Genomic DNA, 72,089 nt, shown 5'->3' with positions numbered 1-72,089 from the left:
TTTGTGCTTCTTGAGATAGTACACCAACTCTAATACTTTTTAAAATGTTGGAGTATGTGAGGTCTGCAGACTGACGCATGTTTTCAGTTAATTCTCTGTATTGGAAATGTTACCAAAGGTTGACATTTCCCATGCTGCCAAGAGTTTTACGGCACAGTTTGTGCCCTAAGGTTTTAAAAATAGGTTCACCTTTCACTGGGGTTAATTGAAGAAGATCTCCAAAAACAATAATGTGTTTTCCTCCAAAGAGCTCTTCGTAGTCTGTTTTGAGGACCTCTTGTAATCTGAAGTGAATCAATTTTAACATTAGGTTGAAGACCATGCTCAGCTCATCTATTAGCAGCATTTTCATTTGTTTTAAAACTCTATGTAGTTCTATTGCAGCTTCTGTAGAAGGTTTGTAATGGTCTAATTTGTTTTGGTGTTCTACTGGAAGGAGTAGTGATCGGTGTGAAGTAACACCACATATGCTGTAGGCAGCTAAACCTGTGGGGCAGTTACAACAGCTGACAGTTTGTTGTTTGTACATTGTTGGATGAACTTGCTGATGATTTTGATTAAGAATGTTTTGCCTGAACCAGCTTGACCACTCACGTATAGTAGTATAGGTTTGTAGTCATCGCAGGTACAGTTTTTACTTTCATGTTGCATACCATGTCCAATTTGTTTTGTTACTTCTTGGAAAATGCTACGCTGCTCATTGTTTAGTTGTGATTTCAGTATAGCAAAGTCTTCTGTAGATTGCTCATACTGACACATGGTGTTTTCTACTTCTGTTATGGATAATTCTGCCTCATTTGCTATTAGTGGCTGTCCAAGTGGTTCTTGGCTTCCTGTTTCAGAAGGTTGACTACTGTCAGGAGTGTCCACATCTAGTTGGGCCTGGAGTTCTTCTTCATGTTGCTATTCATTTTGCACCATTGTTTGGTACTGTGTAATGTTTACTTCTGTTATAGTGCTTTCATTTGCTTTGAAAGCGTCTTCATAGGAGTTATAGGTATCTAGTAACTCTTCTTCTTTTCTCCATGGTTTAAAAAGTTGTAGCAGGGACATGTAATACAGTTCTTTATGTTGAGGAGTTTTTAATGACAATTTGATATGATTAATTAAGCTGCGTTTGGTAAGTTTCACTAAGCTGCCTTCATAATTTGCCACTCTGTATCTACCTTTCTTTTCATCTGGTGTAATATTATTTGTGTATGTGAAGTTTTGGGCTATGTGGTATAGACACATGGTTTCCAAAGTGGTACTCCTGTTTGGGTAGCATGTGTCCAGTAAATTGTTTTTCAAAATGTGTTGGCTCTTGGGATCATTTTTGGCTATTGTTTCTATGTCCTCATGTGATTTGAGAACTCTTTTTCTAGATTTAGCAGGACCAAGACTTAGCCATACTGTATTTTCAGATTTTCCATTCAAGGCAGTACCAGTTAAACGATTTGCAGCTTCATAGGCGCCACATTCTCTATGAGAGAGCATTCTTATGCCTAAACTGTACAATTTATGTGATAGTGTTTTGTCTGATGCTAGGTCATCCCAGAGGTCCTGAAGCTCTGTGTTCTCTGCTTTGGTTAAGTAGGCTGTGACATATTGTGCAACTGCAGTGTAATTGTTTGCAATGTACTGCACATCTATGTTTGCAATCGATAGGAGGGCAATGATTACATTGTAATCATTGATGTATTTTGATTCTTCTGTTCTTTTTATGTAATATGTGTTCTTATGTGATTTACCTTTCACACTATGTCTAACTGAAGACATGAAGTTGTTTACTTGACCTGTTGTTGAAACTGGTCTAGGGAAACCAAAGCGTCATTTGGTGTAGTATTTCCCCTTGTTTTTATATTTGCGACGACAATATTTCCCACATTTGTGTCTTTGAAATTGTAAAATTTGTGCATGAAGGTCACCATGTGTTGTTTGTGAAGGGATTTCACAAGTGACCTATTTTTGGATGAACTGCAAAACAGTGGCATCACTGTCCTGACCCAATTTAGGAGCATCTTTAATCCACAAAAGCATGTGGATGTGTGGTGCTCCTCTGGCTTGGTATCCTTTTCTCCAAAAGAAGTGTTGCACTTCTCCGAGCGGAGCAACAGTTTTATTACAAATGAAGTCTAGCATAGCAATGAAGCGATGATGGAAATATCTTGATACATTTACAGGATCTAGAGAGCAAAGTTCTCCAGGTGTTAGTATATCTATGTTTGTTTTGTTTTTGTTTGTTATACGTAGGAAATCATGTATATCTTCCCATGCATATTCTGCACAACTTAATGTCACAAACCAAGTGGGAGGGCCAAGGTTTCTTATCATACAGCGTATATCTCTGTCACGTCTGAACCAGTATTCTTTTGTACAACGCATGTTTGCTAAAAGATTCGTAATGCTTGACTGTAAAATCTCATCTTTTTCTTTTCTTTTCTTTTCTTAGTAATTCCGTAGCTGATATATTTTGAAAATGGGTACCTGATTTCAATGTGTGTGCAACTCCGTAGCATAGAGTTGCTAGTTCACTTTCAAAGAGAAGGTGGAATATGTATTCCACATTTTGTCTAAATCTGGGGTCTTCAGAATACATTTGTAAAGAACGGTATTCTGATGCTGTTATTTGTGTGGGTCTTTCATCATATCTTCCTCCTTTCCCAGTAGGAAAGAGTAGAGGAAAGGCACGTGCTTCTATACTTTTTTCACATATGCTGATTGGAGATCCTTTGGCTTTGTTTTTGTTTGTTATACATAGGAAATCGTGTATATCTTCCCATGCATATTCTGCACAACTTAATGTCACAAACCAAGTGGGAGGGCCAAGGTTTCTTATCATACAGCGTACATCTCTGTCACATCTGAACCGGTATTATTTTGTACCATGCATGTTTGCTAAAAGATTTGTAATGCTTGAATGTAAAATCTCATCTTTTTCTTTCACTTTTTGTAGTAATTCCGTAGCTGATATATTTTGAAAATGGGTACCTGATTTCAATGTGTGTGCAACTCCGTAGCATAGAGTTGCTAGTTCACTTTCAAAGAGAAGGTGGAATATGTATTCCACGTTTTGTCTGAATCTGGGGTCTTCAGAATACATTCGTAAAGAACGGTATTCTGATGCTGTTATTAGTGTGGGTCTATCATCATACCTTCCTCCTTTCCCAGTAGGAAAGAGTAGAGGAAAGGCACGTGCTTCTATACTTTTTTCACATATGCTGATTGGAGATCCTTTGGCTTGTCGCATTTGGTACGTTTCCAGTGCATCATCTATGTTGTCCTTAGAGTGTAATGGATGAATTGTGTATTGGTCTAAAATATTGGATTCTGTAGCAGGATCTAGAAGTTCAAATTGACCAGTTTCTGATGACGCTTGAATTAATACAGTGTTTTCCCTCAGGTTTTCTTCAATATTCATTTCTCTGTAGTATTCATTTTTGTCTTTTAGATATTGCAGGACTTGTCTAACTTTATGTACGTCCATGGGCTGTTGCCAAATTTTTTTGTCTTTTGTAGGGATGCCATTTACAAAGAAAATTAAAGATTGGTCTATTGGACGTTGCACTCCCAAAGTGTGTACATTTTCTTTGAGATCTAATAGCAAATAAACTACTTTCCCACAAACGCCTTTCACTAATTCATAGGGAGGTAGTTTTGCTGTTTTTGGTTGAAGGCGTATTATTGCTTGAAATGGGTCCACTGTTTGAATTATGATGCTCTCATATAAGTTGAGTTATTGCAGGGGTTTTGGTAATGGGAATAATTCCAAGTTATTTGTGATAGCATGTGAAGGTTTTGTCAAATTTTGCAGTGCAGTAACTGCAAACTATTAAGGGGTCAGTAATCTTGTATTTGTTTTCTGCTATAAGATAAAGAGCTAATTGGAACCATTTTGAATCTTTATTGTTTTCTATTTTGTACGTTATTTCTACAGTTTTTGTGCTATTTTTATAAAAAGTCCTGCAGCAACACACACACATGGTTTGGTACTTCAGCAGGTGTACTTTTAAACTTTAATATTTCATTTTTGTATGTGTGTAAAAGAAGGCTGCCATTTGTACAGTTGTTGCTAGTCTGTTATAAACCTATTGCATTTTGTAAGTGGCTTTCAGTTCCAAAATATTTTCTCTGGATATGCTCTATTTCTTCGAGTAGTTGTTTGGCTGTACCACGTAGAAGATTGTTATTTAAATTGGCTAGTGCTAAAGCAGGACTTTTGGCATAGTACAGTTTATGGACCAGATTTCTTATAGTTGAATAATGTGTTGATATCATTTTGATATGGTGGAAGGTGCTTTTGCAACTAGGTCCAGAAAGGCAGGCTAATGAATGTCCTTGTAGTCCTGTGTATTTGCGCACTGGACAGGAGTCCATATGTTGTAGTAGTTTCATTTTGTATTTGTCTTTGCCTTTCACATACTGATTGAGGAACTGGGGTAATGATTTGAAAGATTTTTTGGCTATGTTACACATTGATGTGCACAGTCATTTGTAGACTTGTCGTATTGGTTCAGCGTAATGGAGAGTTGATACTGAGTTTTCTGGGGATATTTTTGTGAGCAGCGTTTCTTGTTCCATAATGGTATTATTAAGCTTTTCATACCATCTCCCACTGCTATGTATGGCAATTGGGTTTATTTGCTTTTATTTGTATGCTTCTTCATTGAAATATGGTTCTGTGCTCGTGGTGTGACTCAATTCACCTCTACAGACGTTTGTGAAGTTATCTTTATTGATATTCCATTTATTGACAAGTCTTTTTTGTTGTTTAGTACTTAGTTTTCTTAGTGTTTTCTTCTGTTTAAAACAAAAATTAATAATTTCCTTTTGAGAAGGATTGCACTGTCTATGAGAGCTTCTAGGATTAATTTTCTACGGTAGGTTTTAAGGGTTGTGCATGAATTCTCTTCTGTTTTTCTGAGGTTCTGAAGGACCCTGTGGCAGAACATTTTTTGCAATGCTTACTTGCTGCTACATCAAGATTTATAGGTGCAGTGTTAGCACTAGTGGTAGCTGCAGTGCTGTTAATCACTTTCTGTTTCGTTTTACATTTTGAAAGAGGAGGCAAAGTTTCTGTACTGGAAGCTTGTTTTGTGTCGCTTAATGACTGTATTAGCTGTTTTGTTTGAACTTTTTGTAAAAATTCTGCTAGAGGTGGATGCTTACTTTGGAGAGTTTAAGTTTGATTTTGTTTACTTTTGCGTTGCTTTCTACGGAGTTGCTTTTTGGTAGGCATTCTTTGGGGTCTGTTGGAGAAAAAAGAAAGTGTGGGTTGGGATCTTGCGCAGTGAATGTGTGCTTTGTGCATGAGTGTCTGAGTATGATGGTAAGGATGTATGTAGAGGTGTGTGATTGTGCAATGGGCTGCTACATCAGGTTGGGAAGGCTATTCTTGTATTTGTGTGTTACTATACTGGTGTTCAGATAACAATACAAAGTATGGAGCTGGTGAGGGGAAGCACTAATACTGAATCTAATTTTGCAGGGTTAGTACAATTGTTTGTTCTAGAATACTAGAATTCTACACTGTTTGAGTAACAGAACACTATGGCAGTATTGCACTTACTTTTTTGATGGAAAGAGTAGGTTTCTTAAGAGTTCTCCTTTGTACTTCAGACACTGCTGAGTGGTCTTCACTGCAATTGTGAAAGAAAGAAGTTAGTAAATATGTGTGTTAATAACACTGTTGTTAATGTAGACATGGATTTCTTTGTTTTTGCAGTAGTCGTGCTTTCTGATAACTGTGCATAGCATGTACATGCACTTTCCTTTGTCTATGTGCATTCTGTATATTTCATTAGAATCTGTTAGTTGAATGTGTTTTCGAAATGAGTGCAATAGTAAGCGCACAGAGCACAGGTGGTGTTATTGGATGTTAGGAGATAGAAGAAATAATCTTATGCTTTGTTTGCTATTTTTACAGGGTAAATGGCAGGAACTATATGGAAAAGTATGCAATGTATGCATTTGTAAAGGTGTGGAAATAAAGCAGAAGGATTTGATGGGGTCAGCAGCTTATTACTCAGTAGGTCATTACCAAAGTATTGGATGATTCTGTGGTGCTTGAAGATGGGAGAGTCTGAAATAAAGGGTTGCAAGAAAGGATCTGGTGTTTGTGTTGCAGACTGAAGGGAAGGTGGAAGATGTTGTATGTGTTGCTTTACAACAATGCACATAGTTATAGAGGATGTGATAGACATGAATGCACCTGTGCTTAGTTGAATGGTGTTGTAAATTCTAGAACTGAATGGGCAACTAGCTGCAATAAGAGAGCTGTCTAGATTGGAAGAACAGTTGTAGAGGCAGTGGTGTTGTTTCAGCTGGGAACCTTTCCAATGATATTGGCTATCTGTGTGCATAAATAAAGATGCATGCACTCATCCTGGCTGTGTGTAATTTCATAACACAATAGAAAGCCCTTTTCCATACTTACACTGTTATTTCTTCCGTCTTTTTACATGAAATGACACTTTGTTAGATAGCTGTGTGTGTTGTGTTTGATTAGTATTATAATCATTTGTAAAGGAAGTTGAAATGATAGAATGTATGTTAAATATGCAGAATTTATAGAAAGGAAATTGAATGTACATCTTATGCACTATAATGCATGAAATGCTATTACGGTTGAAATGTGGATAAATTGTTGGCAGTGGTTACACAAATGATCATAGCAGATGGGAGAAATAACAGTAAGCTTGTTTTACAGGTTATACAGGGTAAGTGTCAGTTATATGCATTCATACATGCCAACCCTCCCGATTAAAATTACTGTAGGCCCAATGCATTTCTATGGGGAAATGTAGGTCTCCCGATTTCCCTGTGGAAATCTCCCTGCCAGGTGGCTCTAAATGTTGGCATTTATGTGCATTTATACAAGAAATGTACATGTACTGTGCGGAAAATATTCATGCCTGTAGTTTGTGTTCATGCATGTGGATGTGCATGAATCTGCAAGTAGACATGTTGGAGAGTTTACTAGTAGTTGCTGTAGGTGCTTTACAGTAACAGCCCAATTGTACTCAGAGTGATCAACAGTACATCTGAAGTGCTGAATTGTGATGATGGAGTTAGATGTAGAGTTCTTGAATGTGATTGGTGGATGGTTGTATGACTGCTTAATAGTAGCCAATGCAGGAATGGTGCAGAAAGTGGAGTGGAAAGGGTAGAAGGGCTGTCCCAATGTGACACGCTGTGTGGACACCGCGGCTGTTTGCGGACAGGACGTGCCACATACAGGGTTTCTCAACATATCTGGCATGGACATAGGGCTGTAGGGATCAGCCAATCAGGTGCTGAGGTTCTTCTTTGTATTGAGAGAGGATGTGTGTAGTGAAGATGGCAGAGGTGGAGAAAGTCAGGGTGTTGGTACTTGGAGCTATGTCTGTGAATGGTTTGGAGCAGTATGCTAAATGTAGGAATGTGGCTAACAATTTTGATGTAAAAGGAGTGGAGGTGGTGTGGAGCACTGTGCCTGGTTTCAATTTGCAGGCAATGCTAGACGTTTGTGAATATTTGGCTAGTGTTAACAGTCCACATGTGGTTTTATGCACTGTGGTGCTTTCCATTTGGGCTATGTCAGTGCCCCTACTTTGTTAAAAGATCTAGAAAACTTGGTTCAGTCAGTAATAAAACTAATTCCAAATGCCAAGGTAATTTTTTCTGGTTTGGTACCTAGGGCAATATGGGACAATATTTCTGTTTTTTGTCCTCAGCAAAATATTGCTAGGTGTTTAATCAACCAAGGCATGTTTGCTTTTATGCTTAGAGCTGGCATGTTCTTGTGCAACAATGACAACATTGACTCTGGTAATGTTGATTACTTTAAAGAAGATGGCATGTCTTTATCTTTTATGGGAAATGCCATGCTGTATTGCAACATAAGGGTTGCTTTGGAGAAGCTAATGTGAAGATTTTTGGAGGAAAATAGGGAGAAAAAAAACAAAAATACAAAATAAAAGGTGTTTCTGAAGCATCTGCAAAAAAAACAAAAAAAGGCTCTTTTTAGAGCCAATCCTCAAAGGGGTAATGGGGCATACTATGTAAATTTTAATTCCCCACACTCAGATTTTACAATTTGTCCGCGGACACTGCAGTTGTCCGCAAACAGCGCTTATTACATACAGGATTTTTTAGGTTACAAGGCATGCAAATGAGACTTACATGGCAAGGGATTGGTCAATAGGGTTTACTGGGTGTGATGTGTGAGCAGAGACTTTCAGCCTGATTCATGGAATTATTTGCGTGAAAAACGCAGATTTGCGCGCCTTTCCTCCCAAAAATCCCAGTTTGAAGTATAGGGATTTTCGGGCAGAAAGGCGCGCAAATCTGCATTTTTCACGCAAATAATTCCATGAATCAGGCTGTTTGTCAGAAAGTCTTTTTCCTAAGAGGAGAGCAGATAGCTATGGCTGTGTGTTTCAGAAAGAGGATTGTCTGGATTTTGGGAGATTCGTGGATAAATTGGTTGGAGGTGCATGCAGATCGCTGTGGAGTGGCTGTACATCTTGGAATCCCTCATGTGAAAGGGCACTGGAATGGAGTGCGTGGAATGAAGTGGCTGGATTTGGTACCTCTTTGTGCTACTTTGGTGACACAGTGTCATCCAGATATTATTATTATTCATTGTGGAGGGAACAGTTTAGGACATGTGTCTGGAATCTCTTTGCAATATGCAATGAAAGAAGGACTTGGGAAAGTCATGGACATGTATCCAAACTCCAGAGTAATGTTTTCCCGTATTGCGCAGCGACAAATGTGGCTGCGCTCTTCTTCGTTTGGTCCACAAATGGAGAAAGCAAGGCGCAATGTCAACAAGGCTGTCTGTGTCTTTTTGAGAGATGTTGGTATGTCCTCTTTTCACAATGAAAACATTATGTTTCGTAGTATACACATTGTTCGCAGAGCTGGAGTACATCTTACTTGATGACAATTAGATTTTTCTGCAAAATATACAAAATGCATTGCAACCTTTTTTGGAATTACAGCAATCCAGTTTGCCGTAGGTGTTGACCATTTGAAGTTTTCAAAAACAAAAAACATCATAAAAAGGCTCTTTTCTGAGTCACCACTTCCTCTCGGAGAAGAGTGCAATGGTTTTGATAGGGCAGCACCCTAAAAGTTTTAAAAGTCCACTGACTGTCTGCATACATCTAAAAATGCACAGGACCCAGCAGCATTTCATTGACACTTCTATTTTTGAACTGTGAAAGGCAGCTCTGAAAAGAGCCTTTTTTTTGTTGGTTTTTTGTTGGTTTATTTTTTTGTTTTTTTAAACACGACACTGCCTACCAACAATAGCCTGTCTATTAAAACACATCAGCACCTATCAACAATGGTCCGTCTCTTCCAAACACAGAAGCACCTACCAACATTAGCCCATCTCTTAAAAACACATGAGCAGCTACTAACAATAGACCATGACTGATACAAACCCTAATCCACCATACCAAATATGTTCTGCCTGTTTGGTTCAAGTACAGTTTTAATTTGTATTGGAAACATTATTTTACCATAGAGAATTTGTCATCTTCATTATCACATGTGAGCGATTTACTATGACAGTGCTGTTATTTTCTGTATGGCGGTAATTTCACCTGTTAAGGGCCTCATCATGAGTTGGGCGGTAGCTCTTAAATGCAGCGGTAATGCTATTACCACTGCATTTAAGGGATCACCCAAACATGAGTATGGCGTGTTTACCCCCAACTCTGAGCTCGGGGCAAACACGCCGGAAAAATGCTGGTTTTTGGTGCAATACCGCTGGTAGTAATTGCGCCGAATGGGGAATTATGTTTACTGCTCAACTCGTGATCCGGTGCTAATACCGCCGGACGGGTGGCCGGTAACGCAAATACAGTTAGGCAGTATCCCAGTTGGGATACCGCCCAACTCGTGATGAGGCCCAAATTGGATGCAGAATTGCCCTGGTGCTGTTCCCGTTGCCTTGTGAATCTGTAATGTGGAGGCAATCCCTCCATACTGTATGGTGGTAATGGTAATGGTAAATCAGTCCGTCAAATTTATGTGCAGTTTTAGCACCGTACTTGGAATGAGGCCAAAAGTGCATAGGTAGCATTGCATTTGCTGGCTCTGTTTTATGCCTCACCTGCCCTGGACAAGTTCGGAAATGCAGTAGTGGGGAAAGGACTCCTGTTAAAGGGTTTCTTGAAATGTTGTTTTCTGTGGCACTGCTGTGAGGGTCATCTCCAGCCCCCTTCTCTTCCTCCCTTTGAGGCCCTTTTGCTCCTGCTGGGATCGGGAGCAGAGTGTTTATTCATAGGTTACTGCCGAGATGTAGTATATTTATAGGATGGGTTTTGAAAATGTGAGGTGATTATGGATGTGTTTGTCAAATAGCTGCTACGCAATATTGATTTCTATAGTCCATTTGATCATGCCTGTGCGTTTTTCTATTAATAAATACAAGTCGCAAAACAAATCCAGAAGCAGCCCAAGGTACACAAATCAGAGCGATCCTGATAGGATGAGTGTCAAATTCACAGGGCTGTCCAGGAGCAAGCAGCCCAGAACAGCGGAATAGGTTAACAAGCATTGGCAATGCCAACTGTTTGGGGTTTTTCGTAGTCATGGGAAAGGTCCTTGCCAGGCAATTCCATAGTGGTATTAACTGGCTATTGATGGTAGCAGGTGCACAATGGTGCTATTATCTGGGCATCTAATAGCAGTGCCTGGCAAAGGCCTAATACACTGCCAAAACTGTTGGCTTTGCCAATGCTTTTCTTTTTAACAGGACTTCAGTGAAGGACATTCATAGTGCTTATAAATCAAGTGGCTGAAGGAAGACCTGGTTAAGACCTTTTTATTACACCAGTAGCGCGTTAAAAGCTCCAATTAAGTCATTAAATCTCAGAAGTCATCTTTGAAGAAACACTGGCAGGCTCTTTGAGTGCAAAGTTTGATGGTAAAACATGTTTACAGCGAGCTCAAAGACTTCCTATAAGTAGGTGTTTTAGGTGGGCAGAGGCAGGAATTGGGTGGAAATAGCCATAGGGATTAGCATGGCCACAGGTAGTCAATAGGTGATAAAATAAAATATAACATCTAGGAGGAAGCCATCACACATTTGGACAAATATCTCAATAAATGTCAGTATTGCCATCGAGAGACACCGATTTTGCACCAAAAAGCCTTTGCCCTGTGAATCGATTCAACAGCAACAGCATTTTGCGGTCCTCGGCATGATTGCAACAAACTGCACATGAGAGCCTGCCAGGATGTGGTAGTTAGGGACCAATTAATGGTCTACACAACCATAAAAAATGTCAGTGATGAGCTTTGGCTCTCTGTCAACCCCACATTATATAAAGCCATTGTAATAGCTAAGGGCATGGAAAATCGATGGCTTGGGCACCGCCATCACTAAAGAAAAGAGTGGCCAGCAGAATAGTCCTGTGTTTGCAATTGACTCACATAACCACAACGAGCCGGACCTGCACATAGCATTAAGAAAGACATCACCTCAGCAATTCTCATACCTCCTCATACAGGAAATGCTCAACCTGGGCGTGGAGGTCTTCAACATGTGGCTGGATGACGGCTTCTCTCAGGTCCGACAGGACGGTCCAGAAGAAGACACATGTCTACCCTGTCGTTATTTCAATTAACCTTTTCTGATTAGAGGATTTCTATTATCACTGACTCTAGGTCATTGTATTCTGTGATACCTGTGATGAATCGTATGGAGTCCTCATGAAAACCATACCTAAAGTCTTCTCCTCAGATGGCCAAGGAAAGGCAGACGCTACCTGATCCTGACCCTGGGTGTGGTGTTAGCCGGGAGGATCACCTGGGAGGAGCAAGGCCCCAGGGAAACCGGAGGACTTCATGGGATGACACGCGGTACTTGTCTACCTCAAGAAGGGAATATAATCAGGGCCGGATTGGCCCCTCTGCCTTTCGGCCCGTGGCTGGGCCGAAATTGTCCCTGAGGAGTGGGGGCCGGTTTCTGGCCATGCCTGGGCCGGTTTGGAAGGGAAAGAAATTTGAAGAAAAAAAAAATGCAACTTTTTTTTTTTCAAAAACCCTTTCTTCCTTCTTAGGTTGATAAATGAGTACCAACACAGGTTGGGTGATATTGTATGCATATTTGTTCTATAACAAAAAGAGCTTAAGCGTAAGTGCTATAACATTAACATTTTATCATTTGGCCTTGGACGTCTGCTTGGATTCACAGTAATTTAGTATACTTCGGGACAATGCTATTTGATGCCACTTCCTGTTTTGTCAAGGGGTGAAAGGTCGTGTTTCATCGCTTCCCGGGATGTCACTTTGGGGTGGGGTCAAATGACATCACTTCTGGTGGTGTCATCAGAGGACAAGGGTCATGAGGCGAGGGTGGGCCACTTTTCTGAGTCGAGGGGTGGGCCACTTTTTTTGGGTGACCGGGCCGATTTCTTGTCCCAGTCCTACCCTGAATATAATTAATGCCAGTACATGTAATGGCATGTTGTCAAACAGAAAGGGTACTCCCTAAAGCAAATTGTAACAATGTGAGTGAAGACAATTATAACCAGTCATGTATTAAGTGTGATAAAAGTTTTTACAAAAATTATAACATTCCCAAAAATAGGAAATCATATGTGTCTCATGAAAAGCATGCAGCGAGGTCTTTTAAAACTACCAATATGAAACTGGAAAAACTTAGTTCCTCTGTGAAACCAAATATTTATTTTTATCCTTGTGATAATCCTTTAAGGAATATGCTTTTGGTGGGGAAATTATTATTGACAAGACTGATTTTTATGTTTGGGACTTCAAGTCCCAGAATTCCCAGAGTACTGGGATGAAGAAGGGGGTGCAGAGGCACAGGATTGCATAGTGCAGCCTATTGAGGTTAATGACCCACACCTTAGGAAGGCTGAGAAGCATAGAAGGCCCTCTCAGGTGCAGGCCATTAGACTAAGGTGGAAGAACGCGAGGCAGCCGAAGCAGAAGCAGCAGCAGCAGCAGCAGGGGAGCAGTAGTAGTGGCAGTGTTTGGGGAAGAATTGGAGTTTCCATGAAGCAGCAGAGAAATAAATCGTGGAAGAGACAGGATGCTGGGTCCATAGTGGCGAGATAAACGAATGCCAGTCCTGAGAAGGTCATGTGGACTCGTGATTTCAGCTGCCGAGGTTGCGCAGCGGAAAGTGCACATTTTTGTGATTTTCCCCAGTGTGAAGCGTTCAGCGGTGGCAGACGAGCACCGGATCGCTGGGGAGGTTTCAACTGCAGAGGTCATGCAGTGGGAAGCGCCCCTTTCTGTAACTTTGCCAATTTGAATCAGTCAGAGGTGGCAGGCGATCACTGGATCTCTGGGGGTGCCGCGAGGGCTCTGAAAGCAGCCAGTGCGGGACGGGGGAAGCTGTGCAGGAAAAGAGGCCGGTCCGCTTAGTAGAGCTGAAGCAGACAAGCTGGAAACAGCGAGGCAAACGGCTGCGCATGTCAAACCTTGTGAGTTCACTATGCTATTGTGACCCAGGAGCGCTCAGTGACTGCACGTTGCTTGAATCCAGTTTTCCTTTTGAATACCGAACTGATATAAAACAAGTTGATGATTATGACACATGCCAAGCTGATAGAAACCAAAGTAATTGGCATAAAGAGACTGCCAAGATTCCACCTGAAGGAGGTAACTGTAGCATAGTGGGGTACCCTAAAAGCCAACCACATAAAGGGGCACTATCTCCAGATGGGAACTTGAACCATCATTGCCAAAGCCAAAAGGAGTTCACATGCAGGTAATTGAAAAACAATCATGGATGCCGTAGCCAAAAGGAAGTAACTGAGCCTAACAGTATGTGGGAACAATATTGCCCAGGTGTAGAGAATGTTTCAAACCCACATTGCCAAAGCCAAAGAAGTGTGAAGAAGAGAAAGAGTTATTATCAGCATTTGGTTAATAATAGAAGGATGGAACAAGATTGGGCTGAATGTATGAAGGAGGAAGGAAGGAAGCATAGCCTGTCTTGCATGTAGCAAACACTCAGGTGTAATAAATAGCACCATTGTGATTCTTGTTCTCCTTGAAGACATTCTCAAATGAAATTGTGTAAAGCAGAAGAAATTGTTAAAATCTTTGAAGTTGACCCTTATCACAGAAGTACCTAGAACTGGTAGTTTGGCCTGGCAGGGGAGTAAACCAGGTCATAGAATCTTGTACTAATTGCTACTGTTTGAGCTATCCAACACAGAGCTGCAGTTGTTTATCTTGGCTGGCAGGAGAGTATACAAGACCAAGAGCATTTGTAACCATTGGTTCTGTTCTGGCCGAATACTCCGGAGCAGAGTGTTGTAGAAGTGGTAAACCCGGCATGAGAGTAAACCAGGTGGACAACCATACAGTAATGTGGTGGGGGTAAAGTTTATGAGGAAGTGGTGCCAAAATATCCTTACAAAGACATTTGTTTTGAAGCTAATGAAGTTTTGAAGTTTTGAAATATTCCTAATTAATGTCTGTTTTAATGAAGTAGTCCTGAAGCTACAATGGTGCCAAAATATCCTGACAGAGACATTTGTCTTGAAGTTAATGAAGTTCTGAACTATTCATTGTTAATGACAAGACGCTGTCTCACAACTTTGACTACAAGTGGAAAGAGGAAAGCTTTGTGAAACAATTGTGAACCATCATTGGAAACCAAGCTGGAACTTTGTGTTGTCTTATTGGATTAGAATCGAACTGAATTGGAACTTTTTGTTATGACACAGGATTTCCTTATCCAGTTTGAACATTTAAAGAAAGACCCGCTTCAACCTGAGCACGGGGCGTTCGCCCAGATTATCAGAAAAAGCAACTAGTGTGGGCATCTGGTCATTGCATCTAATGCCATTCCATCGAAATTGTTCCATCTAAAAAATGTCCATTGAATGTTTCTTTTTGAGGGTAAAGGGTTAATTTTTGTTTAGGTGCATTATAAAGGGTAAAAAACGTGGGTTGGGGGAGGGGGAACCCCACCACAAAAAAATGAAAAAAAAATGCATTTGATGCAAATGTTTTAGATGGAAAAAATGTGATGCAAATGCATGTCGATGCAAGGCATTTGATGCAAAGAACATAAACCCCTATTGTGGTGTGACTTATACTGTTATATTTGTTGTTGTTAAACTGCCATATATTTCCTTATTGATTTATTGTGTATATAAGTGTGAGGGACAGAAAGCCTTTTTGTTACAGTGTTTCCCTTTAGTTAATTTTAGGCTGGGAAATCCTCTTCAGAGTGGGGATAGTAAGGTGTTCATCCAACCTTTGGATTTAATAAAAACTGCATCTTTTGAAAAACCATCACAAAGTTGTCTGCCTCACATTTCTGACCCCTCACATGCCCCTCCACCTCTTAGCTGACACATTAGAAGAAGAGTTCGTACCAGTGACCATCCCGCCCACAGCCTACCTAGAGCACCCCATACAAATTCTAGGCAGCCTTTAGGCCCCCATGCAGTACACGCAATAGACTATCCCGGGAATTGTCTTTGTTGGCACTAAAGGACCTCCTGTGGCCAGCTGGAAGTATCATGCAGAACTCCGACACACGCTTTGACCCGGAGCATCCCAACAGTATTTATAGTCCGGGACTCTAAAAACAGCATACTAAGGGCCCGATTCTGATCCAGGCACACTGAGCATTCTAAACAGCATACTTTACTGCGCCTTTTCCTGACTCCCAGACACCACGCCTATTTTGAAGTGGGCCTGGGCGTCAGCGCAGTGCACGAGAGTGCACTGTCTGCAATCTGCCTGTATTCTGTGATAACAGGCGGATTGCAGTCTCGATAGCATGTGTGTTAAATTGCATAGTAAGCGCAATTTAACGAAAGTGCTGCCGAGAACATGATAAAACACAAATGAAGGGATTTAAAAATTGCAGGGTGTTTATTCATTAATGTATTCCTAGAAAAGCGTTCTGGTTCACATAAAACCTTAAGCATATTATACAAATAGTGCATACAACACACTTAAACAATAACAGCTTCAGTGATGTGTTCGTGGAATGCATTGAAGCGATTCATTGGATTGTTTTTAAGAAATTCAAGAAACATCAACATTTTGGGGTCGATTCATGGAACAACCGGATGCCGAAAATCCCAGCGCAAGTAGGCGCAAGGTGGAGCAAGCGTGAGAAACCCAGCGCAGGCGCACACGTGCGATTCAAGGAAGACGCTGCGCGTGTTTCCCACTGTCCGTGCGCCAAATCCTTGCATGGCGCACGCGGGCACACACTCCACCAAATGGCGTGCGCTACGCGCACAGCAAAAGCGCACATAGCGCGGCGCACACAACCAAAGTGGGCGGAACAGTGGGCGTAACACGCGGAATGGGGAATAACGTGTAAAAAAGAAGGCGTAACTGGGGAAGTCCTGCAGGGAACTACACGGAACTCCCACACGCATGCGAACAACCCGTATTCATGGATTCGAATACGGGAAACCCGCGCACGGCAAAAGACGCACACAGGCGTCAACGCGTCCGCCACACGAAGGGAGGCGGAAGTGTCCCCGCGCACAGTATAAAAGTGTGCGCAAACAGCAAACACGTATATACAGCTACGATGAATGCCCCATTTGTCGCAGCACTGATCGTGGGACACCGCAGGCGGAGGAGAATAGCCAGGGCACGCATTTTCGCACCACGGACAAGCCTTTTTGGGATGCCTGACGACCAGGTCTATGGCAGGTATAGGTTTCCACCCCATATCGTCCTAGACCTGGTCAGGGAGTGGGAAGATGACCTTACATCCCCCACCCTTTGCTCCCAAGCATTGAGCCCCTTGGAGAAGGTGCTCAATATCCTGCATTTTTTGGCCACTGGGTCATTTCAGCGGACTACTGCCATAGTGGGGGGGGTCTCACAGGCCACGCAGTCATGCTGCCTACACCAGATCTTGGCAATCATGACAGCGCGCCCCTCAGTCCGCAGGCACATATACATGCCCAGAACACCCGCAGAAATGCAGGCTGTTGTCCTGGATTTTTACAGGGTGGCACACTTCCCCAAAGTGCTCGGTGCCATAGATTGCATCCATGTGGCCCTACGTTCACCTAGGGCCATTGAGCACATCTACCGAAACCGCAAGCACTGGCATTCCATCAATGTACAGGTGGTATGCGATGCAATGGGAATCATCACCTCTGTCTATGCAAACTACCCTCGCTCCACCCATGACAGTTTCATACACAGAATGTCCGCCCTGAGCCGGGCCCTGGAAGCTGGGCTCCATGGCGACACATGGCTCCTAGGTGAGTACAAATGCCCTTGCACATGCATGCATGTCACACACACACACACACACACACACACAAATACACAAACCCCAATAATCACAACCATTTACACCTCCCCAGGGGACAGTGCCTACCCTCTGAGCAACCACATGATGACGCCAATCCGAAACCCCACCACACCACCCCAGGTAAGATACAACGCCGCCCATATTGCAACCAGGGCCATAGTGGAGCGCACATTCGGAGTGCTCAAGTCACGCTTCCGCTACCTTGACCGCTCTGGCGGGCAGCTACTCTATGCACCTCCAGTAGTGTGCAGGATCATTGTGGCAGCATGTTTCCTGCACAATGTTGCAACACTGCAGGGCATACCGGTGGACATGGTGGTGCCCCCACATCCCCAACCACAGGCACAGGCGCTGCCCATGGGAGGGGACAGGGCACGTGGCGAGGAAGCCCGGACCCAGCTTGTGGCCACATTTTTCACCTAAACTCCCACCCCTGCGGAGTGCACACAGGCCTGGCACATACCAGGTGACAATCGATGATGACAAAGAGACAGTCAACTGTCACAACCTTACCACCCTGAGATTGTTGCCATGGAAGTGCCATATTGTGTGCATCCCTTGCTACTTAAACACAAGTTATCCTGTGTAAACAAAAGGCACACATATGATATATGATATGAGATGATATGGCATTTGTAACGTGCCTATACACAAGTGTTTCAAGGTGCGACGAGGCAGGGAGGGGGGAACAAGGGAAGACAGACAACGATCCTACTAGGCCAGGTGTCATTTAGATTGCGCAAGTGCAGGGGTAGGGGGAAGGGAAAAGTGCAAGGGGAGGGGAGGGGGGGAGTGCAGTACAAGGCAAGTAGAATAAAAAATAAATAAATAGGCCAGCTGGTGGCAAGTGCAAAGGTAAGTGCAGACAAGTGCTGGGAAGGGTGGGCTGTAGGGATAGAGAGACAGTCCTGCAGTGCAGGGGTTGCCAGGGAGGCAGTGCAAGTGGAGAGTGGCTGGGCCAGGGACCGAGGTTGGTGAGAGTGGCCCAGTTGCAGATTCAGTGCAGTTTTAGTGAAGAATTTAGCACGGGAGAGGGAGAGAGGGAGCAGAAGCAAAGAGGAAGGTTTTGAGGTGCTTCCGGAATCGGAGATGGTTCTCCTCAAGTTCCAGGGAGTCAGGAAGGCTGTTCCAGAGGGAGGCCCCTGCCGTGGAGAGAGATCTACCCCCAGCTCGTTGCTTCGAGAAGCAGCTGACCCTGACATGCAAGGTGTGAATCACACACACCTGAGAAACAGGCCATGACCATCACTGTTATGTCACTCAAACCCTCCCAAACCACAACATGACATGGCAAGCAATAGCCATACACCAACGCAGTACCAATAAGGTACACATTGCCATGTGAAAAATGTACATTGGCATCAGCCAATGATGCCTGACATGGAATCAGATGAAATGACTGACCAACAACCTCCCACCCAAAATAAGTCAATCCCAAATGCATTACAAAAGTTGTAGCCGTAACATAACAATGAATGCCTGTCTACATGCACATTGTGCATTGCAAAATCAACACTGCAGCTTCTGTGTGCTGTGTCCAACTCCTGCAACACACTGCTCAGCGCACAGCACCGTGAACAGCCATTGTGTGTGATGCACACCCTGAGCATCACATCTAAGCGACAAACCACATCAAAAAGCAAATTAGGCATGTACAAGATCCATAATTGGTCACAGAACATGTGCCGCAGGGACACAGTGGCCAGCAGAAGGCAAACAGAGTGTACACGTGGATATCCAAGGGTGGTTGTACATGTAGTGCATCATAGTGCGAGTGTGTGGGTCAGTAAGGACATGCACTCAACATATGCATGTGCATTCAAGTGACCATCAGTGTCCTCTACACATCACATGTGAACATTCACCATGTGTACACCCCAGCATGTCAAACCACAACTATCCCCTCACACCTGGAAGGTAAACACAACACATGAACAGGCATTGATCAGCAGAACACAACATGTACATAGGATACCACAATTACAAAGTCAGGGTTCCCATCACACTGCAGGGCAAGGCAACTATCAACAACAAACCCCCCCCTCCCTCACAAATCACCATGACCCACTGAACAACTGCACCTGGGTCATGGAGCCTTCAACCCTCAATTTCACCTGGCCACAGGATCACCCTTCCCCTTCGTCACCATTTCCCACCTTGTGTGTAAAAAGTTGCCTGCACCCTGAGAGTCCACCTTGATTTGCAAAAACACAAAATCCAAGGCAGAAAAACGAACCAGAACAGCCTCCAGTAGATGACTTGAAGTAGCAGTACCTCACAAAGGCAAAGTACTACCACAATGATGTAACAACCAAGGTAGCACAGTAAAACAATGTCTCAACAGGATGTGAACCATGTGTGATACATAACATAGAATGATGCACCACGAACGGATGTGTACTGTCACAGCTCCCGTGTACAGGCGCAGGAGTGGCACGAACCAACCACCCCCACCGTGGCCCGGGTGCCTGCAAGGTCAAACTCACATAGGCCTCTGAGACCCTGGTGGGGAAGGAGGGTCAGGGATATGCAGTCGGGACAGGCGTTGGCATACTGGATAACTGGAATGAGTGGCAGGAGAGGGGAGAAGGAATGACACGTGAAAGTAGGGAATGCACGAAAATGTACTACCTGCATTAACACATACACAATCCTAACAAACCTGTACATCATTGTCAGGGCCTTCCGGAGTCCAGGCTTAGGAGTGGCACGGACCAACCACCCCCTCTAGGGTTTTGGCGCCTTCAAGCTTGGGGCTTACACAGGCATTCGCAACCCCAGCGGGGAAAGAGGGTTAGGGAACATTGGTTGGATAGGTACGGGAAGCAGAAACACCGGGTAGAGGGTACAGGGTTTAGAATTGGATAGGACAAGGGGTGATTAGGGAAAAAAAAACATACCAAATTGAATTACATATTCATCCATGCATTGGTGCACCCCCAGCAAGCCTATGCAGAGCAGTTTGAAAGAAAAACAACAAGACACTCAGCTCTGGTTTTGAGTGCTGGCCTCCTTGCTGCACACTCTCAGGTCCAGTTACAGGAGCACTTCAATGCTGCAAAGAGAGCCACAGTTAATAATCTGTGCATGCCCATAACACACAAACACACCACCAAATATGCCCCATAGCAACAAACTACTCTACAAACAGACAATCTGGTGTGGATGCTTCGTACCCATATGTAACATTACCCCTGTGATGGGTCATACACAGTCAATGCAGTAAGTCAGCTGCCGGTGGGTGCGTGGCAAATGGAACACCAATGTGTCACGATTCACACAACATGCAATGTTCCCTGGGTAAGCAGACAGACGCATATAGCAAGGTATGACTTCAGAACAAGTCGTGTTCCACCATGACCGAAACAAAGTAGGCAGTACATGTTTCAAAATGTACATTGAAATGAAATGCACTGCACCTGAGTCTGTCCCTTGCTGTATGTCCCTGTGAGCTGCTCCCTTCCATATCTCGGAAGGCTACATGGGTGATACAAGTGCCTCAATGGCCCATGGTGGACCGGAGGGTATGTGCCACTGCCCCTGCAGGTGCCCCAGACAACCTTACAATCAACTAGCCATCAGTCCACCAACACATCTGAGCTGTATTGTGCGCTTCAACGCCAATATACGTCCAAGCCCACCGTCAGTGCTGCTACTAAGCATGCATGTGCAACTGGCCTGGTGGAAGCTTTGCTGTGTTGTGGCCCCCCTGTGCTGCTCACCTTCAAGGAGTCCCTTGAAACACGTCAGCAGTTCTAGGATGTATGTCTGCAATCCCTGTGCCTCTGCTTGCGCACACATGTGCATGTGGGCACCACCAAACGTGTCCAGAATCCAGATGTCCAATGGGCCATGTCTGCTGGCAAAGGTGGTCTGGAGGCTCATCCCCCTGCAGAAAGACCATGAAACACCTGATTAATGCTTTCGAGTAATCTGTGTCTGTCTCTTCAGGCATCTCATTACTGGACCATGTCAGAGACGTACATCTGAAATCACACCATCAGTCCGTCTTTCACATCCAAAGTGTGGAACACACTATCTACGGCATGAATTGCAACAAGCACGTGTACAGTAAAGATAAGAAACATAGTACACAATATATAGCAATGAATGTACACATTAATCATGAAACACCCCATCTAGCAAAAGAGAACAGTGGTCAATAACACCGCAATCATCCCCACTAGGGGTGTTTACACAGGTTACACAGCACCAGACATGCCACAGATATGACAGTCCAAAGCCCTTGTTTAATAGGCTGTTACACCGAACCATCCTTGCGAGCCCATGGATAAGGGAGGCAGGAGTGGCATATGTGAGTCAAGGACTCCAAGCAGCAAACACATACACAAGACAAGCCTGAAGGGCCCAGCTGGAACAGACAGTGGATGCTTTCAAAAGCCACAAAGCACCGCACCGTCACATGAACGCACAATAGACAAGCAATTTTAAACTATATTAACTAATTACACTAACTATGAAAAACCTACATTACCTAATTAAACTAACTATGAAACAGAAACTTAACTAACTAAACTAAAAGAAAAATCAAAAATGGCCACATACAACCCGGGGGGGGGGGGACCCAGGTGGGGGGAGGTACAGGGTGCTGCTCAACACCCACATGCGATGATGCTGAGCCAAAAAAAACCCTCCATGGGCTCAACGCCTGCACAGCCTGACCTACGTGGGAGATAGATGGTCGTCCGAGTCTGGCTCATCCTGGAAAGGAGGACGTGGCACAGTAGCCTGGCCACGCCTAGCCGCAGCTTGCCCCTCGACGGCAGCAAGTCTGCCGGACGGGTGAGCCTGGTTCTGTGTGGCGATGTGATGTAGGTCTGCATGCAGAACCTCACGTGATACACGTGCTTCCTCTTGCAAGGTAGCACGTGTAACACGGAGTTCCTCCTGCAAGGCCTGGCTGGACAACCACTGCACATCCCGGCAAGCCTGTAGCTCAGCCTAGATGGTACACTCAAGCTGTGTAAACCTCTCATCTGCCTGCTTCCTCTGGGACATCATAAGGACACCCAGAGTGGATTTGAGGGAAGCATACTCCTCCCTCAGGGCATCCATGTGCGCTTCTGCGTGAGCAGCAATTGCTTGACGCAGAGACGACATTTCAGCCTGGCGTGCCCTGTCTGAGGCCGCCATGCCCAGCCTGAGCGAGCGGGCTGTGGACCGCGCTGCCCGCCTGCTGCTGGAGAAGCACCTGCCTAGCAGGGGGGAGCATAGATCGGGCCACACGCTCCATGCTCTCAGCAATGTTCTCCATTGCTGCCCCCTGCCGTTCTGAATTGGCAGTCATGTCTTGCTCCCACTCAGTATACTGCAGTTGTGCGCGGCGACCGCGTTGCTGGGCTTGACCCCTGCGGGACCCAAGGACCGGGTGTCCTCGCTGTGTTTGCACCGCCCACAGCTGCACGACTACATGCCCCCATCGACGTGATGTCCCAGGCACATCAGTGACTGGTGTGGAGGGTGACCCTGCGTCCCGATCCACCATGGGCGGAGGAACCAAGACTCTCTGACCCCTCAGTGCAGGTGTCGCGGACAGAGGAGTGTCCACATCAGAATCACTCACCCCTGATTCATGGACTTGATGCTCATCCAACTCGACATGGACGTCAGAGTCGTCATCAGGGCTGGACTCATAGGCAGCCAGAGACAAGATTGGCTGTAGCACTTGGGGGTTTTCTTGGCCTACCACCCCACGACCCCCACTTGTGCCGGGTTGATGTAGTGGTAACAACCCTGTGTCTGGCATGACAACACCATCCTCCGCCTCCATTGCGTCATCACCTGAAAAATAGAGAGAAAAAAGGTCACTACACATGTCAGAAGCACACAACACACACACACACCGACAACAAACACATCAGGCAGACATGTGACACACAAAATAGAACCTGGCATGCATGCTGGGTCAACTTTGAATTGCTTCTGTGATTAGACCTGTTGGAAGGTGGCAGTTTGCATAGAAGTGGGTCTATGCAGTGCAGCAAATGTGTACGTCACTCACTACCTACATGTACAATGACTCCATGGTGTGTGTCAGGAAATGTGAAGGCAGTGCAAGGTCAAATTCAGGCATCACGTGCACTGTGCATTCAATGGGTAGCATATCTACAAGCAAAGCACCCCTCCACCCAAGTACAAAAGCAGGGATGCCTAGCATGGTATCAAAAGGCTGACCATAGACCTGTGTATTGACAGGCAGTGTTGACTAGCATCAACAGCTTCATGTGATTCAAGTGGCAACACTGAAAATGATGATGGGACAGTAAGCAGGACACATGATGAAAACTCTGGAGGCCGCCCACGTGTGAAGAAGACACTACAACAGTCGGACAGAGTCATTGGCCATTAAACAGGCTGAGGCCTGTGACCCACACAGATTGTCAGACCCTAAACATGAGTGCAACGCAGTACTGAGCCACAGTTGACATGGGAAGGCTGATGAGATGCCATGCAATGTATGTCACCCAGGACTTGTATTACAGTGATCATCCAGTCAAGGACACATAGGGGCATGCGTGCAATGCACATGGAGCATGAATGGGAACTCATGTCCCTGCGGGGCATCTGACCTATGTACAGTACAAGTGAGATACCCTGCATCAAGTACTAAGGTTGTACCACACAGCATATGTCTGGCAGATTTTACGCTGGAAGTTAGCATGTACACAGGATGCATGAACAAGAAAGTACACAATGGCAAGATTGAAGCAGACCAGTGAAAAGGTGGAACTGGGGTGCAGAGTGGCGGAGGAGGGGCAAGGGAGCATGCCCACATGGAGTCCCGCATGCAGGCAGAGGAGACATGCATGACGGAAGCATTGCATTACTTACACATCAGAACCATGTACACGTCACATGTAGTGGCAATCATGCACAACACATCCCACAAGTAAAATGCACACGTCCTCAACAAACACACATCAACACTCACTGGACTCGGCATCAAAGTCCAGCATCTCTCCCACTCCTTCGACCGATTCAGGTGGTATGAACTCTGCAACGAGTGACTCATGCGGAGGGAGCTCTTCCTCCTCTGGTGCAGGCCCACCGCCAGTCACCAGAGTCAAGTTGTAATTTGAGGCACGCTTAGCCTTAGCGCTGCATTTGAGGTCATTCCAACGCTTTTTGCACTCTTGCGCCGTGCGCACCTCATGGCCGAATAAACTGACATGTTCCGCAACATGCTTCCAGTGGGTGTCACGGTGGGCAGCCGTAGTCTGACTATTGGCACCCAATACAATGTCACGGCTGTGGCCCCGCACGTAGTCCACGAGGAAGTCCAGTTCCTGCTTGCAGAAAGGCTTCTTCCACGACGTGCAGGAGGTCGTGGCTGTGTGTGGGGTCCCAGCCTGTGCTGCAGGTGCAACCTTCCTCCTCTTGGACTGTGGCGCAGACCCTGGCTGGCTAATGCCGCCCTGACCAGTATGGCCAGTGGGTTCGGAGGATTGAGCCAAGGGAGTGGCAGGTGGAGGGACGACCAAAGGCCTGACTTGTGTCAGTGGCAGCTGGGTGCCCTCTAATGGACCCTGCGCTGCAACATCCGCTGTGGCAGGGTCATTGACCGCAACGGTCCTGATTGGCAACCGGGGTGTTGTTGGGTGCACCTGCCCCTGCACTTGCCAACACCCGGCTGTTCGGGGCAGCATATGACATAACTGCCCCAGGGACAGGTGTCTTGGTCAGAGCAGCCCTGCGTGCCCCTATGGTTTCCCTCCTGGCCTGTTGGAAATCTTTCAAGGGCTCCTCAAGTGCCAACGCAGCCTGCGCTGGCAGACCCTGAGCCTGGGTGGCGGTGTCCACAGCTGCACCTGCAGCTACCGCTACCCTTGGGCCCGTGGCAGTCGATGGAACGGACTGCCGGGTCACACGGGCGCCAGTGCCAGATGCAGAAGCTGCATCCCCCGGAACCACAGGGGGTGGTGGCATGACTGCACCAACACATGGCACAACATTGTGCTCAAGTGGCGCAGCCCTGCCTCTTCCCCCTCTGTGGCCGCCCTGGATACCTTGGAGTCCCCCTACTCCCTGGTCACCACGGCCACGTCCCCGACCACGCCCGCCACGAGGAGTACACCCAGCTGAGGCGCCCCTCACCTTTGGTGGCCTCCCAACCATGGCACAGATGTAGTAGTGCCGGCACAGATGGAGTAGTGCCAATGGGTGGTGTACACCACAATTGACCTGGGCAATTGGGGTGAAGGGGGTGGGAAGCAAGATGTTAACAGCCCCCCTGCACCTGCAAGGCTGTATGTGACCCCGGTGATGTAGTGACGGGTCACGCAATGCTCAGGCACCCCAAAACTGCAGTAAAACCGTGCACGCAACCCTGCAGCCTACATGCGTGGAATCAACCTTCCGCAGTACGCGGTGGCACCCAGTAACACGAATAACGCATACGCGTGGGACACGCAGGCTACTATGACCTTGAAAATGGGTGCGATACACAGGGGTACCCGCAGTAGGAAAAATAGCATGTGCGACTCTCCGTCTGACTAGCGCGATGCAGAAAAACACGAGTAGCCAATACCCCCGCCAAAAGAAGAGATACATCCTTGATAGCTGTGAAGTTGTGATGGCACGCGAAACAACAGGAAGCAGCAACACACGTCGGTCTCCACGAAAGGCACATACAGCGAACTGCTGCCCACGCTCACCTTTAACCCGTGCTGAGGGAAATGCCTGCGTGCGTCACGTCACTTACGCGCATGGGCCCTTTCCTCGGATTACACGCATTCACACGCAGACGTGCAGTTTTTCAGGTGCGCTGAATAACTCCACGAGGGAAACGCCCGCACACGCCCGCGCGCGTCACGTCACAGAGGCGCTTATGCTTGAAGGGCCTTTGGTCCAATGAAAGCGCGTACGAGTGCTGACGCGCTTACGCGCTAGGGGCCTTTCCTCGAATCGCACGCTGACGTGCACATTTTTCACATGCCAAATCACTCCGTATCAAGCTGGCCACGTGAAAACACACGGAAGACCACGCTCCTGCCCAAAAGGCTGAATCACTGCCCCCCAGAACCCCGAGCACGCTCCCACCTGCCATCTGCTGCTGCCTGACTGCCTGCTGCCCATGTGCCCTGCTATTTGCTGCCTGCACATCAGCCAGGGGTGCAGTTGCTGTGACCACCCCTCTGGAACTGAAGACTCCCGACTGGGATACCATCGCTCCACAGCCCAGCCCCAGGACCCAGTTGCTCACCCACTCCTGCCTCTGGGGTTGCCATGTCGGGCAGTACACCATCAGGCACCACTGGCAACCCCCAGCAAGAGAGGCAGAGGGCCACCAGCTTCACTGCCACCGAAGTTGGTGTCCTGGTGGAGCAAGTCCTGGGGCAGTATGATGCCCTCTTCGGAAGTTCCCACGCCGACAAGGAAGGACGGACTCAGATCTGGACGGACATCGTGACTGCCATCAACGCGGAGGGGGTGGCAGTCCGTGACTTCCAACATGTCAAGAAGCGCTGGGAGGACTTCAGGTCCAGGATCCTGAACAAGGCCCGGCGCCTCTTAAAGGCAGCGGATGCTAAGGGGCGCCGGGGCCACCTGTCGGAACATCAGATCAGGGTCCTGGAATGCATATGCCCAGCGCTCCATGTCCAGGTCCTTGAGAGGCAGACCCGTCTGGAGTCGAGCGGCAAGTGTAAATGCATACTGATTGGAAGCTGTGCGTGTCGTGGTGTGCCAGTAGTGTGCAGGTTGTAGATGTGTTTTTATAGGGCCATGTATGGATGTGTATGTACAGGGCTGTGAGGCAGACACATGCAAGTCCTTTCATGTGTGAGACACATGGCTGGTGTATGTGTGGGTAAGCATGCAAGCCAAATGCAGATGTGTGAGCACACATGTTTGGATTACTGTGTATGTTAGTTGGCATGGTTGTGGTGTCACACATGGATGTTGGTTCCAGCTGCATGTATGTGCACCGTGTACATGTGCATGTGTGTCTATTTGACAAGGGTGCGACAGTGATGCAACATTGATGCATGTGACACTGATATGTGGAAAACAGATTTGCAGATGTGACATGGATGCCGATCTCAACACTGCGACAGTTGGCGGAGGTGTACACATGCATGTAAGTGTGTTGGCGTGTGTGCATGTGTAGTGCACTCCCTGTGTTTCATGTGATGTCTGGCTCACCTTTGGCTGCTCATGCTGTTGTATGTTTATGGATGGTGCGGGCAATATGGCTGTGGAATAGCTCATGTGTGTGAGTCAAAATGACATGTGTATTGGGGATTGTGATGCCATGTCTGAAGTTTGACAATGCCACTCATGTGGAACTGTCATGTGTGTATGAGTCCATTGTACAGTGCCCTGAAGCCTGTGTTTTATTTCTCCCTGTCTGCAGCGTCAACTAATGAAGAGGGCGAGAGAAGGTGCTGTGGAGCACAGCGGCAGGGATTGCACTGCCAGCCAGAGGCGCAAGACCCGGCTCCCCTCCCAGGTTGTCATCTCGTCGGGGAGTGAGGAGTCCCGTGCCGCGTCCCAGGCCGCGCAGCTGCCGAGGGGAGGTCCAAGAGGCGGAGGTCGGAGTTGGACTCCTCGGCAGTAGAAGGGGCAGCTGAGACCCCACAGGGCCCAACGGAGGAAGATGGCATGGAGTCATCCAGGTTGGTGGGGGGTTTGGTGGAGGAGGAGGCCGTGCAAGGGACAGAGACGGGGTCTGGAGGTGGGGATTCCACTGGTGCTAGTGGTGCAGTGCAGGACCAGGGACAGGAGGCAGCACAGGGCGCCGAGGAGGTGCCTGTGTGCAATCCTGTGTCTGATCCTGTCACTGCATCATCTTGCACCAGCAGGGATGCCTACGTCCAGACCCATTCTCAGGCAGGGGATTGGCTTACACCAACTGGCCTTCCTCTCCCTGCGGATGTGGCTATACGGCAACAGGTTGAGCCTGTCCTGGGTGGGGTGGCGTTGCGTCAACATGCCATGCGAGGTGACCTGCAGTCTTTTCATGAGGAGACTGCACGTCTTCTCGCATGGCTCGTTGACCGTGGTGACCCACTGGGACAGCTCACCAGGGTCGGATTCCTCCGTTTCCTGGACATTGTTCCGACCCCCTCCTCAACTGAACCCCTTATGCCCCAGTCATCCTCCATGCCATCTTCCCACCCATGTATCACCTGGGTGCCCTGTGGAGCTGCCTCTGACCCTGCGGCCAGGCTGGTGGACAACAGATCCCTGCCACAGTCGGGAGTCGGACGTCCAGCAGGGGTGGCCACCTCCACAACTGCACACCAGCTGGAGGAGGATGTGCAGGCAACAGGAGCCAGGGCACAGGCAGCAGCACAGCAGCAGCAGCAACAAGGTGGGAGCCATGATGACTTGGGGCCTTCATCATCGTAGGGGCAAGCATCGGCCAGAGGGCAGGAAGACCCTGGACAGGAAGTGTCTTCCGTGTGGCAGCGTTGGGCCGTTCAATAGATGCGGAGCGGCATCGGGCGGAAGAGGCACGGCTCATGATGGTCAGGGCGGAGAACTGCATGCGGAGGGCCCTGAGGCGGGCCGAGAGCCTCGACGCCATTCGTAGGGACCTGGAGTTCCAGATGACATCGTCCCTGCGAACCCTCGGGGCCATGGAAGAGGACCGCCTCCGGGACATCGAGCAGGAGTTCGATGATGCCCTGGCCCGGGACATCCAAAAGTGAGCCGTCGGAGTAGCCCGCTGCCCTTGTAAATAGTTATGTAGTTAGTGTTAGGTTTCCTTTGCTTTTTTATTTATTTTGGACCTTTTGGACAATGGACCACATTTTTGTATATAGTTTTTTTATTAGGTAGTAGTTTCATTTCTTCAGTTGGGATCATGGACCCTGGATTGTTTATCTGTATATAGTTGACTGTTGGATTATACTTTTTTTTTTGGATTTACCCATGGAGCAATGTTTTTGAATTTTGTTTTTCCCTTGGATTTACTTTTTTGAACTGTGACTTTGGACACCTTTCCTTTGGATTATGATTTGTTGTTTTTCATAATTTTACGGACATGCTGCTTTTCGTTTTTAATTCCCATTGTCGTTTGTTTATTTTTAATTCCATTTATGTTGCTTTTAATACATTTTTTTCATCAAACTTCAATGTGTAGTATCATTTCATTGGTTTCATGCATGTCATGATATGGGTTTTGACATTCACTTACACCCATTGTGTGTATGTGAGGGACATGTGTTCATTTACATACTTGCCATTGGGGTTGTATCATGTAATTGGCATTTCTAAGTGGGTGGATGCAATACTTGGGTGGGTGTTTGGCATGTGGAGGCTGCCCATAAGGGCCAGGGATCTAGATTGTGATGATGTGTTGGCTGGGGGACATGTGTCGGGGCCTGCTGGCAGGTGCCCCTGACTGCTGGGGGGTGGGGGTGCAGGGGGTCATGAGTGGGGGCCTGCTGGCAGGTGCCCCGCACTGCTGGGGGGTGGGGGTGCAAGGGGACATGAGTGGGGGCCTGCTGGCAGGTGCCCTGCACTGCTGGGGGGTGGGGGTGCAAGGGGACATGAGTGGGGGCCTGCTGGCAGGTGCCCCGCAATGCTGGGGGTGCAAGGGGACATGAGTGGGACATGAGTGGGGGCCTGCTGGCAGGTGTCCCGCACTGCTGGGGGGTGGGGGTGCAAGGGGAAATGAGTGGGGGCCTGCTGGCAGGTGCCCTGCCCTGCTGGGGGTGCAAGGGGACATGAGTGGGGGCCTGCTGGCAGGTGCCCCGCAATGCTGGGGGGTGGGGGTGCAAGGGGACATGATTGGGACATGAGTGGGGGCCTGCTGGCAGGTGCCCCGCACTCCTGGGGGGTGGGGGTGCAAGGGGACATGAGTGGGGGCCTGCTGGCAGGTGCCCCGCAATGCTGGGGGGTAAGGGTGCAAGGGGACATGAGTGGGACATGAGTGGGGGCCTGCTGGCAGGTGCCCCGCACTGCTGGAGGGTGGGGGTGCAAGGGGATATGAGTGGGGGCCTGCTGGCAGGTGGCCTGCACTGCTGGGGGGTGGGGGTGCAAGGGGACATGAGTGGGGGCCTGCTGGCAGGTGCCCCGCAATGCTGGGGGGTGGGGGTGCAAGGGAACATGAGTGGGGCATGAGTGGGGGCCTTCTGGCAGGTGCCCCGCACTGCTGGGGGTGGGGGTGCAAGGGGACATGAGTGGGGGCCTGCTGGCAGGTGCCCTGCACTGCTGGGGGGTGGGGGTGCAAGGGGACATGAGTGGGACATGAGTGGGGGCCTGCTGGCAGGTGCCCCGCACTGCTGGGGGTTGGGGGTGCAAGTGGACATAAGATTGGGCCTGCTGGCAGGTGGCCTGCACTGCTGGGGGGTGGGTGTGCAAGGGGACATGAGTGGGGGCCTGCTGGCAGGTGCCCCGCAATGCTGGGGGTTGGGGGTGCAAGGGGACATGAGTGGGACATGAGTGGGGGCCTGCGGGCAGGTGCCCTGCACTGCTGGGGGATGGGGGTGCAGGGGGACGTGAGTGCGACATGAGTGGGGGCCTGCTGGCAGGTGCCCTGCACTGCTGGGGGGTGGGGGTGCAGGGGGACATGACTTGGTGATCAGTGGTGCAAGCGGACAGGTGGCTTGTCTGTGGTGCATGGCCATGGTGGATGGGCTGCCTGCGGGACATGACCAGGGGTGCAGGGTAGTTGCCTGTGGTGTGGTCTGCCTGCAGGGGCCGTGGAGGGTGTAGATGGAACAGCTGGGAGCACAGCGAAGCGGGGTACGTGTAGTTCTGGGGTACAGCGTGAGGTTTTACACGTGAAAGGGCCCTGTTGAGTGGAGTACATGTATTCCTGGGGTTCGCGTACAGTTTCACCCGCATTTTCAGCAGGGTACGTGTATTATGGGGTTCGCGTGCAGTTTCACCCGCGTTTTCAGCAGGGTACATGTATTCCTGGGGTTCGCGTACAGTTTCACCCACGTTTTCAGCAGGGTACGTGTATTACACACGCGATTGAGCGGGGTACGTGTATTACGGGGGTGCGCGGCAAGTTTCACACGCGATAGACCTTGGGCGAGCGGGGTACCACTCACCGTCTGTGTGTAGAAGAACGCTTAGCCAACACCCACCCGCTGTGAAGTAATAGCGTGTGAACCCCAACGCCTGGAAAACACACACACCGCACCCCACGGAAAGCACATACAGAGCAATGGAAATCCACGTGGGATCTTCAAGCCCTGCCAGGGCAACGCCCGTGCGTGATACGTCACAGACGCGCTTACGCTTGAAGGGCCTTTGGTCCAATGAAATCGCGTATGTGTGCAGACGCGCTTACGCGTTAAGGGCCTTTCCTCGAATTACACGCTGACGTGCAATTTTTTCACGTGCCAAATCACTTCATATCAAGCTGGCCACGCGAAAACACACGGAAGACCACGCTCCTGCCCAAAAGGCCGAATCACTGGCCCCCAGAGCCCCGAGCACGCTCCCACCTGCCATCTGCTGCTGCCCTCGTGCCCTGCCATTTGGTGCCTGCACATCAGCCATCTGCAGGGGTCCAGTTGCGGTGCCCACCCCTGCTGGAACAGAAGACTCCCGACTGGGATACCAACGCTCCACAGCCCAGCCCCAGGACCCAGTTGCCCACCCACGCCTGCCTCGGGGGTCGCCATGTCGGGGCAAACACCATCTGAGACCACTGGCGACCCCCAGCCAGAGGGGCAGAGGGCCACCAGCTTCAGTCAGAAGGAAGTTGGTGTCCTGGTGGAGGTTGTCCTGGGGCATTATGATGCCCTCTTCGATCATCACGCGCCGACAAGGAAGGACGGGACAGGATCTGGGACGACTTTGTCGTTTCCATCAACGCGGAGGGGGTGGCAACCCGCAACATCAAGCAAGTCAAGAAGAGCTGGGAGGACTTGAGGTCCAGGACCCTCATAAAGGCCCGGCGCCTCGTGGAGGGGGGCCGGGGCAGCATGAGTACCATCCAGATGAGGGTCCTGGAACACGTACGCCCAGCGCTCCATGCCTAGATCCTTGAGAGGCAGACCCGTCTGGAGTCGAGCGGTAAGTGGCCAAGCATTGCTGTGTGAGACAGGGCATGTTGCAGTGTGCTGGTTGTCTGATACTTGCCTGTATGTGTGACATAGGCCATGTACGCATGTGTGTGTGCAGGAACATCATGGTCATGCATGTGAGACCAGTAATGTGTGAAGCACACGGTTGGTGTATGTGTTTAAATGCAACATGGGGAGCCCTATGCGGAATGGACACATGAGAGCATGCCAGTCTCTGTTCCTGGACATGGGTGGGGGTGAGGGATGGGTGCTGATGCCATGTACATGTATGGTGTCCATGTCTGTGTGTCTGACCTGCGTGTCTGTGACTTGTGAATGCCATGGATGCATGACACATGTCTGTGACAATGTTCAGAATCACTGATGCAGCCTAGTTATCCTTGCATCCACTGTGTACGAGGCCAGATGGATGAAACTACGGTGAAGTGTGTGCATGTGATAGGCATGACCCATGATGCATGTGAGTTCCAAAACAACATTGTATGTTTCAAGAGTCCCTTGGACATGTATGCTAATGTCCATAGCATGCGCCATGCCTGTTACTGCATGTGTTTTGCCTGCACTGACCCATGTGTTGTGGAGGGACATGATGGAAGTAATCTTTGACAGTGCCACTTATCTGCTATTGCTTCCTGTCTAGGGGACCATTGTACAGTACCCTGATGCTTGTGTTCTATGTCTCCCTCTACACAGCGCCAAGTGAAGAAGAGGGCGGAGACGGCGCTGTGTAGCAAAGCGGCGGGGATGCCCCCATGGCTGCAGCGGAAGGGGTGGGTGAGCCCCCACAGGGGCTTGCAACGGCGGAAGACGGGGTGGAGCCATCCAGGTTGGTGGTTTCCACAGAGGAGGAGGAGGCCGCTACTGAGCCGCACAAGGGGCCTGGTGGGGGCATCCCTGCTGGTGCAAGTGGTGCAGTCCAGGGGCAGGAGGCAGCACAGGTCGCCGTGGTGGGGCCTGTGCATGTCACTGTCCCTGACACTGTGACTGCACCACCATGCACCAGCAGGGATGCCCCATCCCAGGCCCGTCCGCAGGTAGGGGGGATGTCCATGTCATCTGACTCCCCTCCACCTGCGGACGAGGGGACCCCTGGCCGTATGGAGAAGGTCCTGATTGGTGTCGCGTTGCGCACGGGTGTCATTCGTGATGACGTGCGTGCTTCCTGGGGGGAGCACGCACGTCATCACGAAGAGCACCGTGCCAACGTGGCCCAGTTGGGAGCGGCCATGGTCGGGGGTTTTGTACATGTGTCGGCCACTCTGGCGACCCTCTCCTCCTCTGTGGAGGCTATGCGCCAGTCGTTCTCCATGCCGTCTTCCTGCCCAGATGCCACCAGGGCCCCCTGTGGACCTGCCCCGACCAACGCAGCCAACTTGGTGGGGATCCCATCCCTGCCACAGTCGGGAGTCGGAGGTCCAGCAGGGGTGGACAAACCAGCAACTGGACCCCAGCAGATGGAGGATGTGACGGCATCATCGGGCAGGGCACGTGCACGACGGCGTCGGTGGATTCCATCAGCCTGGATGCCGTCGTGCTGGCACAGGCAGTTGCGTCAGAGGGAGTGGCAGGCTCGACGTGGGAGGCATCATGGCGGGGGGCCATCAACATCAGGGGGGCAGGCATCGGCCGCAGGGCAGGAGAACCCTGGAATGGGAGTGTCTTCCGTGTGGGAGCGGTTGGGCCAGCAGATAGGTGCGGAGCGGCGGCGGGCGGAGGAGGAACGGCTCACAATGGTCAGGGCAGAGAACTCCATGCGGAGGGCGCTTAGGCGGGCTGAGTGCCTCGAGAGTATTTGCAGGGAGTTGGAACTGGACACTGCATTATCCCTGCGAGACCTTGGGGCCAGGGAACATGCCCGCCTCCAAGCCATTGAACAGGAGTTCGATGATGCCCTGGCCCATGACATCAACCAGTGAGCCGTCGGACTAGACCGCCGCCTTTGTATATAGTTATTTAGGTTTAGGTTTAATTTCTTTATTATTATGATTTGGAGTCCACTGACTTTGCTCCACTTTTTGTATATAGTTGTATTTTAGATAGGGTTCTTGGTAGGTTTCATTTGCTTTTCTTTTTCAGACTTTCTTTTTCAATTTTCAGGACATGTATATACTTTCTTTTAGTCATATTCACATGGAGTAATGTTTTTTTATGCTTTCCATCTTTGGATTTCGTTCTATGGACTTTGGGGATGCACCACTTATATTTTTTCATGTTTTGGATTTCTTTTCTTGCTTGAATTTGAGTTTCTTTTTCTTATTTCAAAAATTATTTCTCCATTTGCATGTGTGCTTTTCATTTTTACATTTGTTATACTTTTTAATACATTTCTTTATTCAACATTATTGGTGTGGTGTACGTTAATGATTTTGGTGCATGTCTCCATGAGCACTGGCACAGTCATGTGTTGCAACTGTGTGGCTCTGTAGGACATTTGCTGATGGGCATGCTGGTTCTTTTCAGACTATCATGGAATGGATGATTTACTAGGGAGTGGGTGCAGTGGTTCGTTGGGTGTTTGCACTGGGGGGTAGAGGGGTGGGATTTGGGTTGGCATTAGGGCCATGGGTCTGTATAGTCATGGCGTGGTGTTTGGGGGACATGTGTGGGGGCCTGCTGGCAGGTGCCCTGCACTGCTGGGGGGTGGGGGTGCAAGGGGACATGAGTGGGGGCCTGCTGGCAGGTGCCCCGCAATGCTGGGGGGTGGGGGTGCAAGGGAACATGAGTGGGACATGAGTGGGGGCCTTCTGGCAGGTGCCCCGCACTGCTGGGGGGTGGGGGTGCAAGGGGACATGAGTGGGGGCCTGCTGGCAGGTGCCCTGCACTGCTGGGGGGTGGGGGTGCAAGGGGACATGAGTGGGGGCCTGCTGGCAGGTGCCCCGCAATGCTGGGGAGTGGGGGTGCAAGGGGACATGAGTGGGACATGAGTGGGGGCCTGCTGGCAGGTGCCCCGCACTGCTGGGGGGTTGGGGTGCACGGGGACATGAGTGGGACATGAGTGGGGACCTGCTGGCAGGTGCCACGCACTGCTGGGGGGTGGGGGTGCAAGGGGACATGAGTGGGGGCCTGCTGGCAGGTGCCCTGCACTTCTGGGGGTGGGGGTGCAAGGGGACATGAGTGCGGGCCTGCTGGCAGGTGCCCCGCAATGCTGGGGGGTGGGGGTGCAAGGGGACATGAGTGGGACATGAGTGGGGGCCTGCTGGCAGGTGCCCCGCACTGCTGGGGGGTGGAGGTGCAAGGGGACATGAGTGGGGGCCTGCTGGCAGGTGCCCTGCACTTCTGGGGGTGGGGGTGCAAGGGGACATGAGTTGGTGATCAGTAGTGCAAGGAGACATGTGCCTTTGCTGGGGGGCATGCCCATGTTGGGTGGGCTGCCTGCGGGACATGACCAGGGGTGCAGGGTAGTCCCCTGTGGTGTGGGCTGCCTGCAGGGGCCATGGAGGGTATACAGGGAACACCTGGGGGGACCCACACTGCCAAATCATGTGTAGGACTCCCCGGCACACCCGAAATACACGTACCCTGCTGAAATCGCGTGTGAAACTTCCTGCGCACCCCTGAAATACACGTACCCTGCTGAAATCGCGTGTGAAACTTGCCGCGCACCCCAGTAATACACGTATCCCGCTCGCACAGGGCCAATCGCGTGTGAAACTTCCTGCGAACCCCAGTAATACAGGTACCCTGCTGAAATCGCGTGTGAAACTTCCCGCGCACCCCAGTAATACACGTACCCCGCTCGCACAGGGCCAATCGCGTGTGAAACTTCCCGCGAACCCCAGTAATACACGTACCCTGCTGAAATCGCGTGTGAAACTTCCAGCGCACCCCTGAAATACACGTACCCTGCTGAAATCGCGTGTGAAACTTCCTGCGCACCCCAGTAATACACGTACCCCGCTCGCACAGGGCCAATCGCGTGTAAAACTTCCCGCGAACCCCAGTAATACACGTACCCTGCTGAAATCGTGTGTGAAACTTCCCGCACACCCCTGAAATACACGTACCCTGCTGAAATCACGTGTGAAACTTCCCGCGCACCCCAGTAATACACATACCCCGCTCGCACAGGGCCAATCGCATGTGAAACGTCCCGCGAACCCCAGTAATACACGTACCCTGCTGAAATCGCGTGTGAAACTTCCCGCGCACCCCAGTAATACACGTACGCCACTCGCACAGGGCCAATCGCGTGTGAAACTTCCCGCGATCCCCAGTAATACACGTACCCTGCTGAAATCGCGTGTGAAACTTCCCGCGCACCCCTATAATACACGTACCCTGCTGAAATCGCGTGTGAAACTTCCCGCGCACCCCAGTAATACACGTACCCCGCTCGCACAGGGCCAATCGCGTGTGAAACTTCCTGCGAACCCCAGTAATACACGTTCCCCGCTTGCCGTGCTGGTACAGGGTTAGCGCAGCCCTTTGCGCTGGATTGGGGATTTTGATGGCTTTTCACTGCGCGTGGGGCGTTCTTGGGGGAGTAACTGGCGCTGCTGCAGGGTCGCTGCGCCACTGTGCGCCACGGCTGGTTTTGGTAGCTGAAATCCATGAATACGCTGTGCGCGGAAATTGATTTTAGCGCACACAGCTGGCGCAGAGTTTCGCACGCACACACTGTGCGCCAGCCACGTGCGCCACTTGTGCGCTACATTCTATGAATTACACCCTTTGTATTTCAAATGAGCGCACAAAATACCTCACTTGGTTATGAGCCCAATAAAATGCACTAGTGAAGCAGGACCACAGCGCAGCTGCCACTCAACACTTACAAGCATTTGTACACCCTAGCCTAGCTCTGTGCTTACCTGACACACTCACGCACACAATTTTCACATCAAGTAGCTGCTGGTTTTATGTCTCGCTTTGAGTGTTGAGTGTCTGCCCTTCCTGCTGCGAATACCTCGGCCCTGACATCAAAGCGGAGGCATTACGCTGTTAACATTCCTGCTGGGGGGGGTGGAGATGGAACTGCAATCTGTAGGGCGCACAGTGGAATGGAAGCCAGGACAAGCTTTCCGTTGCACTCCTCAACAACAGCGACACCAAAGTGGTGCCGTACATGTGCACCACTTTTGGCCACATGCTAAAGTGGAGGAGTGCCACAACGATCGGCATGCAAAATGCCAAATACCGAAAGTTCCGGTTGCTAGGTTGGTTTATCACACATCTTAGCAACTGGCACATATATTCCGAAAGTGGCGCATTCATTCCAACTTCGGAAGAATGCACCACCTTCAGAATAGGTGTTAAGTACCAAAAAGGTCACTAGCGCTTTCTGCCGCCTTTTCGATACTTAACACCAACTTGAGAATCAGCCACTTAGTGTTCATGGGAACCCACTGGAAGAGCATCCTCTGGACAGACAGCATCAACTGCTTAACCTCACCTGACATTTCCCTAGGGTGTTCACTGATGCCAAATGCAAGCTCACTGGATCCCATTATAGAGTAATTCTCAAGACTGGTGTTTTATCAGTGAAACATCAGGTGAGGAAAGTGCCTTTGTGCTTGCAAGATAAGTTAGAGAGTCTATTCAGGGACATGACTGTATTCAGGATCACTGAAATAATGGAATCCACATAGTGGCTCACCTCTACAGTCTGCTGTGCAAAGGGAACAAAGGAGAAACCTGAATGTGTATTGACCTACGCAAACCTCAATCACAGCCAAAAAGTTGACATGCATCAACTTTTCAACACCAGTGAACTGGTGAGCAGAACCACTAATGCATCAGTATTTTTGACCCTCAGCCTATGGTTAACTTATCACCAAATACAGCTCGCTCAGGCATCCAGGAAACTCACTACCCTCAACTTCAACTCGCTACTTACCGAGGTAGTACTATCCTCTAATTAAAACTCTGGGAAATGGACGGATTCTCAATCTCCAGTGGTCCTGGGGGCTGTGCCAGAGGGGTGTCCTTGGCTTGGCTATCTATCTTTTTTTTTATTATTTAGTTGAATTTAATCAACTTTTAAAAACAAAATCTATACAAAGAGAAACAACTGAAAGACAATTTATACAGGTGAAAAAAGAAAAATTAAGAAAGAAAAAAACCCATCAGTAATACAGAGTGATGAGATAGCACAATCAATTTCTTTTAAAACAAAAGTAAAAGTAAAATATTCACTATGCAATTCATTTTTAAGCAATTAAACAGTTAATATAATGATTAAAAAAAGAGAATCACATAGGATAACATTGAATGACATTAAAATACAATCAAACTTGCTAACTATCTTCATCACAGAGCAATCGTGGATTTTTATTCTCATCATAAAATGATTATTTCTTAGGAATATAGGCCATGAAATAAAGGGTTATTGAGCACCCTTAGTTGTGCAAGATTCCAATAGGTTCATATCATGGAGAAAACAAATAAAATTAATTCTAAGTGAAGTGTATCTACCTTCAAGTATCATTTGCCATAGTGAACTTGAGGACAGTTCAACTTATTCTTTAAGGGCCGGTTTGAGGAACTGTGTTCGTTTTGTAAGAAGAGATGTACATTTGGTAAGGAAATGTTTTAATGTTTCTTTTTGATTAATCTCTTGACAATGTCTACAATCATCATTAGCCGATGTTAACAATTTTCTTCTCATCAGTATTTCACGTGTTGGACAGAGATTAAACCTTTTTTTTTTTTTAAATGTATTTATTGGTTTTAACAGATTAACAAAAACAAGTATACATCACTTGAATATCAGACGAATAATCAGAAAATAACGTAACCCTCCCACCCCCACCCCCCCAACCAAGACCAAGTAAGCATTATTGTCCCATTAAGATAGGCCAGATTGATGGCTAGGGAAGTCCGATCCATCCGAGGCATCGTCAGAGTTATTAGGATGCAGAAGTGGCTCAGTCAAGGCCACCCAGCGTTGTAGTTCTCCGCTGGAGTCTAGCCTTTGTTCAAGGATTGCCGTTTCCCACGCGCCAGTCTCCGCCGTTATCCATTTAGTCAGGTCCCCCCACCACAATGCCTCCTGCGGGGCTCTCGGGCTCTTCCATCCCATGGCTATGCGCCTCTTCACAGTTATGTAGATCAGATCTTTGAGCTTGTTCAGAGGTTTGTTTTTATGGTTGCGTTTGCATCTGCGCAGGATGCATGCTGCGGGGCAGTTCACCTCTAGCTCGATGTCTGCGTCCGCCACCCTCCCCTGAACCTGTGTCCAGAAGTGGCGTATCTCCGGGCAGCCCCAGAACATATGCGTCATACCCGCCTTCGGCTCCCTACATTTGGGGCATAGCTGGACCACGGCTCCCTTGAAATTCGATATAGCCTCAGGTGTTAGGTAGGCTCTGTTAGTGATGTACAGTTGAATGAGCTGCAATCGGGCATTCCTGGAGACTTTTTTATGGTAGTGGGTTATTTTCTCCCATTCGGCATCCGTGAAGTCTAAGCCAAATTCGATTCCCCATTTTGCTCTACATTTAAGCTCGGTGTTAGTCGTGCCCTGGAGCAGGGTTTCATACAATCGCGAGGTTTCATGGCCGCCCTCGGCTGTGTTCAATAGTGTTTCTATGACCGTGTTTTCCGTCATTGGGGTGGTAGCCTCCGGCCATCTGACCCTAATGGCGTGTATCACTGCCCCATGGAGTAAAAACTGGCCAGCGGGTAATCCCGTAGTTTCAGCAAGATCAGGAAAGGGCATGATCTTTTCATCCCGCATTAAATCTCCCAGGGTGGCCACTCCGTAAGGTTCCCATTGGGTGCGTGATTCGTGAAAGCCCCATGGCTGGTGAGCCATAATTGCTGCTATAGGGATCTGTGGTGAGAAAGGATCAGCAGGCCCCACAGTTTTGCACGCTCTGTTCCAGAGCTTTATTCCAAGTCTAATTAAGTATGGAAGGGGCTGTGTGAATCCGCCCCGTGCCCACAGTAGGTCCCTCAGGAGGAGGTTGGGTAATGCAGGTTGGAGGAGCCTAGTGTCCGAGGAGGTCTCATCGGCCATCCATCGCATCACATGCCTTAGCTGGCTCGCCAGGTAGTACAATTCGAAATTAGGGACCTTAACTCCTCCCCTCTCGTAAGGTCTTTGGAGTGTGTCCAGCGCCACCCTGTGTCTGCCCCCCTGCCAAAGGAACCGTCTGCATAGCTTGTTTATGTTTTTAAAGAAGGAGGGGGGGATATTGTAGGGCACATTTGTAAAGTTATATAGTAAGCGGGGGAGAGCAACCATTTTGAGTAGACCGGCCCTACCGGCCATCGAGAGCGGAAGCTTACCCCAGAACTCCATAGATTTTTCTAGAGTGTCTTTGGCTCTCACCGTATTAAGTATATGTTCCGTGAATGGGTCCCGGTGTATGGTGATTCCCAGGTATCCAAAGGAGGTCGCTTGCCATTTTAGATCTAGGGAGGGGAGGGATCCAGGGCCATCTTTATACAGGGCGGCAAGAGGGTAGAGGCAGGACTTATCTTTGTTAATACGGATACCCGTGTATCTACTGAATCCGTCCAGTGTTTCTAAGATGTAGGGCAGGAGGTGTTCGGGGTTATGTAAGAACAATAGCGTATCATCCGCATACATAGAGACGAGGTGGGTCACTCCGTCGATTACGATACCCCCATCTCCGTATTCCTGCCTAAGGTACGTGGCTACGGGTTCGGTGGCGATGATGTATAGCATCGGGGAGAGTGGGCAGCCCTGGCGAGTGCCTCTATGTAACGCCCATTTGTTTGAGAAGGTCCTATTCGTGCGCACCCTAGCGGTGGGGTTGGTGTAGACTAGCCGGGTCCATTTCAGGAAGGCAGGTCCTATCCCCATTTTAGCCATAGTGGCATACAGCCATTCCCAACGCACTGAATCAAAGGCCTTGGTGGCGTCTAGTGACGCCACCGCGTATTTCTGAGGCCTCTGCTCCGTGCTGTACATAATATGGTGCAACCTACGCAGGTTCTCTGTTATGGAGCGACCGGGCACGTAACCCGTTTGATCCTGGTGGATCAGGTGGGGAATTACCCTTCGCAGTCTACTAGCTAGCAGGGAGGTTAGGATCTTGCAATCAACATTTAACATGGAGAGGGGTCTATATGAGCCGCAGTGCGATCCGTCTTTCCCGGGTTTCAGGAGGGGGACAATCACCGCCTCCCTCATGGAGTCGGGGAGGGCACCCCGCTCGTAGGCTTCATTGAACACCTGTGCCAACAGTGGGGCCAAGGTCTCTTCGTACAATTTATAAAATTCCCCCGGGAGGCCATCAGTGCCTGGGGACTTACCGGTCGGGAGTGACCTAATGATTACCTTGACCTCGTCTGGGGTGATGGGTTCGTCCAAGGCGTCCGTCATATGGGGCTCTAGCCTGGGGAGATCTATGTCGTCCAGGATGTCCTCCATGTCGGAGACGTCCATGGGTGGGGGTTCGGCGTATAAATTGCTGTAAAAGTCAGAGAACACCGAATTAATTTCAGTCTGGGTGTGCACTAGGGAGCCGTCTGGTTTGAGTACTTGGCAAATGGGCGTTCTGGGGGCTTCTCTCTTGTACAGCCAAGCTAGGAGTTTACCAGGTTTGTCACCTAGAGCATGGGTACGTTCGGTGTGTTTGGCATAGCTCAGCCTACCCAGGGACTCCCAGTGCGTGAGACAGGTTTGTTTGAGGTCAATCACCTTCTGTAAATGTTCTGGGGATGGGTCAAGTCTGCCTTCGAGCTCCCCCAACTCACTCTCTGCATGTTCTAAGGAGGAAGTAATCGACCTCAGTGCTCCGCCCATGGTTGCAATCATCTCCCCTCTCAGGACCACTTTGTATGCCTCCCAGGCGGTGCCTATGTGTTTAACACTGTTGAGGTTCCTCTCCCAGTAGTCTTCAGTCCTATCGGCAATGTGTTCGCGAAGGGCTATGTCTAGGAGAGCTTCAGCCCTAAGTCTCCAGGTGGGGACAGGGGGTCTAGGCGGGTAGATCTCCCAGGCGGCTACTAGTGGAGAATGATCGGACAGTACTCTGGGCTGGTACTGATCACCGCCGAACATTGCCTGTTGTTCTAGGCTCACGAAAAGGTAGTCTAGTCTAGTGTGGACTGCGTGAGGAGGGGAGTAAAAGGAGAACACGTGTGCATCTGGGTGCTGTTCTCTCCACAAGTCTCGGAGTTGTAACTGCTGTACCAACCTTGACAGTATTTTGGCCGGCGGGGAAGGGCGTGTATGCTTATTGTCCGACCTGTCTTTCAGGGGGTCTAAGGTGCAGTTATGGTCGCCCCCCCATATCATGGTTTGGTCCCGGTACGGGCCGAGGCGTGGACCCAGGGAGTGGAAGAAGGTGGTTGCATCATGGTTGGGTGCATAAGTGCTGACTAGACAAACCTCTCTCCCTTCAATGGTGCCACATGCAAGTGCCATCCTGCCCTCATTGTCTGCTTTGGAGCCGACTAACCGGAAGGGGACCGAGGGGTCCACCCAGATCAGGACACCCCTGGCGTAGGAGGAGTAGGAGGAACCTATTAGGGTACCACGCCAGGCCTTGGCCAATGCTTTCAGTTTGTCCGACGTGAGGTGTGTTTCCTGTAGCAGGGCTATTTTGGTTTTGCTTCTTTTAATATAGGAGAGTATGCGCCGTTGTTTCACGAAGCTGTTCATGCCTCTGACGTTCCACGTCAGGATTTTTAACGAATCGGCCATGTGAGATTTGGGATTCTGGTGGCTATGTCCAACGCCCCCGGGAGCATCACCCGTGGCAGGAGGATCGTGGGGATAGTGTGGTTTCCTGGAGATACGTGCATGCGGGTCTCAGCCGGGTTACTTGCACCCCTGGACTTCTGCTTCAGTGGCTGCCAGCCTATCCAGCGGAGGGTAGGTGCCTCGTCCGTGCTGACTGAAATGGATGTTGGTGGTCTTGATTGTTCCTGATTCGGGCACTTAACAACTGTGCCAACTTCCCCTATCCCACCCCCCCGTAACTGTGAACTTCCCCAACATAAACCAGGTCGAGTGAGGAGCCCCTCACTATGACAGACCCGTTTCCGCTCCTTTAGACCGAAGGATGGTCGCATGGTGCCCTACGGGCGGGTAACGAGTACCCTTAACAAGAAAGAACTTCCAGGGGTAGGAGAGTGTTCGTCCAGGCGCCTCGTGTTATGAAATCCGGTCAGCTGCGGCGTAAGTGGCCGTTCCATGGTGGGGCCTCCGAAAGGCACCGGGGCCTTCGAGAGACGGGGCCGTTGGGAGACGGGGCTCAGCGGGGTTGTCGTTTCCTGACTTCGACATCTGGGATCTGCACCCTGTCCAACCAGTCTCGGGCCTCGGCCGGGGTATCAAAGAGGTGAGTTCTGTTGTTTCGTATCACCTTCAATCTGGAGGGGTAGAGGAGCATGTAGCGTAGGCCTGCAGCCTTTAGTCTTGCTTTGGTGTGTATGAACTGTGCCCTCTTCATTTGAACCTGAAAGGTATAGTCAGGGTAGATGGTTATCTTGGCTGAACCCCTGCAGATCTGGCCGCCTGACCGCGAGAAGGAGAGGATGGTTTCCCGATCTCTGTAGTTAAGTACTTTAGCGATCACGGGTCTGGGTGGGCTACCAGGAGGGGGTTTCGATGTGAGGGATCGGTGAGCCCTTTCGATTACAAAGCCCTGAGAGAGTTTTTCTGCTCCAATCTCCTGTATCAGGAGATTCTCTACAAAGTTCGTGGGGTCCGATCCCTCGATGCCCTCCGGGAGCCCCAGGAGGCAAATGTTGTTGCGGCGTGCGCGCCCCTCTGCCTCCTCGACCCTGTCTTCCAGGTTTTTTACCTTTTGTTGAAGTACGTCGACATCTTTGAGGAGCACTGTCTTAGCTTCGGTGTTCTCGCGGACCTGGGCCTCCAGCACCTCTGTTCTGCCGGCCAGGGATCGGACGTCTTGGCGCAGGAGGTTCAAGTCTATGGCGACAGCGTCTATTTTATGCTCCACGGCTGCCTGGGAAAGTTTGATAGCTTCAAGGATCTGTGTGTTACTAGGTTCCGCTGATGGCCCCAAGGGGTCGGGTAGGTCTGCAGCAAGAGTCTCGCTCATGTTCTCAGGCGCTGTGGGCCCCGCCGCCGTGAACGTGTCGATGGTGGTCTGGCGTTGCTTAGCCCTTGCTCCTTTGGAAGACATGTCGACTGGGCCTCCGGGCTTCACTGTTACAGAGGTGGCCGAGGTGAGCCGCGATGGAGTGGCCGAGGAAGCCGTGTCACGGGTGGGCCGTGATGGCGAGTCGCTGTATGCCGTGGGCGGCTCCGTAGGCTCGGGGGGGACGGATAGTGTGCGCCGGGGCCGCTTCTTCGAGTTACCAGGCCGGGCACGTCTGTATGTGTCGGTTGAGTTAATCCCCCCCGCTCACCTCGAAGGGCCTCCGAGACCCTGGCTCCCGGTTCTGTGGCTGGCAGCGCCCTCGTCCGGAAAGTTCCAGGCTGGTCGTCCCGTTTACACCTTCCGTTGTTCGCGCTCCAAGCTTCGCGGGTGCCCCGCAGGACCCCCCCGCCAGTCCAGCTGGGCGTTCGTGTGTCTTCGCCCCTCAGCTGAGTGTTACGGCGCGAGCGGCCTTAGAGTGCGGGCCGCCGCGTCTAGCAGGGCTCGGGAGCCGCCATCTTGGCCCTGGTCCGCAGGATCGTGTCGCACGGTCTATAAGGCGAGGCCGGTCCTCCGGGGCCACAGGAATCGACCCGCAGGTGCAGCAGGATGTCAGCCCTCGATGAGGCGGTTCGAGGGGTTCGGGGCCCCCGAAAAAAATAGTTAAAAGCAGCTTATGATGGTCGCATCAAGCAGAGCGCAAGGAGCGAACGTCCTCTTCACATGGCGGTTAGCCACGCCCCCGGACAGAGATTAAACCTTAACCTAGAAAATTCCATTCTGTGGAATACTGACGACGATCTAATCAGATGCAATTCGATTGTGCCCTGTTTTTTGTGTGCCTGGAAATAATTTTTAAAATCACTCAAGGTAGTGCACTGTTTCCGAGTTCTGATCCAGTCAGCGTTAAACATCTTACTTTTAACTTTCATGGGGTTTTGAATTAAGGTTTGTAAAGAGACATCAGCATCAGCTAGCACATTAATGGCAATTTGACGCCATTTAGATGTATGCATTTCTTCGCTCATGAATATGTGAGCGGACAGAGTACCTATTAGCATTAAAGAGTCTGTAGTCATTAAGCATTTTCTAAACAAACTTACTATGAGCCACAAATGTCACATATATAAAGAGGTCAGGCCCAGTTCATGTCTGATCCAACAGATTGGGACACAGTTTGGAAGTCCCAAACAGCGTTTCCAATAAATACTCTCCAGTCTAGACCAACAAATCTCTGGCATTAGATCCTGGGTCTCGGAACCATAAAGAAGAATTGGGGTTACCTTTTCGCAGTAGTACATTTTTGCTGGTTTGATTGAGAACTTCCCCAGCCTTGCTTGGATAATTTTGTTTTGCGAAAGCATCTGGCTCAATTTATCATTAATGGTCTACCAATATGATTGAGTTTTGATATTGCATATAGTCACACCCAAATAGGTGTATTGATTAACCATTTCAATTTCAGAGTTATTGATGTGCCAATGAAATGATTTTGTTAGATTTTTCTTTTTAGTTCCAAAAGTGATCATTTTGGTTTTAGATAAGTTGATGGACAACAGATTTTTCTGAGTGTACGTTGATACTCCATCAAGTAAATTTTGGAGACCAGACGGAGTTTTGGACAGCAAAACAAGGTCATCTGCATAAAGCAAGGCTGGGGTCGATTTAAAGGCAAGCTTGGGAGGGTCACCCACTATTTGAGTGAAACTGGCACCAATATCTGCGATGAAAAAGTTAAATATTGATGATGCCAGAACACACCCTTGTTTCAGGCCCCTAAAGGTTTTAATCGGGGAAGTCAATGCACCTTCACAGGTCAGTCTAATCTGGACCGTTGTCTGATTATGTAAGGCATGAATTAGCAAAATCAAATATAAGGGGCAACCAGCTAGCTTTAATTTGTGTAGGAGTATTTCACGTGAGACCGAATCAAAAGCAGCTCTTAGGTCAATAAAAGCCAGATAAAGTGGTTGATGATTCATAGAATGAACATTTAGTATGGTTGTTAAAGAAAAGAGATTAATGGCAGTTCCTAAACCCTGTATGAAACCTGTCTGGCAAGGGTCGCGTTTGAAATGCTTTAGCGTCCATGAATTAAAATCTCGCAAAACAAAGCGGGCAAACAACTTTCCAGGAGCATCAAGAAGGGCGATTGGTCTGTAGTTTGAGGGATCAGACCGATCACCCTTCTTGAAAATTGGTACGATCACTGGTTGATACCACGATTCCGGAATTGTATTAGTTCTGAGAATTTGGGCAAGATTCGATGTAATATCATAGCCCATTCAGCCGGATGTTGCTTAAAGGTGTAATTGGAGAGGCCATCAGGGCCAGGAGCTCTCGAAGAGCTCGATTTCTGTATATAGAATAAGATGTCCTCCTCCAATATTTCCATTTGGCCAAAAGGTGCAGATGGTGAGCTATAAAGAGGTTGAGGCACTTCAGGCAAGGCATACAAGGTCTGGTAGTGTTCATTCCATACACATTCCAATACCCCATTTATCTGCACAGGGGCCTGTGATTCATGATTGGCAAGATTTAGCAAGGACTATATGGCGGATACATTTTTTGACATGATGGCAGAAAGCATTGCCTCGCCATCATGCTGTAGCTGGGTGATTTTATAGCACCTTAACGAGCTGTTATATCTACATTTAAGAGTTTCTATGGTAGCAACTCTGCTGACAAAAGGTAAATGTGCTGCATGGCGTTTTTGCCAATTTAGCCACTTCTTTTGTTCTTGTATTTCTCGATCAAAGATGTGTTTATGAATGTGATGTGAATGGAGATTGACCCCACTTTTAGTACGAAAAAGAGAGAGATGTGAAGTGTAAGGTTCATAAAGACGATTCATGGGTTCATGTTAATTTATAAGTTGCCCAAGTAATTCTAATGATTTGTGCGTCCAACGCATCTTGTTCGTGCATTATTAGCCAACAACGGGATCTTATAGGTGTCATCTCTACACGATGCAATATTAGAGAAGGGCTATCACAAGATTGACAAAAGTTCGTGGTCACTAGAGTTGCGTTTAATCACTTCAAAATTGGAGATTTCTGACAAGGTGCACGTGTTAACCAATACAAAGTCTATGGTCGAGGTTGAAGAACCTCTATGCCAAGTGTGGTGAGGCGGAATATCATCCTCACAGGCACCATTCAGCATAATAAGATTACGATATTTCATGAGCATTTCCCATTTGAGGTAAGCTGATGAGAGTTTGCTTTTAGAGCTGGCTAGACAATCTATGTTGATCTATCCAACTATGAATAAATTGGTAATTTGTGCATCTTGCATAATGGTGTCAAGTAAAATTTCCAATTCACAGAAAAAAATTGAGTCTATTATTGCAGCAGGATTTCGCTAGAGATTTATAAAGGCAATGACTCCCCCTGAAAATGCAATTCTAGCCAATTGTAAATAATGATTTGGTGCAAGCCAGGGACTAATTTGAAACCCCAAACCACATTTCACAGCAATCAACAATCCCGATGATGGGCGCCCCATTATTCCTGGTTTAGCTGGATTCAAAATAACATCATACCCACTCCATACAGGCCTCTGTAACAACCAAGTTTCTTGAAAGGCGATTATCGTGTGACTCAGTAGGCACGTATCAAATGGGAATGCCCACGAGTATTCCAACTAGCAATTCGATATTCAGTGGTTTGGGACTGCAGTGGTGGTTGTTTCTGGTAATGCCAAGCTTGTGAGTTGGATCCATGCTTAAGAATGGGCTGAGATTTAGTCTGTGAATGCAAGAAAGGTTTAGAGGAAGAGTAAAGCCTCTGCTTCTTAGTCATTGGAGTAGTAAAACCTGGGGCCATACTAGAAGATTCCTCCAAATCAAGCAGATCAAGAGCCAAAAGAAAGCCCATTTCAAAGAGCTTCATTTTTGCTTGCCATAAGGTGTTACGAATCAGTGTGGAAGCTACCCAAATGCGAACAACAGACCAGTCTTGGTCACCCAAAAATTTGACCTGAGATATGTCTTGTGTGGATGTTCCACTTAATGAGTCAACATCATTCAGTACGGCTTGTACACTCGCTCTAGATAAATCATAGGATGGAAATGGAGCAGCTCGGCATTTAAGAATGAAGCAATGATGTTTGTTAGGAGGTAAGGCATGCCTAGATTTAGGAGGAGCACACATATCATTGAAACCTTCATTCTTATTATACTTTCCAATATTGTCAGTTGGAGAAGAGTGGTTATTATCTCTGTGTGGAGGCTGAGGTCGGATTCAAGAGAATTTAAACAGGGAGGTGTTAGCCTTCTCCCAGATAGTGCACAAGATTGATTTGTTGAGGATCTAAATTTTGAGAACTCTTCCATAGAATGTCTGATCTCAGCTCGCACATCCGCCAATATAGCCTCAGTTTGTGACAGAGTGGCTACAGGAGTTTTGTTCGAAGGTGCCGATGTTTGTGGAGAAGAGTGACAAGGACATGCAATAGATGGCATTACAGATGGCATGGTAGCAGGCAAGGGCGTCGGCTGATTCATTAATGTTTTACTTTTTAAGTATTCATCCATTGATTTTTTAATCTCAGCCCACATATCAGCTAATATGATATCAGCTTGTGACTGAGTGATTTCAGATGCGATTTTGGGGATTTCAGCTGCAGATTTTTCTTGCAGGGCGGGTTTGGAAGAGGGTATTACATTCAATGTAGGTGGAGAGTCAGATGTCAAGTTATTGACTAGTGTGATTTGAGCTGAAGCAGAGTCTAGATTTAATGGTGCTTCAGATTGAGTTGTAATAGCTTGAAGTAAATCATTTAAGGGTTCATGATCTTCAATGCCAGAACCGAGTTTTATAACATTAGCTCTTGTTGACTTCAAATTCTTCTTACGTTTTGCTTTGTTCACTTTATTCATATTACTGTTTGATATTTGAATGCGTTGTATACGTTTGGTGCATTGTTTGTTGTCCGTACTTAAAAGTAGATGATTTTTTTTTGTAGAAAAAAAAGTTGTGGAATCAACAGAGGGATTAGCGTTGAATATATTAAACATGGCTCGTGCAATTTCAGCATTTATGGGTTTGATTGCCATGAGTGGAGCTTCCAAGGGGGGCGGCTCAACAGGACGAATGACTTGCGAATAAGATAGTAGAGATGAGATATTTGATTCTAGCCGTCGTATGATCACAGGGGTTTGATCTGGATTTACAAGAAAGCAACTGGATTCTACCTGAAGAGGAGGGAGAAGACAGTCGTCCGTTTGCGTACCTCGTGATGTTGTCATTGTGTTAGGAGAGGACACAAGAGTCTGTAATTGTTCTGACAGCTGTGATGTTCTTTTATCCAATGTTTCAAACAGTTTGAGCATGCTATTAACTGACGAGTTAATTGCCACAAGTGCAACTTCTGTTAGCGTGTTTGATGTAGCTGGAGGAGCTGCGGAAAGTAAGGGTAAAGTGGGAACATTTGAAGGCCTTCGCGGAGTAGGATGTAAAAACGAAGCTGACAGGACAATAGAGTTATTACGTTCAGGATCGAATAAACTAGGTGTGTGGTACAGGCTATCCTTGTGAGTTTTTGGAGTTCCAGATTCTACGGGAGAAATACACACAGAGTCCTCGTGGTGAGATTTGTTTGGCAAGGAGTCAGGAGGAAGGACAACAGTTGGGCCATTAATATCACTTGCATGTGGATTTTGTGTTGAGGTCGGTTTGTTTCTCCTAGATGTTGGAGATTGACTGTGAAGGCATTCGTCAGGGGTATATTGTTATCAGTGTTGTTTGTTTCTACAGGTAATTCAATAGATTTAGATGAATCAAGAGCTGGCGAATCAGAGTCTTTTACAATTTGAGAATCGGTGATTGAAGTATTCAAAACGTTTATCGGGGGACAAGTTAAATCAACACACGGGATATCGAGTGCAGTAACAACATTTGGCTCACCTTCAATGCCATGGGCAGAATCCAGGCATATTGCGTAGAAGTCGCGAATATCAGCGGAAGCCATTTTCTTCCCAGGAACAAGCATGGGATGGCTGCTTAGTTTGCGCTTCAGAGCAATCGTGGGTGAGGGTTTAGGCGTCTAAGCTTTTAATTGAAAAGTAGCACTTGTTACAGCTATGAGGGCTGGCATCCCAGTTTTAAGTGTGTACATTAAACGTTTGTGATATTAATTACAACAAAAACACAAAAAGGATTATGATATGCCACCGCCGTCCGCTGACACGCGTAACAGCGTAACAGCAGACTTTCTGAAGCGGACTTCATGAAGCGCGCGCTCGAGAAGCACAGCGTTCACAATATTGTAGGGAATGCTGGGAAAGGAGGTGGAGTTAACTCTGTTGAACTCCTCAGAGAAAGACAAAACAGAAAATCACAAGACAGCTGATTAGCACAGCTGATTCCAAAGTCCATTCACCAAGTAACAGCTGGTGGGCAAATGTCGTACCAAAGTCCAGGGAGCAGTGCTCTTGGCAGTGTTTCCTCAGCGTAACAGCAGACTTTCTGAAGCGTACTTCGTGAAGCGCGCTCTCGAGAAGCGCAGCGTTCACGATATTGTAGGGAATGCTGGGAAAGGAAGTGGAGTTAACTCTGTTGAACTCCTAAAAGAAACACAAAACATAAAATCATAAGACAGCTGATTAGCACAGCTGATTCCAAAGTTCATTCACCAAGTAACAGCTGGTGGGCTAATGTCGTACCAAAGTCCAGGAAGCAGTGCTCTTGGCAATGTTTTCTCAGCGTAACAGCAGACTTTCTGAAGTGGACTTCGTGAAGCACGCACTCGACAAGCGCAGCGTTTACGATATTGTAGGGAATGCTGGGAAAGGAAGTGGAGTTAACTCTGTTGAACTCCTAAAAGAAACACAAAACATAAAATCATAAGACAGCTGATTAGCACAGCTGATTCCAAAGTTCATTCACCAAGTAACAGCTGGTGGGCTAATGTCGTACCAAAGTCCAGGGAGCAGTGCTCTTGGCAATGTTTCCTCAGCGTAACAGCAGACTTTCTGAAGTGGACTTTGTGAAGCACGCGCTCGACAAGCGCAGCGTTTACGATATTGTACGGAATGCTGGGAAAGGAGGCGTCTGTTTTAGGCATTTTAACATGTCGATCAGCCACCTGGTGATCTGGTCATCCTTGGCCTTAATCTTGACCATAATGGCAGTGACAAAATAAGCTATTCCGAAAAGATTGTAAATTGGACGAGCTAAAATAGATGCGGATTAAAAAATAAATGAAACCAAATTAAAAAATAATTAAACATGAAAATAAACGTGATGCTTCTAGGAATCAAACATCTAAACCAGTAGTTAAAAACAGTCGGGGGATTAGAACAATCGATCAATCTAACATGATGCAAATTAGTGAAAAAATACTTGCATCAGTCAATGTTAAGCACTAAATTACTAAATATACCATAATGCCCCAGTCAATCCAGGTTATAGCAGATAATCCCAGAGTGATATTTTGCAATGCAAACTACTATAAGGGGCGTGAGGAGGGCTGACGCACACCCGACCATCATAAGGGGCTGCCCTTGCCTGACTCCCCCTAATCCCCCTCAGCCACGCCACCCGGGCGTCCCTAATTATCACAGTCTGGTCACTTTCTAGCCGGAACCAATTCAAAATTAATCTGGCACACCGCACGTCCTACACTCACACAGGAAAAGAAGAGGGGGTGTTAATACGAAATGATGGGAGTGATAAAAAAGAAAAACGAATTAGGAGCGAGCACGAGATCCAGCACTCCTAATAAGGTCTATGCTCCATGCCGTCTCCCCAAGTCGCAGAGGACAGGCCACAGCCAATTATGGCACCGAAGTTCCTTCTGGCAAAAAGGCACTTCAGACTAATAAACCGATTCATGGAACAAACGTGCGCCGAAAATCTTCGCGCAAGCAGGCGCAAGCAGGCGCAAGCAGGCGCAAGCGGAAAAAAACAGGTGCACGCGTGCGATTCATGGAAGTCCCTGTGCGTGTACACCCCGGGATGTGCGCCAAACCCGTGCATGGCGCACAAGTCACTGCAACATCCCGAAAGGCGTGCGTGACGCGCACAGTGAAAGCGCACAACCTCGGCGCATACACCAGAAAGTGGGCGGGACACGGGGCGTAACGCGCGGAATGGGGAACAATGCGCGAAAATAAGGGCGTAACTGGGGATGTACTGCAGGGAAGCAGACGGAACGCCCACACACACTCGAACCACACGTATTCATGGAATCGAATAGGGCAAAGCCACGCACAGCCAAAGACACGCACAAGCCGAAACACGTACGCCACACGAAGGCAGCCGGTAGCGTCCCTGCGCATTACAAAAGTGGCAACATACAGCAATTGGGCCTGTGCGAGCGGGCTACGTGTATTTCAGGGGTTCGCGTGAACTTTTTCACGCGATCTGGCCTGGGGGAGCGGGCTACGTGTATTTCAGGGGTTCGCGTGAAGTTTTTCACGCGATCGGGCCTGGGGGAGCGGGCTACGTGTATTTCAGGGGTTCGCGTGAAGTTTCTCACGCGATCGGGCCTGGGGGAGCGGGCTACGTGTATTTCAGGGGTTCGCGTGAAGTTTCTCACGCGATCGGGCCTGGGGGAGCGGGCTACGTGTATTTCAGGGGTTCGCGTGAACTTTTTCACGCGATCGGGCCTGGGGGAGCGGGCTACGCGTATTTCAGGGGTTCGCGTGAACTTTTTCACGCGATCGGGCCTGGGGGAGCGGGCTACGTGTATATCAGGGGTGCGCGGGAAGTTCCACACGCGATATCATCAGGGTACGTGTATTACAGGGGTGCGCGGGAAGTCACACACGCGATCTCATCAGGGTACGTGTATTTCGGTGTGCGGGGGAAGTATCCCACGCAACATCAGCAGGGTACGTGTATTCCAGGGGTGCGTGGGAAGTTCCACACGCAATTCCATCAGGGTATGTGTATTACAGGGGTGCGCGGGAAGTTCCACACGCGATATCATCAGGGTACGTGTATTACAGGGGTGCGCGGGGAGCAGCACACGTGAATTGCACGTGTGGGTCCTCCCAGGTGTTCCCTCTACACCCTCCACGGCCCCTGCAGGTGGCTCACACCACAGGGGCCTACCCAGCACATGTCATGCAGGCACCCCATCCACCATGGCCATGCCCACCAGCCAACCCACATGTCAACTTGCACAACTGCCCACCAACGCATGTCCCCCTGCACCCCCAGCCACCAGGGGCAGCCTCCACCAGGCCCCCACCCATGTCTCCCACCACCCCCACCCCCCAGTCACCAGGGGCAGCCTCCACCAGGCCCCCACCCATGTCTCCCACCACCCCCACCCCCCAGCAGTGCAGGAGCAGCCTCTACCAGGCCTCCACCCATGTCTCCCACCCCCCCCACCCTCCAGCCACCAGGGGCACCCACCACCAGGCCCCCACCCATGTCTCCCACCCCCCCACCCCCCAGCAGTGCAGGGGCAGCCTCCACCAGGCCCCCATCCATGTCTCACACCACCCCCACCCCCCAGCACTGTGGGGGCACCTGCCAGCAGGCCCCCACCCATGTCCAACTCATGTTCCCCACCACCCCCACCCCCCAGCACCGTGGGGCACCTGCCAGCAGGCCCCCACCCATGTCTAACTCATGTTCCCCACCACCCCCACCCCCCAGCACTGTGGGGCACCTGCCAGCAGGCCCCCACCCATGTGCAACTCATGTTCCCCAGCCAACATGTCATCACAATCTAGATCCCTGGTCCCTATGGTCAGCCTCCAAATGCAAAACACCCACCCGAGTATTGCATCCACCCACTCATAATTTGCAATTACATCACAGAACACCAATTGCAAGTTCCGAAACAAACACATTTCCCTCACATACACCCAATGGGTGTCAGTGAATCTCAAAACACATATCATGAAATGCATGAAACCAATGGGATACCACACATTGAAGTTCACCAAAAATAATATGTATTAAAGGAAACATAAATAGAATAAAAAATGAAGAAACAGAAATGTGAATGTACAAAAATGAAAAGAAGCATGTCCGTTAAAAAAAGCAAAACCAAAAATAAAATTCCAAAGTAATGTTGTCCAAAGTCAATGTCCACAAAACAAAATCCAATGGGAAATAAAAAAGAAAGCCATTGCTCCATGGTTAAAAAGTGAAAAAAAAATACAATCCAACTGCGAACTATGTACATGGGAACAAGCCAGGGTCCATTATCCCAACAAAATAAAGGAAACCTATCTAACTACACTAACTAATACAATAAACTATATACAAAAATGTGGCCAATGTCCGAAAGGTCCAAATAAAATAAAAACAAAAATGAAACCTAACACTACCTACATAACTATGTACAAGGGCAGCGGGCTAGTTTCACGGCTCACTTGTGGATGTCCCGGGCCAGGGCATCATCAAACTCCTCCTCAATGTCCCGGAGGCGGTCCTCCTCCATGGCCCCGAGGGTCCGCAGGGCCGTCGACGTCTCCACCTCCAAACCCCTGCGGATTGCCTCGAGGCACTCGGCCCGCCTCAGGGCCCTCTGCATGGAGTTCTCCGCCCTGACCATTGTGAGCCGTGCCTGTTCCGCCCGCTGCCGCTCCGCATCTATGGCGTGGCCCAACCGCTGTCACACGGAAGACACTCTCTGTCCTGGGTCCTCCTGCCCTCCGGCCGATGCCTGCCCCTCCGATGTTGAAGGCCCCGAGCCTTCATGGCTCCCACCACGTTGCTGCTGCTGCTGTGCCTCTGCCCGTGCACTGCCTCCTGCTGCCTGCACATCCTCCGCCGGCTGGGGTGCAGTCGTAGATGTGGCCACCCCTGCTGGACGTCCGACTCCCGACTGTGGCAGGGATGCCTCCTCCACCAGCCTGGCCGCACCGTCAGAGGCAGCTCCACAGGGCACCCAGGTGACTGATGGGTGGGAAGATGGCACAGAGGACGACTGGCGCGTAGGGGGTTCAGTTGAGGAGGGGGTCGGAGCAAGCCCCATCAGACGGAGGAATCTGGCCTGGGTGACCTGTCCCAGCAGGCTGACGTGGTCAATGAGCCATTCGAGATGACGTGCAGTCTCTTCATGAAAAGACTGCAGGTCACCTCGCATGGCCCGTTGACGCAACGCCACACCAGCCAGGACAGGCTGAACCCGGACCTGGATAGCCACGTCCGCAGGCAGAGGAAGGCCAGTTGACGTGAGCTCATCCCCTGCCTGAAAACGGGTCTGGACGTAGGCATCCCTGCTGGTGCAAGATGATGCAGGGACAGGATCAGGGACAGGATTGCACACAGGCACCTCCGCGGCGCCCTGTGCTGCCTCCTGTCCCTGGTCCTGCACTGCACCACTAGCACCAGTGGGATCCCCACCTCCAGACCCCGTCTCTGGTGCTTGCACGGCCTCCTCCTCCACCAAACCCCCACCAACCTGGATGACTCCATGCCATCTTCCCCTGTTGGGCCCTGTGGGGTCCCAGCTGCCCCTTCTGCTGCCGAGGAGTCCAACTCCAACTTCCGCCTCTTGGACCTCCCCCCGGCAGCTGCAGCCTGTGACGCGGCACCGGAATCCTCACTCCCCGACGAGATGACAACATGGGAGGGGAGCCGGGCCTTGCGTCTCCGGCTGGCGGTGGGATCCCCGCCGCTGTGCTCCACAGCACCTTCTCCGCCCTCTTCATCAGTTGACGCTGCAGACAGGGAGAAACAAAACACAGGCATCAGGGCACTGTACAATGGACACATACACACATGACAGTTGTACATGAGTGGCATTGGCAAACCTCAGACATGTCATCTCAATCCCCAACACACATGTCATTACAACTCGCACACATGAGCCATACCACAGCCATATCGCAACTGCCACCACCATCCATACACATACAACAGCATGAGCAGCCAAAGGTGAGCCAGACATCACATGCAACACAGGAAGTGCACCACACATGTACACACACCACCACACTTGCATGCATGTGTACACCTCTGCCAAGTGTCGCACTGTTCAGACGGGCATCCATGTCACATCTGCCAATCAGGCTTCCACATACCGCTGTCACATGCATCCATGTTGCATCACTGTTGCACTCTTGTCAAATAGACACACATGCACATGTACACAGTGCTGATACATGCAGCTGAAAACAACATACATGCGTGACATCACGGACATGTCTACTTACATAGACATTCATCCAAACATGTGTGCCCACACAACTGCATTTGGCATGCAAGCCTACACACACAAGCACCATCCATGTCTCACACCTTACAGCCCTCGCATGTGTCAGCCCCACGGCCCTGTACACCCCCACCCATACTCGACCCCATACAAACAGATGTGCAACCTGCACACTACTGAATAATCACCACACGCACTGCTCACAATCAGGATGCATGTACACTCACCGCTCGACTCCAGACGGGTCTGCTTTTCAAGGACCTGGACGTGGAGTGCTGGGGATATGCGTTCCAGGACCCTCATCTGTTCTTCCGACAAGTGGCCCCGGCGCCCCTTGGCATCCGCTGCCTTCAAGAGGCGCCGGGCCTTGTTCAGGGTCCTGGACCTGAAGTCCTCCCAGCGCTTCTTGACATGTTGTAAGTCGCGGACTGCCACCCCCTCCGCGTTGATGGCAGTCACAATGTCAGTCCAGATCCGAGTCCGTCCTTCCTTGTCGGCGCAGGAACTTCCGAAGAGGGCATCATACTGCCCCAGGACTTGCTCCACCAGGACACAAACTTCGGTGGTACTGAAGCTGGTGCCCCTCTGCCTCTCTGGCCGGGGGTTGTCAGCGGTCCCAGATGTTGTTTGCCCCGACATGACAACCCCAGAGGCAGGAGTGGGTGGGCAACTGGGTCCTGGGGCTGGGCTGTGGAGCGATGGAATCCCAGTCGGGAGTCTTCGGTTCCAGCAGGGGTTGTCACAGCAACAGCCCCCCTGGCTGATGTGCAGGCAGCAAATGGCAGGGCACGTCGGCAGCAGGCAGTCAGGCAGCAGCAGATGGCAGTTGGGAGCGTGCTCGGGGCTCTGGGGGGCAGTAGTTCGGCCTTCTGGGCAGGAGCGTGGTCTTCCGTGTGCTTACGCGTGGCCAGCTTGATACGGAGTGATTTGGCACGTGAAAAATCTGCACGTCAACATGTAATTCGAGGAAAGGCCCTTAGCGCGTAAGCGCGTCTGCACGCATACGCATTTTCATTGGACAGAAGGCCCCTCAAGCGCAAGCGCCCCTGTGACGTGACGCGTACAGACGTGCATGGGCATTTCAGCGCGCGTGAAAACTGCACATCCGCGTGTAATACGAGGAAAGGGCCCATGCGCGTAAGCGCGCGTGGAAAACTGCACGTCCGCGTGTAATACGAGGAAAGGCCCTTAGCGCGTATGCACGGCAGCACGCATATGCGATTTCATTGGACCAAAGGCCCTTAGCGCGTGAGTGCGTCTGTGACGTGACGCGCGCAGGTGTTTCCCTCATTGCACGTGATGACAGAACACACGTGGATTTCCACCAATCGCGTGTGAAAGTTCCCGGCACCCCGGAACACACGTACCCAGGCTAATCGCGTGTGGAACTTCCCGCGCACCCCGAAACACACGTACCCAGGCCAGTTGCGTGTACGCTCACTCCCCTCCGATCACACGCGATGACACTCGGACCGTATCCGAATACGGGAAACCCGCGCACGGCAAAAGACGTGCACAGGCATCAACGCGTCTGCCACACGAAGGCAGGCGGAAGCGTCCCCGCGCACAGCATAAAAGTGCGCACAAACAACAAACGTGTATATACAGCTACGATGAATGCCCCATTTGTCGCTGCACTGATCGTGGGACACCGCATGAGGAGGAGAATAGCCAGGGCACGCATTTTCGCACCACGGACAAGCCTTTTTGGGATGCCTGACGACGAGGTCTATGGCAGGTATAGGTTTCTACCCCATATCATCCTAGACCTGGTCAGGGAGTGGGAAGATGACCTCACATTCTCTACCCTTTGCTCCCAAGCATTGAGCCCCTTGGAGAAGCTGCTCAATGTCCTGCATTTTTTGGCCACTGGGTCATTTCAGCGGACCACTGCCATAGTGGGGGGGGTCTCACAGGCCACGCAGTCACGCTGCCTACACCAGGTACTGGCAATCATGACAGCGCGCCCCTCAGTCCGCAGGCACATATACATGCCCAGAACACCCGCAGAAAGGCAGGCCGTTGTCCTGGATTTTTTCAGGGTGGCACACTTCCCCAAAGTGCTCGGTGCCATTGATTGCACCCATGTGGCCCTACGTCCACCTAGGGCCATTGAGCACATCTACCGAAACCGCAAGCACTGGCATTCCATCAATGTACAGGTGGTATGTGATGCAAAGGGAATCATCACCTCTGTCTATGCAAACTACCCTGGCTCCACCCATGACAGTTTCATATATAGAATGTCCGCCCTGAGCCGGGCCCTGGAAGCTGGGCAGCATGGCGACACATGGCTCCTAGGTCAGTAAAAATGCCCTTGCACATGCATGCAAGTCACACACAGACAAATATCCAAACCCTAATAATCTCAACTATTATCACCTCCCCAGGGGACAGTGCCTACCCTCTGAGCAACCACATGATGACGCCAATCCGGAACCCCACCACACCACCCCAGGTAAGATACAACGCCGCCCATATTGCAACCAGGGGCATAGTGGAGCGCACATTCGGAGTGCTCAAGTCACGTTTCCGCTCCCTTGACCGCTCTGGTGGGCAACTACTCTATGCACCACCAGTAGTGTGCAGGATCATTGTGGCAGCATGTGTCCTGCACAATGTTGCAACACGGCAGGGCGTCCCGGTGGACATGGTGGTGCCCCCACATCCCCAACCACAGGCACAGGTGCTGCCCATGGGAGGGTACAGGGCACGTGGCGAGGAAGCCCGGACCCAGCTTGTGGCCACATTTTTCACCTAAACTCCCACCCTTGCGGAGTGCACACAGGCCTGGCACATACCAGGTGACAATCGATGATGACAAAGAGACAGTTAACTGTCACAACCCTACCACCCTGAGAAAGTTGCCATGGAAGTGCCACATCGTCTGCATCCCTAGCTACTTAAACACAAGCTATCCTGTGTGACCAAAAGGCACACATATGACATATGACATGATATGGGCCATACACAAGTATTCCAAGGCGCAATGAGGCAGGGAGGGGGGAACAAGGGAACACAGAGAACGGTACTACTAGGCCAGGTGTCATTGAGATCGTGCAAGTGCAGGGGTAGGGGGAATGGGAAAAGTGCAATGGGAAGGGTGGGGGGGAGTCCAGTACAGGGGAAGTAGCCCAAAAAAATAATACATAGGTCGCCTGGTGGCAACTACAAAGGTAAGTGCAGACAAGTGCTGGGAAGGGAGGGCTGTAGGGATAGAGAGACAGTACTGCAGTGCAGGGGTTGCCAGGGAGGCAGTGCAAGTGGAGAGTGGCTGGGCCAGGGACCGAGGTCGGTGAGAGTGGCCCAGTTGCAGCTCCTGTGCAGTTCCAGTGGATAATCCTGCAAGGGAGAGGCAGACAGTAAGCAGAAGCAAAGAGGAAGGTCTTGAGCTGCTTCCAGAACTGGAGATGATTCCCCTCAAGTTCAAGTCAGGCCGGAAGTCTGTTCCAGGGGGAGGGCCCTCCTGCGGAGAGAAATCTACCCCCAGCTAGTTGCTCTGAGAAGCGGATGACCCGGACATGCAAGGTGTGCATCACACACACCTGCAAAACAGGCCATGGCCATCACTGTCATGTCACTCAAACCCTCCCAAACATCAACATGACATGGCACGCAATACCCATACACCAATGCAGTAACGATAAGGTACACATTGCCACGTCCTAAATGCACAGTGGCATCAGACACTGCTGCCTGACCCGGAATCAGATGAAATGACAGACCAACAAAATCTCCCACCCAAAATAAGTCATTTCCAAATGCATTACAACAGTCGTAGATGTAACATAACAATGAATGCCTGTCTACATGCACATTATGCATTGAAAAATCAACACTGCAGCTCATGTGTGCAGTGTCCTACTCCTGCATCACACTGCTCAGCGCACAGCACAGTGAACAGCCATTGTGTGTGGTGCACACCCTGAGCATCACATCTAAGTGACAGACCACGTCAAACATCAAATTAGGCATGTACTGGATCCATGATCGGTCACAGAACATGTGCTGCCGGGACACAGTGGGCACCAGAAGGCAAACAGTGTACACGTGGATATGCAAGGGTGGGAGTACATGTAGTGCATCAGAGTGCAAGTGTGTGGTTCTGCAAGGACATGCACTCCACATATGCATGTGCACTCAAGTGACCATCAGTGTTCCCTACACATCACATGTGAACATCCACCATGTGTACACCCCAGCATGTCAAACCACAACTATCCCCTCGCACCTGAAAGGAAAACACAACACATGAACAGGCATTGATCAGCAGAACACAACATGTACATAGGATACCACCATTACTATGTCAGAGTTCCCATCACACTGCAGGGCAAGGCAACTATCAACAACAACCCCCCCTCCCTCACAAATGACCATGACCCACTGAACAACTGCACCTGGGTCATGGAGCCTCAACACCTCAATTCCACCTGGCCACAGGATCACCTTTACCCTTCGTCACCATCTCCCACCTTGTGTGTAAAAAGATGCCTGAACCCTCAGAATCCACACTCATTTCCAAAATCACAAAATCCAAGGCATAAAAACGAACCCGAACACCCTCCAGTAGATGACTTGACGTAGCAGCACCTCACAAAGGCCAAGTACTACCACATTGATGCAACAACCAAGGTAGCACAGCAAAACAATGTCACGACAGGATGTGAGACATGTGTGGTACATGACATAGGATGATGCACCATGAATGGATGTGTACTGTCACAGGTCCTCTGTACAGGCGCGGGAGTGTCACGAAACAACCACCTCCACCATGTCCCGGGTTCCCTGCAAGGTCAAACTCACACAGGCCCCTGAGACCCTGGTGGGGAATGAGGTTCAGGGATATGCAGTCGGGACAGGTGTTGACACACTGGATGACTGGAATGAGTGGCAGGAGAGGGGAGGAGGAATGACACATGAAACTAGGGAATGCACGAAAATGTACAACCTGCATGAACACATACACAATCCAAACAAACTTGGACATCATTGTCATGGCCTTCTGTAGTCCAGGCTCAGGAGTGGTACGAACCAACCACCCCCTCTAGGGTTTTGGCGCCTGCAAGTTCGGGGCTTACACAGGCATCCGCAACCCCAGTGGGGAAAGAGGGTCAGGGAACGTTGCTTGGATAGGCACGGGAAGCAGGAACACCGGGTAGAGGGTACAGGTTTCAGAATTGCATAGGATCACGGGTGATTAGGGAGAAAAAAACATACCAAATTGAACCACACATACATCCATGCATCAGTACACTCCCCAGCAAGCCTATGCAGAGCAGTTCGTAAGAAAAAACAACAAGACACTTAGCTCTGGTTTTGAGTGCTGGCCTCCTGCCTGCGCACTCTCAGGTCCGGTTACAGGAGCACTGCAATGCTGCAAAGAGAGCCACAGTCAACAACCTTTACGTGCCAATTACACAAAAACACAACACCAAACATGCCCCATAGCAACAAACTACTCTACAAACAGACAATCTGTGGTTGATGCTTCGTACCCATATATAACATCAACCCTGTGACGGGTCATACACAGTCAATGCAGTAAGTCAGCCGCTGGTGGGTGCGTGGCAAATGGAACACCAATGTGTCACAATTCACACAACATGCAATGTTCCCTGGGTAAGCAGACAGACCCATATAGCAAGCCATGACTACAGAGCAAGTTGCGTACCACCATGACCGAAACAAAGTTGGCAGTGCATTTATCATGAAGTACGTGGAAAAGACATGCACTGCACCCGAGTATGTCCCTTGCTGTATGTCCCTGTGAGCTGCCCCTTTCAATGTCTCGGAAGGCTACATGGTTGATACAAGTGGCTCAATGGACCTTGGTGTACCGGAGGGTATGTGCCACTGCCCCTGCATGTGTCCCAGACAACCCTACTATCAACAGCCATCAGTCCACAAACACATCTGAGCTGCATTGTGTGCTTCAACACCAATATTCGTCTAAGCTCACCCTCAGTGCTGTGACTAAGCCTGCATGTGCAACTCGCCTGGTGCAAGCTTTGCTGTGTCGTGGCCCCCCTGTGATGCTCACCTTGCCTGGAGTTCCTTGGAACATGTCAGCAGTTCTAGGATGTGGGTCTGCAATCACTGTGCCTCTGCTTGTGCACACATGTGCATGTGGGCACCAACAAACGGGTCCAGAATTCCATTGTTCAATGGGCCATGTCTGCTGGCAAAGGTGCTCTGGAGGCTCATCCCCCTGCAGAAAGGGCATGAAACACATGATTAATGCTTCAAAGTCATCTGTGTGTGTCTCATCAGGCATCTCATTACTGGACCATGTCAGAGACGTACATCTGAAATCACACCATCAGTCCGTCTTTCACATCCAAAGTGTGGAACACACTATCTACGGCATGAATTGCAACAAGCACGTGTACAGTAAAGATAAGAAACATACTACACAATATATAGCAATGAATGTACACATTAATCATGAAACACCCCATCTAGCAAAAGAGAACAGTGGTCAATAACACCGCAATCATCCCCACTAGGGGTGTTTACACAGGTTACACAGCACCAGACATGCCACAGATATGACAGTCCAAAGCCCTTGTGTAAAATGCTGTAACACCGAACCATCCTTGCGAGCCCATGGATAAGGGAGGCAGGAGTGGCATATGTGAGTCAAGGAACCCAAGCAGCAAACACATACACAAGACAACCATGAAGGGCCCAGCTGGAACAGACAGTGGATGCCTTCAAAAGCCACAAAGCACCGCACCGTCACATGAAAGCACAATAGACTAGCAATTTTAAACTAAATCAACTATTAACTAATTACACTAACTATGGAAAACCTACATTACCTATTTAAACTAACTATCAAACAGAAACTTAACTAACTAAACTAAAAGAAAAATCAAAAATGGCCACATACGACCCGGGGGGGAGGGGAGGCACCCAGGAGGGGGGAGGTACAGGGTGCTGCTCAACATCCACATGCGATGATGCTGAGCCAAAAAAAAATCCTCCATGGGCTCAACGCCTGCACAGCACGACCTATGTGGGAGATAGATGGTCGTCCGAGTCTGGCTCATCCTGGAAAGGAGGACGTGGCACAGTAGCCTGGCCACACCTAGCCGCAGCTTGCCCCTCGTCGGCAGCAAGTCTGCCGGACGGGTGAGCCTGGTTCTGTGTGGCGATGTGACGTAGGTCTGCATGCAGAACCTCCCGTGATACACGTGCTTCCTCTTGCAAGGTAGCACGTGTAACACGGAGTTCCTCCTGCAAGGCCTGGCTGGACAACCGCTGCACCTCCCGGCAAGCCTGTAGCTCAGCCCAGATGGTACGCTCAAGCTGTACAAACCTCTCCTCTGCCTGCTGCCTCTGGGACATCATAAGGACACCCAGAGTGGATCTGAGGGAAGCATACTCCTCCCTCAGGGCATCCATGTGCGCCTCTGCGTGAGCAGCAATTGCTTGACGCAGAGACGACATTTCAGCCTGGCGTGCCCTGTCTGAGGCCGCCATGCCCAGCCTGAGCGAGCGGGCTGTGGACCATGCCGCCTGCTGCTGGAGAAGCACCTGCCTAGTAGTGGGGAGCACAGATCGGGCCACACGCTCCATGCTCTCAGCGATGTTCTCCATTGCTGCCCCCTGCCGTTCGGAATTGGCAGTCATGTCTTGCTCCCACTCAGTATACAGCGGTTGCGCGCGGTGACCGGGGGTCCTCGCTGTGTTGGCACCGCCTGCGGCTGCACGACTACATGCCCCCGTCGACGTGATGTCCCAGGCACATCAGTGTCTGGTGTGGAGGGTGACCCTGCGTGCCGATCCACCACGGGCGGAGGAACCAAGACTGTCTGATCCCTCAGTGCAGGTGTCGCAGACAGAGGAGTGTCCACATCAGAAACACTCACCACTGACGCATGGACTTGATGCTCATCCAACTCAACATGGACGTCAGAGTCGTCATCAAGGCTGGACTCATAGGCAGCCAGAGACAAGATGGACTGCAGCACGTGGGGGTTTTCGTGGCCTACCACCCCACTACCCCCACTAGTGCCGGGTTGATGTGGTGTTACCAACCCTGTGTCTGGCATGACAACACCATCCTCTGCCTCCATTGCGTCATCACCTGAAAAATAGAGAGAAAAAGGTCAATACACATGTCAGAAGCACACGACACACACACACACCGACAGCAAAGGCATCCGGCAGACATGTGACACACAACATATGACCTGGCATGCATGCTGGGTATACTTTGAATAGCTTCTGTGATCAGACCTGTTGAAAGGTGGCAGTTTCCATGGAAGTGGGTCTATGCAGTGCAGAAAATGTGTATGCCACTCACTACCTACATGTACAAGCACTACATGGTGTGTGCCAGGAAATGTGAAGGCAGTGCAATGTCAAATTCAGACATCACGTGCATTGTGCATTCAATGTGTACCATGTCTAGAAGCCAAGCACCCCTCCAACCCAGTACCAAAGCAGGGATGCCTAGCATGGTATCAAAAGGCTGACCATACACCTGTGTATTGACAGGCAGTGTTGACTAGCATCAACAGCTTAATGTGATTCAAATTACAACACTGCAAATGATGTTGGGACAGTGGGCAGGAACATAATGGAAACCAAGGAGGCCGCCCACGTGTGAAGAAGACACAACAAGAGTTGGACAGAGTCATTGGCCATTGAACAGGCTGAGGCCTGTGAGCCACACAGATTGTCAGAGCCTAAACATGTGTGCAACGCAGGACTGAGCCACAGTTGACATGGGAAGGCTGATGAGATGGCAGGCAATGTATGTAACCAAGGACTTATATTACAGTGATCATCCAGTCAAGGACACATAGGGGCATGCGTGCAATGCACATGGAGCATGAATGGGCACTCATGTCCCTGCGGGACATCTGACCCATGCACAGTACAAGTGAGATACCCTGCATCGAGTAGTAAGGCTGTACCACACGGCATATGTCTGGCAGATTCTACGCTGGAAGTTAGCATCTACACAGGACACATGAACAAGAAAGTACACATTGGCAAGATTGAAGCAGACCAGTGCAAAGGTGGAACTGGGGTGCAGAGTGGCGGAGGAGGGGCAAGGGAGCATGCCCACATGGAGTCCCGCATGCAGGCAGAGGAGACATGCATGATGGTAGCATTGCATTACTTACACATCAGAACCATGTACACGTCACATGTAGCAGCAATCATGCACAACACATCCCACAAGTGAAACACACACGTCCTCAACAAACACGCATCAACACTCACTGGACTGGGCATCAAAGTCTAGCTTCTCTCCCACTCCTTCGACCAATTCAGGTGGTATGAACTCCGCAACGAGAGCCTCATGCGGAGTGAGTTCTTCCTCCTCTGGTGCAGGCCCACCGCCAGTCAAGTTGTAATTTGAGGCACGCTTGGCCTTAGTGCTGCGCTTGATGTCATTCCAACGCTTTTTGCACTCCTGCGCCGTGCGCACCTCATGGCCGAATGAACTGACATGTTCTGCAACATGCTTCCAGTGGGTGTCACGTTGGGCAGCCGTGGTCTGACTATTGGCACCCACTAGCATGTCACGGCTGTGGCCCCGCACGTAGTCCACGAGGAAGTCCAGTTCCTGCTTACAGAAAGGCTTCTTCCTCGACGTGCAGGAGGTCGTGGCTGTGTGTGGGGTCCCAGCCTGTGCTGCAGGTGCAACCTTCCTCCTCTTGGACTGTGGCGCAGACCCTGGCTGGCTAATGCCGCCCTGACCAGTATGGCCAGTGGGTTCGGTGGATTGAGCCAAGGGAGTGGCAGGTGGAGGGATGACCAAAGGCCTGACTTGTGTCAGTGGCAGCTGGGTGCCCACTAATGGACCCTGCGCAGCAACATCAGCTGTGGCAGGGTCATTGACCGCAACGGTCCTGGTTGGCAGACTCACAACCGGGTTGCTGTTGGGTGCATCTGCCCCTGCACTTGCCAACACCCGGCCGATCGGGGCAGCAGATGACATGACTGCCCCAGGGACACGTGTCTTGGTCTGAGCAGCCCGGCCTGCCCCTATGGTTTCCCCCCTGGCCTGTTGGAGATCTACCAAGGGCTCTTCAAGTGCCAACGCAGCCTGCGCTGGCAGACCCTGAGCCTGGGTGGCGGTGTCCACAGCTGCACCTGCAGCTACCACTACCCTTGGGCCCGTGGCAGTCGATGGAACGGACTGCCGGGTCATATAGGTGCCAGTGCCAGATGCAAGAGCTGCATCCCCCGGAACCACAGGGGGTGGTGGCATGGCTGCACCAACACATGGCACAACATTGTGCTCAAGTGGCGCACCCCTGCCTCTTCCCCCTCTGTGGCTGCCCTGGACCCCCTAGAGTCCCCCTACTCCCTGGTCACCACTGCCACGTCCCCGACCACGCCCGCCACGAGGAGTACGCCCAGCTGAGGCACCCCTCACCTTTGGTGGCCTCCCAACCATGGCACAGATGTAGTAGTGCTGGCACAGATGGAGTGGTGCCAATGGGAGGTGTACACCACAATTGACCTGGGCAATTGGGGTGAAGGGGGTGGGAAGCAAGATGTTAACAGCCCCCCTGCACCTGCAAGGCTGTATGTGACCCCGGTGATGTGGTGACGGGTCACGCAATGCTCAGGCACCCCAAAACTGCAGTAAAACCGTGCACGCAACCCTGCAGCCTACGTGCGTGGATTCAACCTCCCGCAGTACGCGGTGGCACCCAGTAACACGAATAACGCATACGCGTGGGACACGCAGGCTACTATGACATCGAAAATGGGTGTGATACACAGGGGCACCCGCAGTGGGAAAAAGAGCGTGTGCGACTCACCGTCTGACTAGCGCGATGCAGAAAAACACACGTAGCCAATACCCCCGCCAAAAGAAGAGATACGTCCTTGATAGCTGTGAAGTTGTGATGGCGCGCGAAACAACAGGAAGCAGCAACACACGTCGGTCTCCACGAAAGGCACGTACAGCGAACTGCTGGGCCCGCTCACCTTTAACCCGTGCTGAGGGAAACGCATGCGCGCATCACGTCACTTACGCGCATGGGCCCTTTCCTCGCATTACATGCGGACGTGCAGTTTTTCACGTGCGCTCACGCGCTAAGGGCCTTTGGTCCAATGAAATCGCATATGCGTGCTGCCGTGCATACGCGCTAAGGGCCTTTCCTCGTATTACACGCGGACGTGCAGTTTTCCACGCGCGCTTACGCACATGGGCCCTTTCCTCGTATTACACGCGGACGTGCAGTTTTTCACGCGTGCTGAAATGCCCATGCATGTCTGTACGCGTCACATCACAGGGGCGCTTGCGCTTGAGGGGCCTTCTGTCCAATGAAAATGCGTATGCGTGCAGACGCGCTTACGCGGTAAGGGCCTTTCCTCGAATTACACGCTGACGTGCAGATTTTTCACGTGCCAAATCACTCCGTATCAAGCTGGCCACGCTCCTGCCCAGAAGGCCGAACTACTGCCCCCCAGAGCCCCGAACACGCTCCCACCTGCCATCTGCTGCTGCCTGACTGCCTGCTGCCCACGTGCCCTGCCATTTGCTGCCTGCACATCAGCCAGGGGTGCTGTTGCTGTGACCACCCCTGCTGGAACCGAAGACTCCCGACTGGGATTCCATCGCTCCACAGCCCAGCCCCAGGACCCAGTTGCCCACCCACTCCTGCCTCTGGGGTTGTCATGTCGGGGCAAACACCATCTGGGACCGCTGACAACCCCCGGCCAGAGAGGCAGAGGGGCACCAGCTTCAGTGCCACCCAAGTTGGTGTCCTGGTGGAGCAAGTCCTGGGGCAGTATGATGCCCTCTTCGGAAGTTCCCGCGCCGACAAGGAAGGACGGACTCGGATCTGGACTGACATCGTGACTGCCATCAAAGCGGAGGGGGTGGCAGTCCGCGACTTACAACATGTCAAGAAGCGCTGGGAGGACTTCAGGTCCAGGACCCTGAACAAGGCCCGGCGCCTCTTGAGGGCAGCGGATGCCAAGGGGCGCCGGGGCCACTTGTCGGAAGAACAGATGAGGGTCCTGGAACGCATACCCCCAGCGCTCCACGTCCAGGTCCTTGAGAAGCAGACCCGTCTAGAGTCGAGCGGTGAGTGTACATGCATCCTGATTGTGAGCAGTGCGTGTGGTGATTATTCAGTAGTGTGCAGGTTGCACATCTGTTTGTATGGGGTCGAGTATGGGTGGGGGTGTACAGGGCCGTGGGGCTGACACATGCGAGGGCTGTAATGTGTGAGACATGGATGGTGCTTGTGTGTGTAGGCTTGCATGCCAAATGCAGTTGTGTGGGCACACATGTTTGGATGAATGTGTATGTAAGTAGACATGTCCGTGATGTCACGCATGTATGTTGTTTTTGGCTGCATGTATCAGCACTGTGTACACGTGCATGTGTGTGTATTTGACAAGGGTGCAACAGTGATGCAACATGGATGCATGTGACAGCGGTATGTGGAAGCCTGATTGGCAGATGTGACATGGATGCCCGTCTGAACACTGCGACACTTGGCAGAGGTGTACACATGCATGCAAGTGTGGTGGTGTGTGTACATGTGTGGTGCACTTCCTGTGTTGCATGTGATGTCTGGCTCACCTTTGGCTGCTCATGCTGTTGTATGTGTATGGATGGTGCTGGCAGTTGCGATATGGCTGTGGTATGGCTCATGTGTGCGAGTTGTAATGACATGTGTGTTGGGGATTGTGATGACATGTCTGAGGTTTGCCAATGCCACTCATGTACAACTGTCATGTGTGTATGTGTCCATTGTACAGTGCCCTGATGCCTGTGTTTTGTTTCTCCCTGTCTGCAGCGTCAACTGATGAAGAGGGCGGAGAAGGTGCTGTGGAGCACAGCGGCGGGGATCCCACCGCCAGGCGGAGACGCAAGGCCCGGCTCCCCTCCCATGTTGTCATCTCGTCGGGGAGTGAGGAGTCCGGTGCCCCGTCCCAGGCCGCAGCTGCCGGGGGGAGGTCCAAGAGGAGGAGATTCGAGTTGGACTCCTCGGCAGCAGAAGGGGCAGCTGGGACCCCACAGGGCCCAACAGGGGAAGATGGCACGGAGTCATCCAGGTTGGTGGGGGGTTTGATGGAGGAGGATGCCGTGCAAGCACCAGAGACGGGGTCTGGAGGTGGGGATCCCACTGGTGCTAGTGGTGCAGTGCAGGACCAGGGACAGGAGGCAGCACAGGCCGCCGCGGAGGTGCCTGTGTGCAATCCTGTCCCTGATCCTGTCACTGCATCATCTTGCACCAGCAGGGATGCCTACGTCCAGACCCGTTTTCAGGCAGGGGATGAGCTCACGTCAACTGGCCTGCCTCTGCCTGCGGACATGGCTATCCAGGTCCGGGTTGAGCCTGTCCTGGCTGGTGTGGCGTTGCGCCAACGGGCCATGCGAGGTGACCTGCAGTCTTTTCATGAAGAGACTGCAAGTCATCTCGAATGGCTCATTGACCACGTCAGCCTGCTGGGACAGGTCACCCAGGCCGGATTCCTCCGTCTGATGGGGCTTGCTCCGACCCCCTCCTCAACTGGACCCCCTACGCGCCAGTCGTCCTCCGTGCCATCTTCCCACCCATCAGTCACCTGGGTGCCCTGTGGAGCTGCCTCTGACGGTGCGGCCAGGCTGGTGGAGGAGGCATCCCTGCCACAGTCGGGAGTCGGACGTCCAGCAGGGGTGGCCACATCAACGACTGCTCGGGGCCTTCAACATCGGAGGGGCAGGCATCAGCCGGAGGGCAGGAGGACCCAGGACAGAGAGTGTCTTCCGTGTGGCAGCGGTTGGGCCACGCCATAGATGCGGAGCGGCAGCGGGCGGAAGAGGCACGGCTCACAATGGTCAGGGCGGAGAACTCCATGCGGAGGGCCCTGAGGCTGGCCGAGTGCCTCGAGGCAATCCGCAGGGGTTTGGAGGTGGAGACGTCGACGGCCCTGCGGACCCTCGGGGCCATGGAGGAGGACCGCCTCCGGGACATTGAGGAGGAGTTCGATGATGCCCTGGCCCGGGACATCCACAAGTGAGCCGTGAAACTAGCCCGCTGCCCTTGTACATAGTTATGTAGGTAGTGTTAGGTTTCATTTTTGTTTTTGTTTTATTTGGACCTTTCGGACATTGGCCACATTTTTGTATATAGTTTATTTTATTAGTTAGTGTAGTTAGATAGGTTTCCTTTATTTTGTTGGGATAATGGACCCTCGCTTGTTCCCATGTACATAGTTCGCAGTTGGATTGTATTTTTTTTTTACTTTTTAACCATGGAGCAATGGCTTTCTTTTTTATTTCCCATTAGATTTTGTTTTGTGGACATTGACTTTGGACAACATTACTTTGGAATTTTATTTTTGGTTTTGCTTTTTTTAACGGACATGCTTCTTTTCATTTTTGTACATTCACGTTTCTGTTTCTTCATTTTTTATTCTATTTATGTTTCCTTTAATACATATTTTTTTTGGTGAACTTCAATGTATGGTATCTCATTGGTTTCATGCATTTCATGATATGTGTTTTGAGATTCACTGACACCCATTGGGTGTATGTGAGGGAAATGTGTTTGTTTCGGAACTTGCAATTGGTGTTCTGTGATGTAATTGCAAATTATGAGTGGGTGGATGCAATACTCGGGTGGGTGTTTTGCATTTGGAGGCTGACCATAGGGACCAGGGATCTAGATTGTGATGACATGTTGGCTGGGGAACATGAGTTGCACATGGGTGGGGGCCTGCTGGCAGGTGCCCCACAGTGCTGGGGGGTGGGGGTGCTGGGAAACATGGGTGGGGGCCTGGTGGAGGCTGCCCCTGGTGACTGGGGGGGTGGGGGTGGTGGGAGACATGGGTGGGGGCCTGGTGGCAGGTGCCCCACAGTGCTGGGGGGTGGGGGGGGGTGGGGAACATGAGATGGACATGGGTAGGGGCCTGCTGGCAGGTGCCCCACAGTGCTGGGGGGTGGGAGGGGGTGGGGAACATGAGTTGGACATGGGTGGGGGCCTGCTGGCAGGTGCCCCACAGTGCTGGGGGGTGGGAGTGGTGGGAGACATGGGTGGGGGCCTGGTGGAGGCTGCCTCTGGTGGTTGGGGGGTGGGGGTGGTGGGAGACATGGGTGGGGGCCTGGTGGTGGGTGCCCCTGCACTGCTGGGGGGTGGGGGTTGTGGGAGACATGGGTGGGGGCCTGGTGGAGGCTGTCCCTGGTGACTGGGGGCGTGGGGGTGTTGGGAGACATGGGTGGGGGCCTGGTGGCAGGTGCCCCACAGTGCTGGGGGGTGGGGGTGTTGGGGAACATGAGTTGGACATGGGTGGGGGCCTGCTGGCAGGTGCCCCTGCACTGCTGGGGGGTGGGGGTGGTGGGAGACATGGGTGGGGGCCTGGTGGAGGCTGCCCCTGGTGACTGGGGGGGTGGGGGTGGTGGGAGACATGGGTGGGGGCCTGGTGGAGGCTGCCCCTGGTGACTGGGGGGGTGGGGGTGGTGGGAGACATGGGTGGGGGCCTGCTGGCAGGTGCCCCACAGTGCTGGGGGGTGGGGGTGGTGGGGAACATGAGTTGGACATGGGTGGGGGCCTGCTGGCAGGTGCCCCTGCACTGCTGGGGGGTGGTGGGAGACATGGGTGGGGGCCTGGTGGAGGCTGCCCCTGGTGACTGGGGGGGTGGGGGTGGTGGGAGACATGGGTGGGGGCCTGGTGGAGGCTGCCC

Source organism: Ambystoma mexicanum, chromosome 1q, assembly GCF_040938575.1.
Source record: "Ambystoma mexicanum isolate Mex_15411 chromosome 1q, UKY_AmexF1_1, whole genome shotgun sequence".
NCBI classification, from domain to species: Eukaryota; Metazoa; Chordata; class Amphibia; order Caudata; family Ambystomatidae; genus Ambystoma; species Ambystoma mexicanum.
This window is presented reverse-complemented; position numbering follows the sequence as displayed.